The sequence below is a fragment of the Arctopsyche grandis genome, chromosome 1, assembly GCF_051622035.1.
Source record: "Arctopsyche grandis isolate Sample6627 chromosome 1, ASM5162203v2, whole genome shotgun sequence".
Taxonomy (NCBI): Eukaryota; Metazoa; Arthropoda; class Insecta; order Trichoptera; family Hydropsychidae; genus Arctopsyche; species Arctopsyche grandis.
The window spans coordinates 32,821,692-32,888,285 of NC_135355.1; the positions used below are offsets into that span (position 1 = coordinate 32,821,692).

The window sequence follows — 66,594 nt, forward strand, 5'->3', positions numbered from 1 at the left end:
AGGTAGTTCATTTTAAATATTATAATTCAATTGTTAATTATCTGAAATTAAATTACATCATAATTGACACATGCCAGATTAATAAACGATCTAATGATTACTCATTTCGTAACTGTAATACAATTTCTAATATGCAAATGTTCATTAGTAGGCTATTAACCACTTCATCGCCATAAGCGCACCCGTGCGCGCTCCTTCGTATTTAAGGTTAAGAAAAGTCGAAAACAATTATTCGAGTTCCGCAAACGATTTATTTTATATTTGTGAACGAAGCGTCTATGAACGAAATATCAGTGTACGAAATGGCTGCAAACGAAATATCTGTGAACGACAGGTCTGTGTACCAAGGGTCTTGTACGAATTACACTGAGCAACAAAAAATCACGTTTTTGAGTTACCAGAGCGGAGACTAACCAATCTTTACTAAGTTTGACCCACTGAACGTCCACCTCTCAGAGTACAGCGGTCGGACTACATGCCATCTCGTTTGCACCTAACATATTACGCGATACAACCATATATACAACGAAAGCATTTAAATTGCAATTACCGCTTGAGTTAGTACGTTTAGATAAAAAAAATATATTGAGATAGAAAACCAATCCTTATAAACTGGTGAAATAAAAAATTTGCCAAAAAAATGAAAAATGGCACGGAAATAAAATCCGTAAAAAAATATATATTTTTGACTTTTAAAATTCGCTAGACAATTAATTAGAAGTATTTTAAAGCAATGAAATATAACAATTAATAGGAAAAATATCTGACTATTGACTCCAATACTCACTTTGAGCGTAACAATCCTAAATTTTGAGTTAAAGACCGCAAAAGCCAAAAAACTGTAAAAATCGCGGATTTTTTTAAACGCTCATATCTCGTAAACGATCACCCACCAACAAAAATCAATATCATATTCGAATTCAGTGGGTCAAACTTAGTAAAGATTGGCTAGTCTCCGCTCTGGTATTTTTTTTTTGTTGCTCAGTGTTATTGTGAACGTTTTGTCGGGATCGAACCGTCCGTGGTCAAAGCGTCAGTGAGTGAGATATCGGTGAACGAAGGGCCGTTGAGCGAGATGGCGATATACGAAATGCCGGGAGCGAATCGTCACTGAGCGGAACATCTGTGAACGAGTTGTCGTGTCACCATGTTTTACAGCCAAGTATTCACTCTGGTTTGTTCATGATTATACCAGTTTGTTTGTATATATATGAACTATTGGATTTTGTTTAAGTCCTAACAGTCAAACGCTATCATCGAATAGACTCACCAGGTGTCGCATGACACTTTCGGTTGTCAAAACCTTCGAGATGTCAAAACGTCTAGTATTTTAAAGAGGAATCCTATGTAAAAAACTTTGCAACGTTTCTATCATTCCTGTTTTTGCTAATTTTTATAATATTGCAACCCAGGGTAAGCATTCGTATATATAGGATGGGACAAACGATTGAGAATACTTATGCCTAATAGTTTGTGCATAAACAAACCAGTTCGTTTGTCAATTTGTTCTTTTGTGTACACAATAACTGACCAGATTGGTTTGTGTATGAAAAAACTAGTATGTTCATGATCGAACGATATGTACACTTGGATTGTAACATATTGGACTTATTTTTATAATGTCTTGAGGCGAAAATTAAATGTGAAAATTTCTTTATAATGGCTATATTTAATCTAAGGTTAACTTAATCGATGTTTTAAAGTTATGAGAAAACCTTATATGTACGTTTTAGTTTGCTTTAGGATGTTTATATCAAATACTAATCATTTTTGCTATACAGTATCGGTGTAGAGCTGCAGACAGTCTTTCACAACTATCCGGATCGTCGGCATCGTCCCGCGAAAGCATATTGCTAGCAGCGGCCGATGTTCGTCGCCGACTTGCCGCTGCTGAAGAACATGCCGGTGCTCACGCTTTCCGCAACACTAAAGATCCCAGTGCCCAAGCTTTAAAAGTATTAAACTATTACATTATTAGATTAATAACGTCGCATGTAAGTGAAAAGAAGCTAAATTTAATTAAATTTTAGGAACTGTGGAGTGAGAAAGAGTTACGAGTGCGTGCCAGTTCCCCGTATGGTCAACTGGCAGATTGGAAGTTATTGGGAGCCATCGTCAAATGTGGTGATGATTTACGGCAGGAGTTGTTGGCATCTCAGTTATTGCAAGCTCTGCAAGCATTGTGGGAACAGGAGCATGTGCCTTTACGACTTCATCCTTGTCGGTAATGATTTTATGTATTGTTTATCGGTGTGGATGTGCTATTTGAGGAATGGTTGTATTTTTTAATGTGAACGTTTCGTTTTAGTATTGTGTGCCTGTCGGACGATTCGGGTTTGATATCGCCATTGGTCAACACGGTGTCGTTGCATCAGATTCGACGACAGTCTGGTCTTTCCCTGCGAGGATATTTGCAGCGAGAGCACGGTCCGCCGACTGCTGAACGTTTCATGCGAGCTCAAACTTGCTTTGTGAGGTCTGCCGCGGCTTATGCGCTCGCATCGTATCTATTGCAACTCAAAGACAGGTATGTTATTCGAATATGTTTCATTTTACATGTTTTGTTTATACCCGGCCATTAACTGCACGTACACAGCAGTACGAAAAATATTCTTTAGTACATTCTATATGGACACATTCATATCTTCCGTAATGTGTATGTGGCGTAGCCGTTACAGCAGTAACCGACACAATCTATTCATATTATGCAGAGCAGTACTTGTCTCCGAAACGTATCATGCAGAACTGGTTTTTTTTTTTTCACTGGAAAAATTTACGCATGACGTGACGTGATAGGGTTAAAACACACAGCGATGAACGGCACATCGTGTGCATGGCTCCCCGCTGTGGGTGGTCTCTTACATTTCTTCAAATATGGGATACACCGTTATCGATCACTGTCAAGCAAGGATACAATTTTACTGAAAACACCCCAGAGGGTCATTTTGGTGTGGGGCGTGCTGGGCGTTCCATGAATATGTGCAAGGCATGGCCCATTTTTTTCGTATGTTTAAAAGTATCTAAAAAAAAAAAAACCACGTGCCACGTGCACCGCTGTGTGTTTCCGCCCATAGTGGCAAGTGCACCTGTGCTATTGAAAGTGTTGCCACATATGAATATTTTCGGAAACGTCATATTGTGACAATATTTATTTATTTATTTATTTAATAGTTTTGGACCATTGCGGTATTACAGGAAGAACCTAATGCGCCACAATGGCCTACATTTGAAAAAGATATAAAAACATGATATAAAAACAAGTAAACTGTAAATAAAGGAAAAAAGCAAAAGCAGAAAACATGGTCAAATAAAATAATAAAAAAAAAGTAACAAAAGGAAAATAATACATCATTCAGAGAGAAAAAAAAAATAACAAAAGTGTAAAAATTAAAAATAAAATCCATAAATCCCATTCTTTGTTTACACTGAACAAAATTAAAATAGTGTATAAAAATATATAAAGGAGAAAGAAAAAGTAAAATAAAATAAAACAAAATATGAATTAAAAATAAAATCACAGCGAGGCCCAAATGGAAGAGAGTAGATTAAGATTCCACTCATTCATCACATTAAAATTAAGAAAGTAATGATGAGCGCAGGTTACCAGATAAATATGTTAAGATAATATCCGATAATCTACGCTCCCCAAGGTGGAAAATATCACATTCAGGGACAGCAGCAACGATTTCATTGACTCGATGATACGATACATGTAATATTGCGCCGTATTATCGCGCTCTGTAATGTATATATAAGGCGATTTTGCCTTGCAATCGGCGTAAACTTGTCTGAAAGTGTGCTGCTGTATAGTATAAACAGAAGTAGTCTTTTCCGTGCCGCATTGTACCGAACTGTTGACGTGCAGTGCTGGATAATATAAAGAGTTAGGGCGAAAACACACTGAGTGGAATGGGGCGTCACGTCCTTGGCTTCCCGCTGTGATCGTAAACAATGGGTGTTTCCCACACCGAATTCGGGTGTAGTTGCACGTGTAGAATGCATATGTTTGGGAGGTCGCATGTGTATGCATATCCATATGTAACCGACAAGTTTCTCCTACATTTTTTCAAACATGGGATTCACCGCTATCGATCACTGTCAAGCAAGGCTAAAATATCACCGAAAACACTGCAGGGGGTGCTTTTTTGGGACTGTGTACCATGTAAATGGGCTAGGGGTGATGCATATTTTTCGCATGTTTAAAAGTATCTAAAAAAAATTACGTACCACGTACCACTCAGTGTGTGTTTCGCCCTAAAGGCACATTCACAGAATTGTACTATACAGCATGCCTAAGTAAACTACATTTCGATACGTTTCTCCTATAAATATTTATCTCAGGGGGTGAGTTTTGGCCTGGATTACCATAGCATAGATTAGGCGTGCTAGCGTTTTTTTACATGTGCAAAACTATCTTAAAAAAAAAACACAAGTCAGATTTTCCTAGAGACAAGTCTAGAAGCCGGCTTTTCCGTATATTCCATATATCTGTAGTTCGTTTCTCCTATAAATATTCGAGTTTATAAGCAACTCGAATTTGTTGATATTATAAAATGCTATAATAAAAGTTAGTTCAATATATATTTTTCTTAATAATGTATACGATTCTTTTCAGACATAACGGAAATATCTTACTAGACGTCGAAGGACATTTAATACATATTGATTTTGCATTTATTTTGTCAATATCACCTAAGAATTTAGGCTTTGAAACATCACCGTTTAAAGTAAGATATTAATGATTTGCTTGTTTTATCATATTTTATCGTCATTGCATTATTGTTAAATGTTTCCTTTTTTGTTCTAATTTCAGCTGACGAATGAAATTGTCGAGGTTATGGACGGTGAAGAATCCGATATGTTTTCATATTTCAAAATACTCATGCTGCAAGGGCTGGTCGCCGCGCGAAAACATCAAGATCGACTATTACACATCGTCGAAGTGATGCGTCCCGGTAAACGGATCGTCTTATTCCCATATTCCATAGCACGTGTGCAGTTTTAATCATTTCCGTGCTCATTCCAGGCGGGCAGTTGGCTTGCTTGAGGAGCGGAGGCGCCGTTCGAGGACTACGTGCTCGATTACATTCGGGCCGAACCGAAGCCCAACTCGCGGCTCTGATCGATTCGCTCGTTCACTCGGCACTCACGTCAATATCCACCCGACTCTACGACAAATATCAATACATCACCAACGGTATTTTGTAGTGACAACACTATCGATCGGATTTGCAGTCGTCGTGTTGTGAGTGAAATGACTCGGACGTTGTACAGTTTTATTTGATAAGTGCGGTGTGTTTCCGTATCATACGTTTCGTAGTGGCAGATGCTTTCCTCAAGGTCCCCGTGTACACGAAGGAGTTCCAGTTGATTTGTAAAATTTGTCAGGAGTGTGTACGCTGCGACGTACGTTGACTGATCACATGATTATCATTATAGATTTTGTATTTATCGTAAAGTTTTGCGTATTTTGGAAATTGTACAGTCTGATGAATTTTGAGGTTATGTAATGTCTTTGCCGAGTGCCAAAATTTCAACTGAATTTTTTACGTTTTGTTGCAATTGTGATGTTTTAAATACGCATTTTTGGTTTAATCGAGGCCGTCACGGTACAGTGAATAAGGGCGAAATCACACAGGGAAGAATGGCGCCTCGTGTGCTTGGCTCCCCCCCTGTAGGGGTTCTCCTATATTTCTTCAAATATGGGATACACCGTTATCGATCACTCAAGGATAAAATTTTACCGAAAACACTCCAGGGGGTGATTTTGGGAAGGCGTGTGCTGGGCGTGGCTTGAATATGCCTTGAATAAACCTCCTTTACGTTTCACTTACGATTACAATTCAGGAAAAAATTTGCCTCCTATCCGATCGTTTTCGTACTTTGCCATGTTGCTCATTTTGGTCATCAATATAAGTAAATGGATCCTCCACCATTACAATAGTGATAAAATATCGTTAAAGACGCGTTTGAAGTTTGCAAATTTGAAATCTGGGTGACGTCTATGTAGTCTTTAGTTTTTATACATAGATGGCGGTAGTAAAATAAAATTATTGGTATTTTTATTCAAAATATGAATTATATATCTTAATATTATATACAAAACTAAAAAAGAGGTTTGTTTTTAAAAAACTTTTTTTTACGAGGGTATTTTTTTTCCGCATGTTTACAAGTATCTAAAAAAAACCATGTGCCTCGTTCCTTCCTGTGTGGTTTCACCCTTATAGCTGTCATGTTAGGAAACCTATGTAAAGTGAACAATATTTGGTATTTGCTGATGGTTTGAGTCCTCTCATTAGTCTAATGTGTAAAGCCCGGACCCAGAAGGTGCCGCGTATTGTTCAAATGTTGTAAATGCATTGTTAAAGGTTTGCCGAACCATTTTTACAAAGGATTTACAACAATGGAACAATGAGCGGCACCTTGGCTATCCTACCTCTACTGATGTGTGCCGATTTAAGGTCTATTCATACTATCCAGCACTGCAAGGCAACAGCAGTGCACTGAAAAGACTACTTCCATTCATACTATACAGCAGCGCACGCTCAGACAAGTTGTGGCCGAGTGCAAGACAAAATTGGCTTACATTACATACGAATGTGTCCATATAGAATGTTCCAAAGAATACTTTTCGTACTGCTATTTATAAGCGGTTGCCGGCTGTGCTAGTACGAATGGGCCTTTCGGTTTCATAGATGAAAGCACTGATTTTTTAAAGTTGAAGGACTTGTTTTGAAATTGCCTGTAATGAATCAATATAATAGTGTAATACTGAAGATGCCGATGTAATTTTATCTGTTTTTAAAGTCGTACGATGTCGCCTAGTGAGAAACAGTCTTGATACATTTCATTGCTAATATTATATTGTGAAATAAAAGCAATCACGAGTAGTTAAATGTAATATTTGATAAGGTGCCTTGCAATACAGAGATTTTTACTTGTAAAAATTTTGTTTGTAAAAAATTAAGTCGTAAATGTTACGCCGTAAGTGAGTGCTTACTACATATATAAATATATGTATTTTGATCTTTTTTTTTTTTTTTTTAGTCACTAAGGTTGTCGTTTAAAATTAAAATATTTTAGGGAATTTTATTGTACATACAATACTCAAAATAATAATAATAAGAAGGCTTTTTAAATATTTCCAAATTATATTTTATTGAAGAGTTAACGTTTTGATTGTTATACTATTGAATTTTTGTATAAATACAGTGTTGTTTTGTGAATTGTAGTGGAAAATTTTCAATAATATTTCAATTTCTTCCAAATGAAAGCTTATATATTATATTATAGTGTGTAAATTTTCCTTCGGTTACATATATATTGTATATAATTGACATTTTAGTCATATTCTAAATTTGGTTGATTTGATTAATCATTTTTAACATTTTTAATTTATCATACTCTGCATCAATGAAATATAGTGAATTGTATGTATATATATATAAATTTGCAATGAACGATGCAAGCGAATTCTCAATATAATCAAAGTCGGTGACAAAAGAATTGTTTTCCTATATAATATACTAGTCTAATTATTGAATTCTTAATTCCGATCGTATTATTATTATAATATACAATCGGATGGATAAAAAACATTTTTTTTATTTACAATTTCATTCCTATATTTTTATATGAATTATTATTATTCAATATATAAACGAGAGCGTAGAAAATATTTGATTTAAAAATAAAATTTTATATTGGTTTACTGAATAACCGACTGCCTAAAATTTACATTAACAGATCATATCCGATCGTAAATTCTGTATGTTTTCTTATTAAATAATATTATTAAAATTGAGTACATACATATGTATATAAAAATTATTTACACTCGTGTATCTGTATATGAATTGATTCTATATTTTGTATATTAATAGAATTAAAAAATGATTTATGTTGTTCGTATCGTCGTTGAGTTTACGGCTCAGTGAAGAACTTTCCACAACAGTTGTATTGTTTTGTTCAGTGGCGTAGCGAGGGTAAATGACGCCCGGGGTAATTTTTTTTATACCCCTTTGGTAATATTTGTCGACGTATAAAATTTGTATTGTCTTCAATGCAAATTTTACGGTCGGGTTTTTATCAATATAAAGCCTAGAAAGACTGCTTGTTTGACAGGTGGATTACAAAGAACATGCATAAACTTAAATGTTTCTTTATGCACTTGCTCACATTGTAGTTTTCGAAGTGAACCTACTAAATAGGACATTTTTATATTTTGCCTTTGTGATGCCCCCCAAAAGTGGTGCGCCCGGGGTATCAATACCTCGTTGCCCCCCCCCCCTTGTTACGCCACTGGTTTCGTTTCATGTTTAATGTATGTATATTTAAACATATTTATGTACTTTATAAAAAGACGATTGATATTAATTAATTGTATATTATATTTTATATCATAAGTTTATTATTCTATTTGATTATTATTATTATGGAAATTATTATACTCATTTCAATATTAAGCTATTAACATGACACGCTACATTTATATTAAGTTATAATTTATATATGAATATGTATGGTAATTTTCATTTGAGCATTTATGTACATAAATATTTTAATCTTGGTCGAATAATATTGCCGATAAACACTGACAGAGACAACCCGGCTTATAATAATAGTAATTTATTTTACATCTTTTTAATATACACTCGTGTATATTTTATAATATACATACATATATAATTTTCTTATGCATATAAATCATACCCCGTTATTTACATTCCACGTGGTCCACTATTTGTCGTAATATTACATTGTAAGTTTATTTTTTTAAAATTCAATTTTGCATATCTATACAGAAGGTTTTTCCCGGTGTTGATTTAATAACTGAACAGTCGCAATATTTAACTGAAAATGTTTCGGAACATTTAATTTGTAACTGGCGGGACGTGTAAAACGTGTAGGGTCGAGCGGTTAAGGGAATAAATATGTAATAGTGTATTAAAATTAATTTTTATATATGAAATTAAGGTTATATATCAAAGAATAATACAATGTAACGTTTAAGAATGTCGTCGATATATATTATACATACATATTTAGGATGACAAATATACACGGTGATGATTTAGCTAGTTTCGGGTCTCGATGTACGCCTGAGTGATCTGTTGCGTGGCCAAAAATTAATAAAAAAAAAAATAAATAATAATACCAGGTTATAATGTGATAATTGATTTTGACGTTCATATACATATACATAAATTACCTATATCAAATTATGTGAAATTTCTCATTTTACCACGTTGTTGTAGTGCGAGCATTGTTTGTAATGTCTCCGTATGGATACATTCCATGTCTACCGTTTTATTTATTTTTTTAAATTGTGAATCTAATTCTTTAACAGCGTGCTCTAAAATTCGACTGTGTAATATAATTGAGATTGTGTGTAAATGCCATTCACTATTGGGCGATGTATATACCGGCGAAGAGGTCTCTTTATTGTTATTGTTATTTAAATCAATTTTTGGTTGCATATGTAATGTTTTGAATCATTTGTATGAATGAATGAAAAAAAATGGTAACTATGATTCCTGTTTTATCTCAATTCAATTTAGTATATTGTCGATTGAAATCGATAGATGTCTCAATTGAATTATTTCATTATAAATATAAAGTTTTAATTTGCTTGTAAATAAATTGAAAAATTTTTTGGTCCATGATGAATCTCTGGAGTCTCGTTCGTCGGTGTAAGCGTGCCCGTTTTAAGTGCTGAACTGATTCAACGATCAGACTGAATTGAGTGTACATATACTATACAATGTTCGGAAATTTAAAGTGATGAAATCGTCCATAAGAATATGTAGTCTCTTTACGTACAAATATTTAAAATTAGAATCAACGTCTCACCTGAGAACTGTTTCCATGTGTAGTTTGCGCTTTATTCGTTCGTTTCTATCATTCTATATATATATATATATATGTAATAATAATGATCCTTTCCTCTCATTTAATGCACAATGTTTATGATCTCAGTATATCAACCTTCAATACGTCGAGGTTATATTCACGACCGATATAGCAAAGCTTCGGGATGAATCCACGGAATTTTATCAAAAATTTTAGTAGCCAAAGATTATATTTATTGAACTATTTATGAAAGAAAATAAAAATAAGATTTATTTACAATTAATTCAGTCAAGATTTTTTTTAAACTTGTTTTATTTAAATTTTTCTACTTTTCTTTGTTGTTGAATGTGATTTTGTCACTTTTTTTAAACTGTGTTGGTTGGGGATGCGTTGGTATTGTAATTCGGTCGGTGGAATTTGCCCAGTGATGAACCGAGTGTTGCGTTGGAGTCTGCGCATGCTGTGTGATGTGCGAGCTTCTCGACGCACACGTCATTCGCATAGCACGTCACAACAGACGTGTGAAATGTTTTACATATTTAAGGCTTTTTTTAATACGAAATGATTTTCATATAATCTATATATTTGTATATTATATTTGTTAATAAATAAGAATTGCATTGGAGTTTCGTTTGTGTTTTATTTTGGTACGGGGCTCGGCAATGAAAACACACAACATGTCTTTAAACTTTTATTAAAAAGAAATAATATTTTATTCAAATAACAATTCATATATATAACGGCAATTTCAATTAGATCCCATATTTTGTAAATTTTTATTTATTTTACATTATACACCGTTTTAAGGTTTTCATGTATACATTTTTTTTTATACACATATCAATTTTTCATGAAGTATTAGAACCCACAACCGAATACAGGTTGAAAAAAAACCTGACCCACCCACTCGGTCCAAATCGAATATATAACTCAATACATAAATACATATCATTATATTACAAATATAATATTTTAAGCACTACGTGTACATTTGTCTACTCTTTCATAGTAGAAATAATAATAAAAGAAAAAACAAACAAATGAACTATTTACTTTATGAAGTGTGAAAATACAGACAAAAAACTTGTTCGAACAAAAATACCTAGTAATTATGTAGGTTTAAAAAAAAAAGTAAGTATACATTTTACACTTTGGTATAAATGACAAAATATAACATGTACTGCCCTCTACGATTAAAAAAACTGCTAATTAATTATCCCTATAATAATACAAAAAAAAAACTTTATCCACATCCACTTTTATAACATGCATAAAACAATTACAAACGGTAGCAAAAATGGTAACTATTTTCAATCGGCAGTGTTTTCCAAACTCTAATCAAGTCGTTGCCGAATTCAATGCCAACATTCACGGGTGAATGTTTACTGAATGCGTCGTTGAACATGAAAAAGATTGGCAAACACTGCTTTTGGGGATGAGGTATTAATATCATAACATGTCCAATAATTTGCCAGCAATTTACATCAGTTGATTTGGCAGTGCAAATTGTAAACTAATACCATTTACCTTGTACAATTCACACCGGCTACAATTACGATAAGTTTTTGGAACAAATTTTATGGCATTTGGGCCGCAGTGCTTTTGGTCTTAAAACTTGACTAAACATTCAATTTATTCAATCTCGTTTCATTATACATATATGTATATATATAAAATTGAAAATTAATTCCGAAACATTGCAGAGAAACTTACGCAATAATTAATATGTAATAAGTATGTATATATATATATATATATTGTTTTTAATTTAAATTAAAAAGTTGAAATAATATATAAATAATGACTTAAATTAAGACACCTTAACGAAAACTAGAACTGCACAAAACAAAAAACAAAAAGTCAAAATATAATTGGGGGTGTAAAAATAACACCAAGGTACTCTCGTGAACATTATTAACATATTTATTCTGTTACATGAATAAAAGGATACACGCGTACACTAAACGTGTGTAAAAATTATTATGTGACGGTTAAAATTATCAATAAGAAAACGCTAATATCTAAGTCGGAAGCTAGGAATGTACTAAAATAAAATATATATATATATTAATATATTTGAAAATTGCAAATAATTCCTGAAAAAATAAAGTATATATATATATATATATATATATATATATATATATATATATATATATATATGTGTGTGTATATAAGGGGTAACCAAGAGGAGCATTGTCATATTTTACGGGTTGGTACTCCTGGAAGGTAGAGTCGTAGATTGGTGGGGTGCGGCCATTACCGTATGATCGCCATTTTGTTTTCAGAAGCAATGGAACAGTGATACATTACAAAATGGCTTGAGAAATTGCAAACCACAGATGATATGATGATGAAAAAATCACCAAGCGCTCCACAATCGGTTCGAAGATGGCCAGAATTAATTGTTATATATGTTTATTTGTTTCACGTATGAGTATGGAACACGTTGTATGCCTGGCATAAGTGAGGAAAGACAGGAAAAATAATATGTGGGTGAGAAGTATGACAAGGGATAGATAGAGTAAGAAGATTGAGATGGCAATAGGCGGGCCACGTGGCTAAAAGAATAGACGAAAGGTGGACAAAAAAAATGCTAGAATTAATGCAAAACGGTAAAAGGAAGGCCGCAAGGAAGATGGGTAGAAGAGATTAGGAAAATGTGTGGAGTGATATGGATGAGTTGCGCAAAACAGAGATGATCCATTCAGCAGTAGATGGCGAATGGCTGTAGATGGTGATGATGATGATATATTTATTTATAAAGGCGACATAGTCAATGCACCCCAATTTTATAGATACCATTTTTCGGGTTTTTTTTAACTTGTATATACAAATGTATATAAATATTCAAATAATGGTGACATAGTGAATAGGATGGTTTTAGCCAATTTGATGAGGAACCGTTTCAACAATGAAATCAGATAAATTGGCAAACTCTGATAGGAAACGATCACAAATATACAAGTCTAACCAGCAGCACTACAGATAATACTCGGAATAAATTCTTTTCAATCGAGGTCAGCCTACGGGCTCGAACCCGGCAACCTCTCGGTGGTCAATTTTGCTTTTTTTAATAATGATAATGCTCCTCGTGTTCACCCGTTATATATTATTATATAATATAAATAATAATAAGAAGAAATGACTCAAAATGGAACATGCGCACATCGAGTATTCGTGGCACTGATTTGTGACACTTTTTAATATGAATATTTTTGCAATTCAAAATTCCGGAAAAACACTACGACGGTTGCAGTTTCAGTTTTGCAACGCGGACAAAACTTAACTGCACATATTTTTCCAGGGTTTCACTCGTATATTTGTTTGACGACATCGACAACGATGCATGTAAAGCTGGAACGAGCAGTCTTTGCTCTCGCTTTAAAGTCATATTTATAAATATACTTTTTACAATTTGTATAATATGTTACCCGATACAAACCATAATAATAAAAGTGAAAACAAAATGATACAATCGTCACACATCCAAGTCAAATATTTCCACCGTACATTTTGTATGCAGATTACTTTTCATAATATAATATACAAATTGATTGTACGCATATGACTCGAACGTGCGATATCTATAATGATTCAGGCACACTTACAAACATCCGCTCTAATAGAAATAATCCATCGAAAGGTAAGCAATTCCGAGTAGTGTCCACCTATATAAACAGACCAATACAATGACAATATATATTTAATTAATTCAATATTTGACCGATGTCGTTAAATGTTGCAAATTTATATGTATAATACTACCAGTGGCGTAACTGAAAACATTTAATTTTTTAAGTACAGTAAATCTGAAGACGGTCAATGAAATAAAATTTTAATAGAGCAACTTATTTCGTCAGTAACTTTCGATTCGTCTCATCAAGTATGATGATTGACGTTTAAAGCCTTTCTCAACGTCCTTTCGATTATGTATGTGCTATATCTGAAGTCAATCTTGGAAAGTATTGATGATATTAAAAGCTTCCATGCAACATGAATAGTTTTTTAGACGTATGTATATAAAGCGCAGTTAAGTCAAATGTTGTGTTATTCAGCAAAGAAAGACTTAATATAATATGAAAATACAGTTTATATTACACATATATATGCATATATGTATATAATATAAATTACGAAACAGAATAATCATACTAATTCTAAATAAATCAATGAAGTTTATACAATGCTAAAAATAAACATTAAATATATGCATAATATCAATTAAGTATATAAGAAAATATTATATTATGCACTGATTATATTATTATAATTACTATAACATAAAAAAAGTTCATATACATTTTATACATTTGTGCTGTACATGATTTTTATTAATATATATATATGTATGTATGATATATTGTACGAATAACTATCTGAGCAATTAATTCTTTACATATAAAAATCAATAATAAGCATTATAAAATATGACACAAAAAGCAAGTGAATTAACTTAAAATATATAGAAGGTATTTAAATGTGGGATTATGTTAAAAAAAAAAAATAATTAAATTAATTTAATCGGCAACGTCTGTCTAAAGACGTGCTTCATAACATATTTAAGATAGACTTTCACTGCTATATACTTTTTTCTGTTTTCGAATATATTATTGATATTCAATACACAATAATAATTATTCATAATTATTAACTAGACAAAGCATGAGTGAATTGAGCACTGGATGATGACGACGGCCGGGGTTCCACAACAGTTCCCGACGACACACTTCGTTTAAAATTATTGTCTCGTCTCCTATTATTAGTACTACAGCAGTCAACGGCCAGTTTCATCAAAGCGTTAAACGTTCGCTATTTGATGCGATTTAGCACAAGATCACTAACGATGACCAGCCCCTTCTGGTAGGGGGAGTCGGCCAGCTCGGAAGCCAGCCGTGCCGCTTCTAGACAATGCTTGCGCGCCAGGAATCTCGTCTGCTCGAGGCCACGAGACTTGTGCACCAGCTCGAAAGCCTTTTCTACATCTCCGGGCTCTTGGAAACGCCGCATTATCATCGGATTCAGTTCGGGATACTGAAAACACAATCAAATTAAAAATAAACATTCGTCGACGAGGTGTTTGAATGCGTTTGGATTTGAATTATACCTTTTCGCATGCGAAAAGAACTGGGGCTGTGGCTAGGCCGAGTTTAAGATCGGCAGCCGTCGGTTTGCCCATTGCCGCTGACGAGGATACAAAGTCTAATAAATCGTCGACGAGTTGGAAAGCTAATCCTAAAGCTCTGCCGTATTGGAACGAAAGCTCCGTTGTGCGTTCGTCTGCTCCAGCCAATAAAGTCACCTGAAATAGTATATCAAATAATGTAAACAACTATGTGGGTTGGTTTTATGAAAATACATTACATAATGATATAATTAAATCAGTAGAATCTTTACAGTTTAGTCTGAAAGATCAAAACATTATCACAGTAGTACAATATAACTACTATAGTAAATCAAGGCCCATTTCTCTTTATGAAGATACGTAAGATGGGGCAGATCCTTTACTACAGAAGTTCACGTACTTCTGATAATTTTTTGACGAATATATTTGCATGTTAAATACACATTATACAAATAATATTTGACTAAATGAACTATCCATTGATTCATTATCAATAAAGCTTCTTAGTATCAAACTTTAGGTTAGAGGTTCTTTGGTTGATTCATTTCTTCGAACGATAAAGCCAGTACAATTCAAGGCACAACTAAAATTTGCTATACAAATAATGTAATTTTGATTAGCGATTTAATAAAACAAGCTTTGAGTTATTTGATTGATTACTTTTTTCTAACTAGAAAAATAGTACAATTCAAAGCGAAACAAATATATATTTTATCTAAATAAAGTAACCGTGAAAGTGATTTTATAACAAATTTTAGGTTAGGTTCTTTGATTGATTACTTTTTCGGACGATAATAATACCAGTATAAAAATATATTTTATACAAATAATGTAACTTTGAAAGTGATTTAAAAACACACTATACGTTACTCTTTGATCGATTAAAACAATACAGCCAAATAAGAAAAAAAAATAGATTTATACAAATAATATAACGTTGAAAGTGATTTTAGTGATAAGTGATTAAATAACAAACTTTAGGTAAGGTTCTTTGATTGATCACTTTAAAACAATACAGTTCAAATCAGAACGAAAGTTTATTGTGTATTAATAAATGTTTTGTACAAATAATGTAACGTTGAAAGTGATTTTAGTGATTTAATAACAAATTTTGGGTTAGGTGCGTTGGTTAATTACTGTTTTCGAACGATAAAAACAGTACAACTCAAATCACAACAAATATTTACTATGTATATATTTTTTTTTTACAAATAATGTAACGTTGAAAGTGCTTTTAGTTATTTAATAACAAATTTTAGGTTAGGTTCTTTGGTTAATTATTTTTTTCGAACGATAAAAACAGTACAATTCAAATCACAAAAAATATATACTATGTATAAATATATTTTTTATGCAAATAATGTAACGTTGAAAGTGATTTTAGTGATTTAATAACAAATTTTAGGTTAGGTTCTTTGGTTGATTACTTTTTTCGAACGATAACACCAGTACAAAAATTTATTTTATACAAATAATGTAACTTTAAAAGTGATTTTAGTGATCAGTGGTTTAATAACAAACTTTACGTTAGACAATATTTACTATGTATAAATATATTTTTTACGAGCCTCTTTTTATTATACAAATAATGTAACCTTGGAAGTGATTTTACAACTATATAATACTTCTAAACACGCCGAAAAATTGAATTAAGACAACATAACATTAAAAACTTACAGCTTTTACAGAATTAGCAATCAACGAGGCAGTTTTACGATAAGTTTTCGTGAGGTAGTGTGCGAATCTTTCGTTTTCGGTTTCTTTGCTACCCAACTGCATGAACTCTCCTTGTACCAGATCGGTGACGACCTGAAAAACATTTCAATTAACAATCCGAACATAATAATAAACCGTTGCGCAATACAGTAATGCAAAAAGGAGAAAAAAAGAATTACCTGACTTAAAATAAGCGTAACATCATCGTTGCGAATGCGAGCAATCATCATCGACGCAACGGCCAAAATGAAATCGCCAGCCATTGTTACCTGAAACAAACAAAAAAGAAAATTAGACCAGAATTCTAGTATATTTTTATATTATATGTAGTATTATACGAATAATGATTTTACGCAACGTACATAATATATAATTTATAATAGAAAATAGTTATATTCGCGAGTGCGATGCCAGCTTTGGAAAATAACCATCGCGAGTTCAATGTCTTGCCTATTGCGGTCAATTCGAGTCGTCAGCGATCGCCAACATTTCATCGAACGGGTTAATTAATTATACCCACAACTTGGATACGTTCTCGATTTTCCGGGATCGGATTAACCGGAATAGATAAGTGACTGCATAAAGGGAATGTATGCGTGTGAGAAAGTGAGCAATCTGAAATTAAATCAACAATGTTGAGATATGTCGGTGTTTATTTATTATTTTTTTGAAACTTGACGTTAACAACGCCCAGCTTATTTATTAATTATTGTATGTTCTGTTAATAGCATATTGTAGTAAAGTATTACACGGATTGTAATGTAATATTTACAAGCGTACGAAACATATTTTAGAAAATACATGTTTACTTTGGGTGACCGTGAAAAAGTCGAAAATATTCGTTTATCATGCATACATATGAAAAACGGTTAGTATATATATATATATATATATATATATATATATATATATATATATATATATATATATATATGTATATCAGTGGCGTGCGGTAAAACTCTCTCTCCCCCTGTCGTACATCCTCATTTAATTTGCGCGAGCAGGATACAACAGGAACAAGAGGAACAGGCTTTTCCTCCCGTATCCTGCGCGCGCACATTAAACAAGGCTGTATGACAAAAAGAGAGATAATTTCACCGCTTGCTACTGATATATATATTATATATACATAGTACCGTTTACCATGCACCATTTCTTTTGATCTTTCGATTTTCGATCTTTGCCTTCCGATATTTGCTTTTTCGACCTTTTCACTTTCGGTCCCGTGAGGTAGACCCGTTTATTTTATCTGCTTTAACCAGAGTCGTGGACTAGTGGTTGGGATATTACGCTTTCGAGCAGAGTGGTAACGAGTTCGAGTCCAAGTCTCGCTGCTGGCCAGACCTTGGTTTGTGATTCCAGGTCGATCGTTTCTTATCAGAGTTTGCCAATTTTTATGATCTTCATTGAAACGATTCCTGTAAAGTTGGTTTCTCCTTTCCTATCTCTCTTGCTAATCTCAAGTTATTCAGCGTCTTGATTTGATTATAAAATGCTGCAAAAATTTCTCCATAGATGTCGATATGAATGTTTGTATGAATTCGCATTGTATAAAATGCTTATGTAATATATTGATTGATTGTATTTTATCTGTTTAAGAACTCGTCGCTTTGGAGCCATCTGTAAAGGCAAGTGTTTATGTTTTATGAAATAAAATAAATGTGCGAAGTAAAAAAATATGAAGTTTTGTAATTATGAAAAAATTCGACTCTGAGATTTTGACTGATTTGAACTAATAATCGATTACTGATGACGTTTTAATACATAGTTTGGAAAAAATGTGTGTGTATTTTTGAGATTCAAATAACGTTAATACTATGATACTAAAACTTGGTATCAGTTACTAAAATGTTTTTGTTTTTTTTTTAATTCTTAGGTTGATCGAAAGTAGTGCTCTTTATAGCTCTATTTTTGAATGGTTTTTGAATTTAATTATCTATTAACCGCTCAAAGGATTGGACTGAACTGTTTTTACATATAATAGACATAATAAATTACAAAATAAAACAAGTGTTTTTAAAATATTTTTATCTCAACGGAAGTCGTACTTTTATTCTAGAGAATCGAAGCGTGTTATGTTTTTCTCCGAAACCTTTCAGTGTATTGTACTGACATTTCGTATTTTTGAGTTTCAGCTTAATATCAAGTATCATAATAATTTTAGGGAAGATCCGTCAACCGGAAGTGGCAGTTAACTCTTGTACGCTTTTTTTTCAATAATTTTTTGGACCCTTTAAATATGTCTGCTCCTCACTAGAAAATTCCAGTGTAATATTTGTATCCATGTCTTGCAAATAAAAAAATAAAAAATTTGATAAACCGGAATTGGGACTTTTTTCTCTTAAAAAAATTCGAAAATATTTTGACTATTTTTTCCACACTACAAAATGTATTGAACTGAAAATTTATAATTTTTATTTTTTATTAATTATCTTTATCTTTTTTAATAAGCATTTTAATAGACGGTCAGTAAATTTAGTCGAGCGCTACGTTGCATATTATAATTTGAAAAAGTAGGTAAAAATATAATATAAAAATACAACTATACATATAATACATAACGTTGATCCGAATTCAGTCACGATAGTATCACTCGGTATAATTAGCGCAAATTAAATTAATTTCGGCGTTACATATCAACTGTTTGCAACCGCTGATTATGCCATTGGAGGCAAAATGAAAGTAAAAGCCAAGAATGTTCACTCTCCCTGATGATTAAGTCGGTATTACACACACGATAAAACGCAAAGGCAATACGAATTAAAAACAATAAAATATGCATTTTCGTTTTTCACGCATATCTTTTACCGTATAATTTTACACACTTAAAAAAATACACACAGCCTACATATGTATACATATATGTATGTAGGTACTTTTCAAAATGAAACTTGAATAATTCAAACTCCTTTTATTTATTTTGACCACACACCAAAAAATGGTACCATTCACCTTCAGGACCCAATCTTCGTCAGTGTTTTCATTGAGATGCAAATCAAATTAATTTGATTTAAATTTTATTTATATTTTCCCATTATGTCATTAAGGATTACCGCTGAGCGACACCTATGGTATTAAACTTATGTATATACATTTGAAATCATATTCAAATAGTGGTGACAAATAGTAGGTAGAATAGTTTTTGCCAATTTGATTCAATAATGAAATCAAATAAATTGACAAATTCTGATAGGAAACCATCGACTTGGAGTCACGAATATACAAGTACTTCAGAAATACTTCTGAATAAATTATTTTCAATTGAGGCCAATCCACAGGGCTTGAATCCGGGAACCTCTCGGTGGTTAGCATTAAAGCAACCACTGAGCTGTACTGCTAGCTTTTAAAAATATTAAAGCTCCGGAGCTTCGTTTCTAAACCAGTAACATTTCGATAAGTAGTGGGTAGTGGAAATAATCGCCATTCGAAGTGGCAAAACGAAGCAGAAATAAAGCCCTAAAGCAAAAGAAGCTAAAGTTTCGATATTTAAAAATTGTTTAAATCTTTTCTAAAAAAAAAACAAAAACATGTCTCTTTATATGTTCATTACGCAAATTTAGTTTTAAATTTTGATACTAACAAATTTGGTATACTATACCGTGGGATTTAGTTTTATAACCTAGAAGAATGCATGTATAAATGATTAGGTTGGCACGCTTGAGTAGAATGAACGATGAGGTTGGTAACATGTAACGTGACGCTTAGACCGTTGTGGCGCTATGAGTAGTAAGCAATGTTTTAAAACCGTCTTATTTTGCTCTACCGCCTATATCTCCTTACAACCAGATCCTACAATAATATTGTACTCTAAAACCATACGTGATTTTTAGAAAGGATCAAGCCCTATACAAAATTTAATCAGATTTTTTTTTAATTTTCACACGTCCAAACTAGTTTTAAATAAAAGTTGAAATGAAATATTTCAATAAAATGTTCTGAGAATTGGGTCATGACGACGAGTAATGCAGTTTCATTAATTAAAAAAAATAGTACCAAATTTGATTTAAATATTTTGTTTCGAAAGTTTTATACAATTTACAACAAACAATAGTAAATATAATCAGTTATCAAATAAGTATCTCCAAATTATTAGACCGGTCGAATGCGTGTCTGATGACTGGTAAATTCTTCCGTGAACCGGTCATGATCTTGAACGTCGAAAAAAATAGGGTTGTGTTTATTACCTGCTATGCACCTCTTATAATATACATATGTACACACTTGAAGTGGTAGCTAGTATAATATTGGAAGATTGGACTACTCGTGGAAGAGAGCCTTCCAAACACACTCGACTTTGGTACACTGACGACTTCTGGAGTGCTATGTATTTATCTTCTCGGACCAGAGATGAAAATCTACATACATATTTAATTACATACAAAGCGGCCGTGTGAGCGAGGAATTGTATCGCAGTTGCGACATCCCAACTTCGATATCGACGACGGTTAATAATAATTCATAAATTCCGGTCAATCTCCCTCTACCTGCGCGTATAATCTGTGATGGTATGCAATCGGGCTGGTCCGATAAAAAATAATAATGTGAAGAGAAAAGCTTGCGCAACTGTCGGATGCTCCGCGTGCAGCTTTATCTCGAAGGTCGTGGAAGCTTTTGGAGATGTGCTTTCCCATCCGGCTGGCGACCAATTGTCTGTGTTCGGTGTTTTTCAATCAGGTTGAATGATCGGTTTTGATACAGATTTGATGCCGATCAGCATTAGCTGATACTATTATACTGGGTCTACGTGACGAGCCAGAATGTTAAATTACAGAAAACACAAATATCGGAAGGCAAAGATCGAAAATCGAAAGATCTTAAGTCGAAAGATCAAAAACAAAGGGTGCATGGTAAACGGTACATACTCACTTAATTTGCGCGAGCAGGGTACAACAGGAACAAGAGGAACAGGCTTTTCCTCACGTATTCTTCGCGCGCACATTAATACGGGAGGAAAAGCCTGTTCCTCTTGTTCCTATTGTATCCTGCTCGCGCAAATTAAGTGAGTATGTACCGTTTACCATGCACCCTTTGTTTTTGATCTTTCGATTTTCGATCTTTGCCTTCCGATATTTGCGTTTTCTGTAATTTAACATTCTGGCTCGTCACGGAGACCGTATTATACTGCATGTTTAGGTAGAAGCAGCTACTGGATGAAGGAATGGAATATGTATATATGTATGTATATATGTACAGTACCCTGACATATTACTTGGTACTCTTGCCATATTCGTAAACTTTCACATTTTTTTTCTATTTGAGAACACCCTCGTCAACTGAATGCTTTTTTTGTATGCACCCATTAGTCCTTAATTTATTTCGTTACTTCTGGTGACCATACAAAAAAAATCAGACCCTTTTTTTTCATTATGCAAGAAATGCATCAACTGTATCGTCAAAACAGTGTTCGAGCGTCGGCTGAAGAAAACACATCTACATTGTTTTTACGCGAAATCAATTGCCGATTTTAGTGATTTTATATCCCTCAGTGTTGTCTTTGAATATTTCTGGTGAGTTAAATTTATTTTATCAAATATTATTTCTCATTCTGTGTTTATTAAATAAAAAATCGATTTTCAAGAAAAAATGGGTGGTTCAGATATCTCAGATGATAAAAAAGCGGCCATTAAGGGACTTTTGGATTCTGGGAAGCTATCCAAACGAGAAATTTACCAAATAATTGGAGTATTCGTCAATTCTGTGAGGCGAATAGCGAAGAAATTTGCATTTATGGCACCTCTTGAATCAAGAAGGGTCAACAAATGTGGCCGCAAAAGAAAAACAGCCCCCAGAATTTATCGTCAAATTGTAGCTGAGGTTCGGGAGGATAGGAAAACAACCACTAGCAAAATTTAAAAAAAAAATTGTGACCGTGGAGTCGATATATCTGGACATATCGACAATGCACGTTTGCACTGCATCCAAATCTTCGTATGTTGAAATTTTCATACTTTTTCGTTTCGATGGACCTGCAGAACTATTACAATCTCTCGCGAACTACCCTAACTTATTTTTTTTGTTTAACTATATCTCGAACACGTATGTAAATCTGAAATATTTTCGAGTTTATAGCAAAGAAAATAATTTCACACAGAAAGTAATTGATAATAATTAAAAATACGTATGTTACGAAAAAATTTGCTCTGAATACACGCACTTGTTACTATTAAAAAGATTTAAAAAGGGAACGAAAAACATTTCTGTGTGACATCTTTTGTTTCAGATAACACGCGTGTTTACGGTCGCAATCAATCAGTGCGTCTCATAATCATAAAAGAAAAAAAATAATTAATATTTTTCAAGCACGGATAATCCTCAAACTGGATAATCCGCACCCGGATAATCGAGTGTATGTATACTGTATATTTATATGAATATACATATGTACTGTAGAGCCGTGTGAAGAGTGCCGGGATGGAATACCATCATCTCATCGATGATCAACAACGTCAAAAGAAGAAAAAAAGGTTGACACGTATAATAAATATAAAGAATACACAAACTTGCCGACTGGTTGTTTTTCTACTTGCCGACTGTTTATGTACATTTCAAGAGTTGTTGACTAGTCATGATAAACCTACGAGCATTTACTGTTTGCATGTAGTGAAATTCTCTCAAAAGCAAAGGGAAATAATCGGAGAAAAATCTTTATACTTGTAGAATAGTCTTCTATAATTTCTTGAGGGAACATATCGATGGGTCAGTGCTCAGATATTGTATGTCCATTTTTGAGTTTGTATTGAATTTTAAGTTTGTAGATGCTGGAATAATTCAGGTTTTTCCTTTCAAGATAATTTATGTGATACAAATAAATTACATTGAAAAGAAAAATCTGAATTATCCCAGCATCTACAAACTTAAAATTCAATACAAATTAAAAAATGCACATACAATATCTGTGCACTAACCCATCGATGTGTAATACATATATGTATGTACATATAGGTACAGCGACCATATATTTTTGGAGAAAATAAAAGACATAAATAATCGTTTTTTAACTTAAAAAAATGCTTTACAAGTTTATAACATTTATTATAAACTGTTTACTATAAATTATTAAGATTTAGAAGACATTTTCCGCTAGAGTACGTTTAGATAGAAAATAATTAAGATAGGAAACCAATCTTTATAAACAATGTAAAGTAAAAAATTAGCGAAATAGGCTCAAAAAAAAATTGTAAAAATTGTATATTTTTTACTTTTAAAAATCGATATCAATTATAAGTATTTAAAAGCATTAAAAAATCGATATCAATTATAAGTATTTAAAAGCATTAAAAAATCGCAATCAATAGAAAAATATCTGACTATTGATTTCAATATTCACTTTTGGCATAACAATACCGGATTTGGAGTTAATGACTGTAAAAGCGAAAATTTTTTTTCAGCCATAGTGGATATTACAAAATAAAGGACAAAAAGGCAATTTTAGAATATAAATAAATCTTAAGTACAGATTGAAATAAAGAACTGTCCCTTAAATAAAGAACGTGTGGTCAGCGTAAATATACATATGTAGTGATAGGCTAATGAATTGATTGGTAAGCAGATATAAAACTTAGCAAAACCAGGAGAAAATAAAATAAGTTTAACAAAACTTGAATCCAAAACCTTATAACCATCAACTTTCTACTGATTGGAGCAAAGCGGTCCAGCAATATCTACTTGTGGCTATCATTAGACATCAATTCTAATATACATATGGTCTAATGATTCATTGCATGTACATACATACGTAGATACGATTTGGATGGATTAATTGCAGATAATTATTTTAATGAATATAAAACATAACTATAGAGGTGTAATGCTTAAGCATTTATAAAACGGAGATGCAGCACTTTATAGGGCAATTAAGGTCCGTTTATATTATCCAGCACTGCGCGTCAACAGCTTGGCACGGAAAATATCCCATCTATTCATACTTGTTTTATTTAAATTATTCAATCAATCATGCACACTCGTCTAACGGATTGCTCCAACGTAACGAATGTGCTATACAGATTAAGAACTATTTATTAAATATTTAAACAGGTATGCACTCATTTATTGAACATGACATCTGTGCTCGAACGATTAACAGCTACAGAGACATACATACATATATGGACAACATTTTGCAGCATTTTATAATCAGCGAAAATCGAAATGCTGAATAAAATGTGAAAGCGATAGGACAGGGTTGCCGATTTTCTGGAACCGTTTCAATGCAACAGATAAATTGGCAAATTCTGATAAGAAACGACCGACCTTAGAGTCACATATCCAAGGTGTGGCCAGCAGCATACGGGATAGAACCCGTGACTACACAATTGAAAGCTTGACGGAAGAGTATCTCAGTTGAGGGCTCTATGGGTTGACCTAATTGACCTTTAAAGGTATATGCATACTATCCAGCAGTGCACGGAAAAGACTATTTATATTCATACTATACAGCAGCGCACTTGTTTTGGCCGAGTGCAAGTCAAAATCGTCTTACAGAGCGCAACAATACAGTGCAATATTGCTCGAGTTGAGTCAATATTGTCACAAAATGACGTTTTCGGAAATATTTATTTGCGCATGCGTACTTTCGTTAGTACGGGTGCACTCACCAATATGACGTCACGCCAAGCGTGAATATTTCCACAGTGGCCTAAGAAAACTGGCTCTGCTTGATACATTTCGGTGACATATACTGCTGAATAAACATGAATAAATCGTGTCGGTTACTGCTGTTTCTGACACGCTACGTAGGCAGCAGATTTTTTAATGGATTTTAGGTCTAGTTGACTATTTACATATTTAAGGTCTCGAATTGGAGAAGCTAAATTCTTATACGTATTTGGTTAAATCCAGTCGCTTGACACACATCACCGACGGCAAATTCATGGTCAAGTACTTCCTGAAGTGAAAAATGAAGTCACAAAACCGATTCGTATTTACATTGGGAACACTCGATATTGAACGAACGAAAAAAATCAGATATTCCAATGTACAGAGAGGCACAAGGTTGAAAGGTGTTTACCCGAAACAAACAACAATTAAAACAGCGACATATCAATTAGATTTTAACTTGAAAATCCCCACAGCTTATAGTGTTGATTGAATAATTATGTAATTTTATATAAACATAAAATATTCAATGCTAAAAATAAAGACACAAAGAACACTCAACGACCGTTCAAACGCGAAAAAAAGAGTAAACACCGATTTTATATAAGAATTTCGACAGTTCTTTGAACTTTCGACGTGAATCGCCAATCAAAAATCTAACACACACACACGATATTTTAAACGGCTTAATTTATTTTTAATACCGGTGCATCTCGTTGCACTAACGATTGTTTTGAAACTATTCGACGTTGATTGATGATGATATATCTTGTGCATCCCATTCGTACGTACTCATTTACACGTGCGTATTTAAATGCACTCGGCCATAAATACTGATTCTATATACATAGTGTGCAAATAAAATTAAGTGCGACCAATAAACATTGCACACTCAATGGGTAACGTGTGTTTAAAATACGCACACACACAAACACAAACACGTTTGTGCAATCATTATTGTGTGTTAATTCGCACTGTTGTGCAACGGACGCGCTAAAAGCCCAGTAGTGCATTGTTGAGTGTCATCGACATGTGTATAGCTGATCTGAAGACAGATCAGTTTCAATTTAACCGAACAAGCAGATTCCAGATGCGTTCTGTGTCATGGGAAATATTATTTTCAATTGAGCTAAGACATCTATAAAAGTGTTGCGTAGGGGAGGGTTCAGGATCCAAATGAAAGGCCAAGTCACTTCACAGCATTTATTCAACGATTCAAGAGGTCCACACGGATCCACCGCTCACACCAGAATATCTGATCTACCGTGTGTACTTCCTTATCAAGGAAAAGTTTCACACCACAGCTTCCCTGATCCATTTATATACCTATTGTCTAAGCACGTAAAGGTCTACCGTGGTGAGTCTTTTGTTTTGCGCATGCACTTGCCCGGGTCTGTGGGAACTCCAGCGTATCCTTGGTTCTGGCACTTACTGAGTCCCGTTAGCCTAATCCGGGGTCTTTATTGTTCACCCAGGAATGCTTTTAGACAGTGGATACTCTCTCTCTGTCTCTATCGTGTTCCCACGTTACAAAGGATGGACGAAAAAGGGTCAGTAGTTCAGATAGATTTATATTGAATCAATTACAGTATTGAAATCTCATTTAGAGTTAAACGATAAATGATTATTTTCGATTATACACGCATACAATAATGTATTACTGAGAATTCTCTCAATACACTACCTTATGAAGAATAAAAGTATATGAGAAAGTATTAATAACAGCTGGTAATATTAAGTTTATATGAGATGAGTAAAAAAAGTAAATTTACCACTGTTTAATTGAGTTGTGTTGTTGTAGAGAGCGCGATTGGATAGCTAGCTGTCATCGCTTCGATCTGGCACAAGATTTTGATGTATTATAGTTAAAATGAGTTTGTTAATGAGATGCTAAAAACTCGAAAATTTCGAGAAATGGGTAAAGGTTGCCAATTTGTTGGAACCGTTTCAATGAAAATCAGATAAATTGTCAAACTCTGATAGGCAACGATCGACCTGGAGTCACAAACCAAGGTCAGGCCAGCAGAAACCAGTGACACTCGAACCCGTGACCACTATGTTCGAAAGCATATATGCTAGCCACTAGTCCACGCTACTGGTTAATTATACATATAATCGATCCCTCTCAAAACTATGTCAATACAAGGTTAAAATATCACCGAAAACATTCCAGGGGGAGAGTTTTGGGAAAGACCGCGAAGGTACAGACTAGACATGCCAGCATTTTATCAACAAAAAAAAAGCATATAGACCTTAAGAGGGCTGTACACCCGAAACCTTAATTTTGTTACCGTTCCTTTCTTCGATATATATATTGAGTGTATGTATATATTGAGTGAATGCGACAATATATATCAATTTATATATTGAGTGAATGCGACAGTTGCGCTTCGACCAGATAAAACGTATTTTAAATTGACAAAATCGAGGTTTCGTATTCTCCTATTTTCTCCTCCAAAATTGGACCAACTTTTAAAAAAAATTCATCATCGGTATGAGAAAGATACTTTCTGTGCATCTATCGGCGTATTTTTTTTTTAATCGACCGTTAAATAAGCTCGCTGCACTCGTTTCGTGGGTGTAAAAAAGAGGCGATTTTATAGATGTTTGGCGGCTCCTAGCTCCTATAAAAAAGAATTAATCAAAAAAATAAAACGATAGATGCACCCCAATGGTGGATATCCATAGCACATTAAAAAATAATTTCTCTAGTGCCATAATTGAGGAAGGGAGAAGTATAGTACGTTTGTATGGACAAGGCGCTGCTGTCCAGCCCTCTTAATTGATGAAATTGCAAAGTTTCGATCCGTTTTCCAATGTAAATAAAAGCTCAGTTAAAGCGCAGAAAATGAAAATATATTCAAAGTAGTTTAAATTATTATTATATTTATATATGTAATATAAATTTTATCCCAAATGAGTTGTATTTATGTGATTATTAATCAATAATTTGGAAATAGCTACACGTTGCATGTAAAGCTTCGAAGACAAATACGAATTATCCACCATTGTTTAAATGACAAGTTCCGATGTACATATGTTCGTACAACCTAAGTGACATAATGATTGAGTGTATGAGTATGTAAGCATACGTCAGATCGTCACCAATGACGAAATTATCAATCGAGAGTGACACCGATTTGACTGTGACTAATCCGATTCCGGTTGGAGAGCATATTATGTAACAAATAGAATCGTCAATCATCGTGTGGGTTCTGGACTGATTTTTTTTTCTTTTTATCTCATTTTTTTCGGATAGTACGAATCCGGCCAACAACGCGAGAGCCTATTCTTCAGTTTGATAACGTTACTAGTTTGTGTTAACTTTCTCTTTCTGCAGCGGCCAAGCAGGTGGCAGAGGACAAACCGGTGGTGGAGACGCGTTTTCACGACGAAGAAGACAACTTTGGACAAAAATGTGTGGAACGTGTTCGGACACTGCATAGCCTAGACAACTTGTCAAACTGTGCTAAATGCTCCGGAAAGGTACTCGTCGCGAAACGTCGAGGTGGCGAGAAATGGGCGAACCCAGAAGAATTTTTCTGGTAAATAATTGCGAAGCACTGTTCAATTTTTGAATAATAATAGTCAAATGTCCAACTTGACACCTTTTTAGTAGGTATATATATATTGAATTCAATCAAAAGATCCAAATTTCCGATGTTAGTCACTTTTTTTCCGAATTGGTCTTAGTAAGAGAAATTCAAAGGTGCGTAACTGAAGTCAAACTAACACAGGTATTGATAGTGTAATCACGCAATTTAGCACGAAAATAATGTCATCGATTGCGCAAATGACCGCACCCATCGCCGATTCGACGGCCATCCTTTTGTCCGATCGATGGAAATTGGAGAAAGTTCAACGGCTTTTGATTTTTTTATTTATATATTTTTTTGTTCGCAACAACGGACCCTCGAACCCATCGACTCCTCGGAGTGTGTGACATTTCACAAATTGAATAAGACAAAAGAGAAAATTTGTTCATTATCGTCTCTCATAATACCTATTATTTATTTCATTAATATTCATGAGTTTTAAAGCTTTTTCTATATATTATATGATATTAGCGTGCGATTCATTCAGATTTGGCATTCTAACGACAAGCTCGCATTCGAGACTCATTTCCATTTGGTACAAATAAGAAAGTATGGTAATAGTTAATTGATCTGATTTTTTACAGCAAGATTAAGTAACCAATGTTTTGCATGATAAAGCGTCGAAGTCATTTAAAAATTTCAAGAATATCACTATATAAAGAATGAAACTTTATATATGAGTGAGCCTAAATTTATATCAATTGCATTGACATACTCTTTAATTGCACTACAAACAATATGAAATTTCAGTTCCTATTTTGGCAGAATGGATTGCAAGTGTCCTCAACGGAAGCTTAAAGAATTTGAAGGTTGTCTGAACAGTATTGGTCAGGACCTCGTACATATGTATGTAATATTACAGTTTAGGTGATTTTATAACGAAATCGACAACTTACAGTGAAAAATCGTCGAGAGACATCCGTATATTTGCCAATAGACGTTTTCGACGGTCTGTTAAGAGAGCCAGAGAGCAAACTCAAACAAATTAAGACGGTCAATATCCGGCAAACGCTACCGTCCACTTTGCCACCAAACATTTAGCAACGTTAAAAATTGGGAAATGATAATAAACCCACACACGTACAATACGCATAGCTCTATGTGTGTGTATGAAGATATGCTTAGCGAAGAAAGCAAAATATGTGCCAGCTTAATATTACATATGTGCGTACGTATATGCGAGTACCACCTGAGTATGTATGTATATACTTAATATGTACGAACAAGAAAGTGAAATTTTTACGATCGTTCGATTCCGGAATTCGGTCAAAATCGGTCATAATTTCCACACGTCGTCGAAGTCTGGCGGTGAAATGGAAAACAACGAGCGCGAAACTGATCATTGTCAATATTAAATGACTTCTTTATGGATAATTGCTCACACACAAATACAAGGACAAGGCTATGCCATTGTATATACATACATAGGTATAAAATCATTAGTTTGAAAGTCAATATTGTTCGGCTGGGTTTCGTTATTATGCGCTCGTCGATGTCTTCGGGTTTTAGCAAAATAACGACTTTTCGCCATTCAATAAATAACACAACTAAAAAATATGAATTTTCGTAGTTTTTTCAAATCATGTTTTTAATAAAGTGGCAATGGGTTTTTCTAAAGCTAATTTATTGAGGTAAAATTTGAATAAAATACAAGTTTTGAAAATAAAATTAAAAAATGGACGGTAAAATTTGAATCCCAAATTTTTAGACTAGAGTTCAAATTCATAATTCAATTTATTTTGTAAAATATCTAACTACTTTTTATGTGTAATAAATTATATATGTATATTTTAATAATATCTGTATAATGTCGACTAAAATCCATCGTCGTTTAGCAAAATTCTTTCTATAGATATGTATATTTAAATAAAAATTAATTTATTTAAATAAAATTAATAAAAACTTGTAAGCGGCTTGATGCGAATTCAGCTATTATTGTCTTCTGATATATGTACTTATTATTAATTGAATTATTAGCAGCATAGTTTTGTGGCTAGGATGCGACATGCCAGCATTTAAAATGAAATGAACTGCTAAAACAAACATCAAAGTGCAACAACGAGGGCGTAGTTGGATTATAAATACGAGATCGCAGTTAAAAAATACATTAAAAGTTGACAATTTGAAATACCGACACATACCCACAACAGCCGGGTCGTTAAGAAGATGTTAATGAGCGCGTGCACTATTGTGAAGTAAAACACGCTCCTCACACTATATAGGTATATCACATTCAACAATTAGTCACACGTTCGGAAAATGATTAGATGCGGTCGTAGAAAGTACGATTTTTCTCCTCATTGCGCGCATTTAGTAATGATAGAACACACGAGCAGAAAAGTTCAAAGTACCACAGGTATCCAGGACTACGATCCGACTTGATTGCGCAAGTGCATCCGTTCCGAAAAGGGTAATTTGTCGCAAGTCTATCTGTAGAGGCAACGTACGCGTCTAATGGTATCCGGGTCCAAAGCATGGATTGCCCAACTTCGACCGGAGACAAATTACGAGTATCCACATCGGAGATGGGCCCTTAGATTAGGTGGTTGCCTACGTGCATCGTCGATGTGGTATCGTTAAGGCAATAAAAACGAAGGGCCACTCCACGTGTCGGCCAAAGAACGGTACTCGATCGCAGCATCGGTAATATCAGTGTAAAAATTTATAAGTTTTGATTACTATGTGACATTTATACAACGACTTTGTGTGAGCAATTTTGAGACATTGCTTGTAATGACTGAATTTAATTTGTAAGACATATTGACATATTGTCATCGGCAATGAATATAAATAAGCACATACGTTGTATTCAAAGTAAAATAAGCATTGATCACATTTGCAGAAAACATGCATACATACATACGTAATGAATTTGGTTATAAATTTGAGTTAAAAATTCGGCAACACAACGGGTTGAATGGGACAAGGTATGCTTTTTTTCTTAAAAGGCGGTTAATAAATTAACAAAATTATTATTGTGTAATATATGTATGTACGTATTTTAACATGAATTTAATGATTTTTTATTACAAAAAAAAAAAAAAAAATGGCAGTTAGATACTGGCAGAAAAAAATCTCACATTTCAATGAATGCGTAAACAGGAAAAATTATTGGTATAAATATTTGCAAATTTTCGTACGAGTTAAATAATTTAAACTTGAATAATTAATAATAAAAAGCATTTGAAAATCAAAAATAAAAAAAACTTGAATAATAAAATTCGGCTTTGATGAGATTTCAGCTATTACGAGGAATATCAATTTCATTTGATAATGGCCCAGGTTTAATACGAGCTATAAAAATGAAAAACCAAATATTAGAAAAACCGGTAATTGTAAAACATAATTTCCATCAAAAGAACCTGTAGGGATCTATACTAGTATATTTTTTGACATAAACAAGCATGCCAATTTAAAAAAATAAATAATATAATTATAAGAAGTTAATAAGATTGCAAAAAATAAATAATACAATTATAAGAAGTTAATAAGCAATTTATGTGCATACATATGTACATAAATTGTTCTCATACAGATTTGTATGCTGAAGTCGCGAGGATGGAATGAAAATTGAAAAGTATTCATTTATATACCGGGAGTTCGTAAGAATGTAGGAGATCGCATCACATACACATGATCATTTGGACAAGGACGGTCGGGCAAGCGTGCGGGGATAGAATGAGGCGATGCGGCTTGTTAGCGACTATAAGCCTTATATAATATATTATATATATTTTTTATTTTACTTTTACATAGATATATACCAGGAAGGCTTCACGGGAAGACCCCAATGCGCCTTTTCTGGACAATTAATTACAAACAATGCAGCATTTTTATTACACAAATCACTCCATTTCGAGAAGCTGAAGATCACGAAATTAACAATTAATTAATTAATCCATAGGACATCTATGGATTTTTAGACTTGTACATATTTTTTTACAAATTGTACATACATAATATAGAAGATTTGTGACAGAAGGTGGGATGATTTTTTGACAATTTTAAGGAACCGTTTCAACAATGATCAAATAAAATTGGCAAACTCTGATAAGAAACGATCGACTTGGACTCACAAACATCCAAGTCCAACCAGAAGTATAGTAAAGATTAGCCCGGGATCGAACCCAATAATCAAAGACGATAACTCACTACATGAAGAAAGAGGGATCGAGGAATCGGCCAACGATCGTAAAAACTAGTGACTTTGGAGCCCTGATTCATATTAGCTCTTTTTGTATGGAAATATATGTATCACGTGTCGAGAACACTTGATTGTTCTGTTAAGCTTTCATTGACTTTTGTAGGGAGAATTTTTCAATAGGAGTGCTAAGAAAAACCAAAGGCAAAATCGTTGACGCATCAGGCTCGGCGCGGACAATTGTATGTATTTCAGTGTAGAATACGCACGACTTCTTGAAAATACCCAAATTTTTTTGTGATTTTCGTTTATTTTACTACTAATATATTGGTACAAATTTACTAAATTTGGCTGGGGTCTTTACCGGGAGGAGCCGCCCCTGCTCCTTACCTTTACATCTCATTTTTAGACGATCGTTACAAGTTGACCTGTTTGTGTGTGTGTGTTCGTAGCACATTGTTGTACTGACAATTTCAAAAAGGAGAAAATGACTTATTCAAACTTAAAAAACCGAATTGATTCATGGTTTTACGAAATATAGATGATATATGTATAATATCAATACAGATCTGTTGTCAGGTTTGTATGCAAAAAATATCGAAATTAATTATAAAATTGACGAATTGATTATATCTTATTAATTGTGCCCGATAAGCTACAAATTATTCTACTAATTTATTTATTTTATTTATTTATTTCATTTCATACCAGGAAGGCATTACAGGTAAACCCCAATGCGCCTTCCTGGCCAAATTACAAAAAATACAGCATTTTTTATTATATAAGTCGCTGAATTACGAGACACTGACTTAAACTCGACAATTAATGAGACATCTATGAATTGTACATACATTTTTATTGTAATATTTACATTAATCATAATCAAATAGTGGTGACATAGTGGGTAGGAAGGATTTTTAGCCAATTTTTAATCGGGAATCGTTTCAACAATGAAATCAGAGAAAATTGGCAAACTCTGATAGGAAACGATCAACCAGGAGTCACAAATCCTGGTCTGACCAGCAGCATTACAGATATACTCAGAAAAATTCTTTTCAATCGAGGTCAGCTCAAGGGATCGAACTCGGCGCCTCTCAGTGTTAAGCAGAAGCTTAACGACCGAGCCACGCTGCTGGCTACTTTAATTTATATTGCTTCCAAAAGCAATTGAACTTTATTATATAGTTGAGCGGTCCATAACGACTATACATATGTACATACATATATATTTATTTTATTCAATACAATTTTTGTAATTACAAAACAGCATAATTTAGTTTAAACAGCATAAAAATTTATTGTTCTTTATATAATTAAGTCAGTAAAATGTAGTACAATTAATCATCATTTTTACTAATTACATATGTAGACAAGTGGGATTTTTAAGCGATTCCGTTACTAAAACAGAGCCGTCCAGCTTTAACATGTTGCACATCTCATTACAGTATCTTTGCATTAAGTTTTCTTCCGATTTTTTGGTTGTTTTAACAACCGATGTCACTGCGGCATCGCTGTGATGATAATGATCCGACGATTCGTTACTTTTTGAATGGTGATAGCATTTTGTAGCTTCGGAACATCGAGATTGACAAGCTTCATATGATAAATAATCTTGTGAACAACATCTATTCTTGATACAACTGTTGTTATCAATCCTTAGATGATTGATCATATTGTAGACAATGCTTTCCATGTTTTTACAGCAAGCTTTACAGTGTATAATTTTTTTCCGGCCAATTTTGCGAACTTTTTTTTTTGGTGTTTAAAATTATAAAACAACATAGCACCTGGCGGTCAATGACTCAAGATTACTATCACAGTAATAATAGAAAAAACAATGTGTGAAATTTTTAAAAGCACAATACGACCTTGTCACAAAAAAAAAACAGCTAAATATATAATAATAATATGCAGTATGCAATTTAAATACATTAGATACCAGTAACTAGCGTGTCATATGCGTGAAGGAAGTACCTGCAAGTTGCGTGAGCGATCGTTAACAATTCCACGTGTTATATGGAAAATATGACGATTATTTTATTTACATATTACAGGTGCGTTTATCGGGCACACACGAGCATGTCAACCTGGTACCACCAAGAGGATATTATAATACGTTACCGGAAGGATGAGTTTCTCTGATTTATTCGACGAGTAGGATACGGGGAATTTCCACATACTTGGCAAAGTGTGTATGACGAAAAATCAAAAGGAAATACTTATTTGAATTAACAAACTAACTACGCCGGTTTCGCTGCATATAACAGTATATATTGAAAGATAAGTAGGCAAACAGAACAAGTCAAACAAAGAAGTGCAAAAACGTTGGAAAGCCTGAGTGCTAGTGGGTTGTATTGTGTCAACAATGTCCGGTTTGAGTGTAGTCAATTGCGAAAAATCACTCGCTCAACTTTGCAGCAAGATTGTCGACAAATATTTGAATAAAAAGTAGACAAGTACGTAGGTACGCCCATTCATCGTCTGATCCAGACTATGGATCCAGAAATGTTTCATGGGGGGGGGGGGTATTTTGGATAAATAAATGATGAAGAAAATGTCATAGTATATACATATGTAGATGTTAATGAGTCAATAACTTTTTATTGATAAACTAGTTGCTCAATTAGAACATGAAAATACATATGTATATATCTTCTCTTTCAGATATCCTAACGAGCAAGAGAATGTCCTTCCACAAGATGGTCAGACCAGATCTAAGCATAACATTTAACTTGGCACAAGACCGGGAGGAAAGGGGGCGGATCGTCCACCGGATTTCAGATGACAGGAATGATGCTTAGCATTGTACAAAAGTACAGCTTTCAATAATTTATAATATGTGAAATTGAATATGCAATATAAACAATACGCAGCAATTCTTTATGATAAGAACATGACAACATGAACTTATAAAATCGCAACTTACAAAATTCAATAGTACCTGTAGGTAGTAAAAATAGTGGAGGATTGTAAATAGGTTTTTGAGCTCTTTTTCCTATTATGCTGTAGATTAACATCAGAATAATATAATACTATGATTACTAACCAAATTGAATTAAATTGTAAAATAGAAAATGATCAGTAGATCAGTAGCTATTAAAATAGATATATGTAAGATGTATTGTGAACATAATTTCGTAATAATAAAAAGCATTTAAAAAGTAAAAAAAATAAAAAATAGTGGGTTTGCTTTTTAATTCTAACAATATATACAATTAGTGTTGTAAAAATGTTTAAAACAACAGTTTTATTCATATAAAGACGTTTCACAGATTACTAGAAAGACTGCTAGACATGTATGTAATTGCCTGTTTGACAACGATCGAATTATAAAATCTTTTGGTATTTTCAATAAATAGTATGCGACTTTATGGCAGCAGCCGTGTAAATAAGTACATGAGTTTATATATTAATAAACTTATATAGGTAGATAAAAATGAAACAAATTTACGACATCGTAAATAGTTATGGAGAGCCCAAAGGGCCCAATTTATTAGTTGGTCGTAAGCCGAATTGACGATATCGTCAATTTTGTTAAATCGACCATATATAAAACATAGATAAAGTAAAAAAGGTTGTCGACCGGCTTTCGAATTAATTAAATTGTTCTGCGAGAGTTTTCGCGTGATAAGACACGATATATTAAACAAGCATCCTACCAGACAGAGCGGCGCCAATAACGCAAAATACAAAAAAACTGACTCGATTACTATAATTTGCAAATCTATTGTGAAATAAATTTCGATTGAGTCAGAATTGCAAAAATACGGCAATAAATGAACCGTTAATTTACGAATGAATACATTTGCATGTTATCTAAGCCATAAATCTAACCGTTTCGGGGAAAAGTTGATAATCATATTCATCGATACTTAAGTTTTTGTTGTATAACATTCGTATGAAAGAAAATTGAATACATCACTTTATTATATACATTATATATTTTTAATGGCAAATTTTATATGACCTACATATTTTTACGAGTCTTGCATTTAATATAGGTAGATATTATACATATAAAGTTTATCATCGACCACACAAGATTTTACATAGATATATATTTTTTTTACAAACTTTAAATTGCAACAATCGATAAAAAAAATTATGAAATATTTTTGTCGGCGGGCTAATATAAATTCCATCTACCTAAAATGAATGAGAACTAAAATACCACAAGCCCAATAAACCATCATAAAAAATTGAGAAATATGAATTCAATAGCGTTCTTTTTCCAACTACGTATCACAATATAACCTCCAATATCATAAGATTGAATTGAAAATCCCTTCTTCACCGTCATTGAATTGTATATACATTTACATAAATAAACAGATAATACGCATTTTACAGATAAAGTGATCAACAAATAGCGTAAACCCACAAACGCGGTATGCCGAGAGAGAGAGTTTAACGAGCGGTTAAGCGCGAAACCCAACACCGCTTTAACGCGACACAATTCAATTGTTGTGTTAAGCGACGATTAACACAACACAACAATAATTTCCGAATGATCTTGAGCTCAAAAAAACTACTCACATCGAGTGCTAATAAAAAAGACGACCAAACCAACCTTTTTGTGATTCCACAGCATGTTGACGCTGGGTTTGCCGCGTCTGCAATCGCTTTGATCGATTACATCGTCGTGAATCAGTGACGCCGAATGGATCATCTCACTGATCATGGCGACTTGCCGCTGTGACGATAATAGACTACTGTGAAAAAATAAAAATAAATTATCACAAATCAAGTCCTACATTTATTGTATCAATGTCATATACAAGTTAAATTAGCATTGTGTGGCAGATGGTCAGAGTGCTAAGTGGTTGAATATATGTACGTTTATGGTGAACGCAAACCGAAGACAAAGTTCGTACAGTACAAAAGAGAGCACATGTAAATGGTCATTCATAGAAAAAATCGATATTACTTATATATCGATATCGAGTCTTGAAAAGATAACTTCAAACAAAAAATAATAACAGTTATCCTAATGAATCTACATACATCTCTGTAAAAGTAAACTCATCCTCCGATTATAATTTAGGAACAACGATGGAACGAGCAACTGCATAAAGACCGATTTGCTTGTCATGTATGTATTTGATATATTAGTGATGAAATTTAAGCACAACATACACTTATAAGAATAAAGAAAAAAAGTCTGATCATATTACGATAAGAACCATACTGTAACATGAAGTAGCATCAACAGGAAAAAAGTCTTGAATTTTTAACATTAAATCAGGCATTCAACGGCTTGCGTGAGAATAACCACATACATACCTAAAAACAATCGAAATATAAACGATCGATCGATACCTTAAATATGTACAAAACAAAAAAATATATAAGAGAAACTCAAATTTACCTGTTTTCTCTGTATATGTGGTAGTTGATCGCTCTGGCCATCAATATGGCGACCATCGGCCGCAGAGCTTTTCCTTGACCGTCGAAGTAGTACGATGCGATTGTGTTCAGTTCCGGTTGATTTGTATTTTTGACCAATTCCTGCAATAAAAAAACAACACAAAGGTCAACAATGTCCTTAGTAGGTATATATGTACGTACTACTTACTACTACCCCCTTGTCGTATAAACCGTTGTTAAAAAAAGACGTTGCGCAACGAATTCAATCACAATCGAAGGTCGTCAAAGTCGATGACCCAGTCAAGGTTTGTAAACTGTTATTCAACTATTCAAATTCATTTGTCACGCAACGCCTTTTTAATGCTAATTTAGCGAAATTTATTGCTATACCCGTTCATCACTTGAATATTCACCTATTAGGGCCCAGTGACCGGTTTGGCCCAGGATATGCATACCTTTCTGACACTTATATCTGGCGTGTTATCTTTATGTACCTATTCGGCGAATATAATACGTGCGACACACCGTCGATGACTCTTTCTAATTATAATTTTATCAATGGCTCAACAAAATAGTCACAATTTGATTTTAGTGTTTGTACATTTTTGCAGTCGGTGCCTAACCACTGTTTTTGACAGTGAAAGTTGTTGAAAGCCCTCATAAAGAAACATTGAATTTGATCTTAAAAACAATTACTTTTATAAAAAAAATGTAGTTACTTACACATAGAAATGTACATACATATGTATTCCGATGAACCTTTTATAAGTAGAAAAATATGCAAAATTAAAACATCCGTAAGTCTTCCGTAGAGGACAAAAAAAACAAAAGTGATTTAACAATACGGGTATTGAATAAAAACCTAAAAATTAAGATAAGATTGAAGAGTTTTAAAGTGATTGAACCCGGAAAATTGTTTATTATGATAACAAAAAGTTCTTTACTAGCATCTTTTAAAACATATTTTTGTATAATTTTAGACAGTGTCGATTTGTGGATGCTCTTTAGGAGTTACAAACAAATACAAATCACAATCTAATTCAGCTAAATATTTAGGACTGCACCTTGACTCAAGGTTTACATGGAGGCATCGCATCAAGAAAAATAGAGCATATTCGAATCAAATACAGAGAGATGTACTGACCAATAGGGAGACGCTGTAAATTAGACCAGCACTGCAAAAAAATAATATACCAAGTCATACAATATATGTGCAAAGATGCCAGTTTCTGGGGATCATCACTAATGCATATCGTTTTGCTACAAATGCAGAAATCCACAAGGAACTGAAAATACAGACAGTACGAGAAGCGATTTGGGAATGTGCTGGGAAGCACGAGGTGAGACTACACTGTCACCTCAATATATCTATAAGAAAAGTGTAAGAAACCTCAAAAAGCCTAACGAAGGCCAATTTTAATTTTTTGGACAGGACAGGGATATCATTGATGATGATTTGGTTTCTGCTGGCCAGACCATGGATTTGTGACTCCAGGTCGATCGTTTCCTATCAGAGTTTGCCAATTTATCTAATTTTCATTGAAACAGTTCCAACAAATTAGGAACCTTACCCATTTTCTCGCAAAATCTCGAGTTTTCAGCAATATCGATTTTCGCGGAATTGTTTAAAATACTGCAAATTTACAAATTTTACCATAGCCGTCTCTGTGGATGTTAATTGATATGTATTTACTTTGTATTATAATATTAAATGTACAATGTTTCTGACCAGGGAGGTACATTGGGGTTACCTTTTAGGCCTTCCTGGTATAAATGAAAAATAAATAAATACATGGAAACTAAATAAATAAAGATCCTACAAGTGAACTTAAAATATTGAAGAAACTTTGCAAATTTTCAATGAAAAACACACAGTCAATCTATCCAAAATGTACCAGAGCATTTGCGTATGCTTACATATGTATGTATATATGAATGTACTATAATCTAAGAATTTAAAGCAAACACAGCGTTTTCGGCGAAGAATCGACGTTAATTCTGAGGCACGCACGAATTTCGTATAATCGGGACTTTCTAGCAGCCCGTTTCCGGTCGGTACGAAAGCTCCCACGTACGAGACACGTGTACGAGTCGAGCAGCCTCGGGCCCGAGGATCGTGGCAACAGTTCTCAATTAAAGATAAATATCCGATAACGGTCGAATTCAAAGCGCCTACGGTACCGGGTGGACGCGCACTTATCGGGTGCCCCTCGTCGGGAAAAATGTACAAAAACGGCCACCTGCTAGTTTCGAAGCGGTCATAAATTACGAGGCAGATTCGATTACGACCGTTAATTGGACGGTATAAAACTGAAGCGGATTTCGAAAGCACCGAGATGAATATGTATCTATGTACATATGTACGTGGGTCTTCTCTACTGCGGCTGCACATGCAACCGTCACTTGGGCATGCCTCTTTTCTAACGACGTCGATTAATGACGGTTGCTATACATACATATGTATGTATGTAATTGGTAGCGTCGGAGGAATATGTCCGTATATAGTCGTCGTTAAATTTAAGGATTATTTTAAGATTAATATGTATTAATAGACGTTTTGCTTGACCCAACTCGCTTTCTTGCATGTATGTATGAAGTTTCGTTGCTATTTTAATCTCACGCGTCTAATGCTGCGTACGGACCAAACCAACGACGATTTTGGTCCAACGTTTTAACCAGCAGGATAAAACCAGTAGCGTACAAAATATCGAAATAAAAATTAAATTTAAAAATTGAAATTAAATATCAAAATTAAAAATAATATTATTATATTAAAATTAAATTTAAATATCAAAATAAAATTATAATCAATATATTAAATTTAAAATAAAATATTGAAAGTTAAAACAGAACATGCCCAATTTAAATAAATTTTCGAGATTGACCTAAAATTAGATCATCAACAATCATATACAGGTAATCCTCGACTTTTGTTTGTCGAAGATGTTTTGACTTACGAAGATACGCACTAAGATCGAAAAAAAAAAATCAAAGAATTATTATTTTTACTTCCCCGTAATGCGCAGTTACTGAGAATATATCATGTGTTAGTATGGGTGACCGAGCGATGGTCCCAACCCGGCACGTAGTCGGTTTATCAAACGAAATTTTTTTAGTCTTCAATTGTTTCTCTCGTCGAAATAAATCAATTAATTAAATCATTTCAGAGGTAAATTTTATCGGATAATGTCTTCAATTGTTTCTCTCGTCGAAATAAATCAAATAATTAAATCCATCTCAGAGGTAAAATTTATCGGATAATGTGTGATTATTAATTTTATTTCGACGAAAGAAAAAAAAACCCTTTGACAAATCACCGACATTTTTTTTGTTAAATATTTCATGGACGGCGAAACACAGTAGTTATCGTGACGACTTATAAGAAACAATAATTAAGTTTTTTTCGCTCGTAATTATAATATTTCTCTGGTTGTAATGCATATCGTCGTAATTCAAAACATTGTTGTAATTCAAAACATCAACGATGATCTAATTTTAGCTCAATCTCGCTCGTTAGCTTAATTTTGATATTTAATTTCAATTTTTTTATTTCGATATTTTGTACGCTACTGGTTTTAAATGTTGGCCCAAAATCGTCGTTGGTTAAATATTTCCGAAGGGGGAAACACAGTAGTTATCGTGACGACTTATAAGAAACAATAACAAGGTTTTTTTCGCTCGTAATTATTATTTAATTTTTATTTCGATATTTTGTACGCTACTGGTTTTAAAAGTTGGCCCAAAATCGTCGTTGGTTTGGTGCGTACGGACCATAACATGCTGTCCTTCGCCTTTGGCGAATCTGTCCAACGAAAATTATTTATATACATACGAGTATAGGTAGTATTGTTCATCGAAACCGCATAAGATTTCATGGTAAATAGCAATAGCTTTCATTTAAGTATGAAAGTCATTACTCATTAGTTGAGGTTGTAAATTTTAAGTACAAAGTATGGGTCTACCTCACGGGCCGGAATGTGAAATGCCGGAAAACGCAAATATCGGGAGGCAAAGATCGAAAATCGAAATATCAAAAAAACGGGTGCATTGTAAACGGTACATACTCACTTAATTTGCGCGAGCAGGATACAACAGGAACAAGAGGAACAGGCTTTTTCTCCCGTATTAAGGTGCGCGCGCAGAATACGGGAGGAAAAGCCTGTTCCTCTTGTTCCTGTTGTATCCTGCTCGCGCAAATTAAGTGAGTATGTACCGTTTACAATGCACCTTTTTTTTGATCTTTCGATTTTCGATCTTTGCCTTCCGATATTTGCGCTTTCCGGCATTTCACATTCCGGCCCGTCACGGAGACCGCAAAGTATTCGTGTTAACTAGTGTTGTACCCGATGACATATTATCGCATGGGTGTTGATTATTGCACATTAAGTTATCAAATAATAAAAAAATAAACGAAATGTGTCGGTTCCATCCGCACGCAGTCGATTTTTTTTAAATGTATTTAATTTTATATTTATATTTAATTGTTTAATATGAAAAAAATGGTAAAAACTACCTCCCTACCTACATACACGTAGACAATATAAAACACCAATAGAAAAAATAATGAATTCATTGATGAATTAATTATATAAATTATTATCAATAGATGCTGGTAAATTCTCTACCAAGATTAAAAATTAGTAGCGATCAGTATATATATATATATATATATATATATATAGAAGTTTTTTATTTTGTTATTGGATTCGTATATAAGATTTGGCAGTGGTTTAGTTGTGACGTACATATGTTGAGTCGAAACGACTATCATAGTACGGCAAGAATTATCTCAGACAGACACACATACGAAATAGCGATATTATATATATGTATGTATGATGAAATAATAAAGAGTGCTAATCGAATACTGTTAAAAGGCTTACGTACGTACGCAAAAATGGATCTACGTATGCACATACATACAATAGTTACAAAATGTACAAGTGTATGCGTTTACTCGTTAATTAGCAATATAAATATCAATATTGAAGATTTTAGAGTGGTTTAATGATAGTAATAATGGAACTTGTGGTAATGTTTATCGAATTTTCATTTGAGAGACTAAAGGCAAAAATACACTGAATATGTGTTTTCCAGCTTGGAAGGGCGTTTCTTCAGGTCATTGTTTCATCAATTTTTATATATTTCATATGTACATATGTATGATTATATAAAATGTGTATTATTCTTGTATATTATACATATATGTATAATCTGACCACGGTGTCATATTGGGGTAACATGTGAAGACACTGTGGTATATGTATATTAAAATAAAATAAAATATGAGCCGTTATATTTGAATGTGGCGGAAGTCCAATTTTCAGTTCTTAAAACAATATTTCTGTTTGACTTATTACAATCGGATTAAGCCGAGGCGCATCCCTGGCACTGTGCGACCGTTATAATTGGTTTCAAGGATTATCTCTAGACTAAGTGCTCTAAGCTAAACAATGGCGACCGAGTTGGCCATTATTTGTCCCTTCTCAGAAGTGACCGATACCTTGGTACCGTGGGACCGAATGTCGTGGGAATACATATCCGAGTACATGACCATAACAATAGGTAAACAAATCAGACGTCGAAGATGTCCTGAGAGACCTGCCCCTTATAAGGCGGTACTTAGGCGATATCAAGACATTCTGGACTGAGCACTGCCAGTGTTTGTATCTCCTTAATCCCCAATAAATACTGTGACACGACTTTGGCCTTTTACTTGGATCCTCCACCCACCCCTACGCAAAAATACATATAATGATTTTTAGATACATAGCCATCGTGTACTGTACAAATTTTACCAAAAAAAAAAAAATTAATGCTGACAGGATAACTTTGTCAATACATTTTAACTTGTGATTGCGTGCAAACTAAATATCCACAACACCCTTGAAGTAAATAAAAAGTAACACACCAAAGAAGCTTTAAATCAATTGATTGCATGCCGTACGTCAACTTCCTCTAACAATCTACCTTGAAAATTGTATAAGACGGAACGAGAACATATGTTCTTTTGTACGATATACAAACAAACTCTTATCCAGCAGTATAGCTCGGTGGTTGCATTAGTGCTAATCACCGAGAGGTTCCCGGGTTCAAGCCCTGGGTTGACCTCGATTTAAACGAATTTACATATGTAGTACTGCTGGTCAAACTTGTTTGCCAATTCATATGATTTAATTTCTGAAACGGTTCCTTATCCAATTGGCAAAAACCATCATACGCACTATTTCACCATTATTTGAATATGATTTCAAATTTATATATGTACAAGTTTAGTACCATAGGTATCGCTCAGAGGCAAACCACATCATGGGAAAATATAAATCTAATGACAAATAGAGCACATTGTACCTAAAACATGTATCACTTGTTTCACACAACTAGAAAAAGAAGTTTAATTCGAGAAATTCGACACAATCGGCAACGAATTAGCACATGCCGTCTGCGTCGTTAATAAGTGAAAATATTTTTGTGTCCAAACGACATCTGTATCGCACGACGAGAGCAGATTTCACTCATCTGCGAATTGTCTGCGTAGATGTTTCACAACTGATGAATTCGCATGATATCCACTTAATACTTTCGTGAAAGTGCGACAGTTGACGATCGAAAACTAAAAATCGAAAATAATCACACGTCAAATACGATAGTTTGCAAAAAAAAAAACGAACAAATCTAACCCTGAACAATGTGTCATCAAACATCAAAGATATATGAAAATAATAACAAACCAGAAAGCATTCAATGCAAAATCTCGCACACGTAGGCATTTACAGAAAAACACTGTTTGTAATTCTGATCTGAGAATAATTGAAGGTAGCACTGATGACACAAAAATAAAAAATCGAAATGTCAACATATGACTTCCTTGACCAAAAACAGTCGATTTATAAATATATGTATGTATGTACATATGTATATACTTAAAGTTTTGACACTCGAAACGTTTACGTGTTTAAAATTTAATGGTTTTAAAATTACATTCGAAGAAATGATAACAAGTTTGTGCATAAAGAAGACGAAGCATAAATTACTATTATAAAATTAAAAAAACCCATTATATTAAAAATATTGAATATTTATGTTAAAAAGAAATCAACGGAGTTTGTGCACTAATAGTTGTGCAACGTTTAAAATTTCAACAATTGTACAAAATTAAATAACGCCAAAAGCCTTCACCCCAAAATTGCCCAATTTATTACTATAGCGTAAAACAACGTTAATAAAACACGAATTGATTATCAAAATATATTTTTTTCTTAAAAAAATTCGAAAATTGCGAAACGTCAACTTTTACTAATGATAACCTATTACACTGTCGCATTATTTCATTAATGTATGCGTAATAATACGCAACTTTTCACAATCTGCGCGAGAGAGTATTGCAAAAATCTTGTTCGACAACTATCGGTTTCTTTTTTCTCTTCTATTTTTTTTCTTTTCGGCGGTCTAGTTTAATCGACCCACGTTCGATATGATGTCGAATTAAAAGATCGACGAGCTCAGTCACGATTCGCATGGGTGAAAATCCGAAAACGTGATCTGAAAATAGGTCATGGCTACGCAAAACGTGGAATTACGTGGAATCTTCAAACCTGGAATACTGAAACAACTTGAAATGCTTATTACTAAACTTTTTGCTTACTATTTTACCTTTAAAGGTAACACAAAGAAAATAAGTAAGTAATTTTATTAAAATTAATATTGTTTTCCTATTATTATGTACATACATATGTACATGGCGGCAAAGATCAAAGATTTGCGTATAATGCTTTCTATTGTGTGGTCACCGGCTCAGACCCTAGCTGTGCTGCTGGCCAAACCTTGACAACCCTGTCCAATATCTCACAAAATTCGAGTTTACATCATCTCGGATTCACTTCTGCCAATTTGTCCATAGATGTCTCACATTTCGAGTTTTTCTGCATCTTAGAATTCAGCGATTTATAAAAATTTATCCATAAATGTCTATATAATGTTCTGTAAAATTACTCTATAAATTGTTTATCGATATTTGTAATTGGCCAGGAAGGCACATTGGAGATTACCTATTGGCCTTCCTGGTATATGTGTGTAAATAAAATAAAAATAAAACAAAATACGTCTTGAACTTTCGACACCATTAACCATTTAATTCAAACACCTCAATGAGGAAATATCATCCATTTATCTCAGGCGTATCTTCCAGTACTTTGGGCACATCCCGAGGAGAGAACATGTGGCAGCCTGGAAAAATTGGTCGTTCTAGGAAGGGTTGGGGGCAGCAGAGGACGATCCCCAACAAGATGGAGTGACCAGATCAGCGCTGGAATAAACTGGGAAAACTCTAGTCGAGTAACTACAAGCTGCGGAATGTTGACAGGGCTGGAAGAGCATGTAGGGCCGCATTATGAAACTCAGAAGACGGGAAAGTCAGACACGGGGAAAGAATGAATTAATCTCATAAGACATTCAACTAACAAGAAGTTTTCCATATTTCGACGGATAATCAACGGGTTGAACATATAAATATTTGCATCTAATGATGAAAAGTGTGATAAGAATAAGCTTTCTTACAATATGGACCTTTATTTTGTGTGAACCTACTGACAAAATAAGATGTATGTACATACATATGACCCAGAAGAGTCGTTCATACATCGGTCATTGATCTCGCTAAAATCCTTGTTGAAAACATGAATCCATGAACTTTCAATATAGACTTATTTACAACAGAAGTAGAACCATGCTGAACTATTATATTTAAAAACATGCTCAACTATTATATTTAAAAAGAGTCTATAGTGTTATTGTATTATTTCCGATTACGGTTTCGAACGCATTTTTTATCATATTTCAAAACGGCGACCTTGCAAAATGAATTGCCTTTTTCATCGAGAGTAATAGAGCGTAACATAGAACAGAAGCTAACCAATCGATATGCACCCGTTTGACCCGTATCAATCACGATTGCGAATTTGTCTTGGGTAATTATGCAATTATATGCGCGGTAATTCAAACTCAGCGGCCGATAGACGAACGCTAATCTAAAATTAAATCGAATCGCGAAACTTTGTAACATTTACAATATTATACAATACACTGTCCATTCATATACAAAGTAATACAGAAAAGTGCATTTGCTCATGTACTTATATGTAACGGTATATTTATTATATTATAAAAAAAATTGAATGTGACCATCCCACGACTTTATCTGAGGAATAGAATACGACGTATAAAAAACGAAATTCGATAATGAAACATACATAAACATTCACATATACCAGCTATGAGAGCATTTTTGATAAAAATTGAACGCAAATGTAGGGAAACTTACACAAAACAAAATTTCTACTTCAGGTTGTCGGATTTTGTTTAATTTTTTGTATTACTTAACATCACTAAAAATATTATAAAGATAAAATATCAAGTAGAGAGAAATAATTTAAAAGGTCAAAATAAAATAATGAAATATTGTTTAAAAAAAATTACTACTTCCAGTTTATGAATTCTAGCCAAAATCTTATCAACTCTAAGCTAGTACATAAAAAATACAAATATAAATGAGTGGTGTGGAAAAAATTCCACTTATTACTGATTTTCCTAGAATTTCCACCGCATTGTTACTGTTATACTTGAATTTTCTCGGGAAATAATATTTTAAGGGTCGAAAAATATAGTGGAAGAAAAATCGAACAAGAGTAAACTGCCAATTGGTTGACGAGTGTTTTTATATATTACATAACTTGTTATTAAGCTTAAAATTCTAGATATGAAATTTCAGTTCAATAATCCAAAGGGTTTCTGAGAAAAGCATAAAAAAACCTCGATTCTCTAGAGTAAAAGTACTACTTCCGGTAGAGGTAAAAATATTTAAAAAATATAAATGTATAAAATTTATAATTTCTATTGCATGTATGTAAGAAAGTTTCAGTTTGATCCGTTAAGGGTTGGGAGATAATTTAATCTATAAACATAAAAAAAGGACAAATATTATATAAGGGGAGGTACCATTTCCGGTCAACTAAAAAAATTGATAAAAAATTACGTAGTATCGATAAGCATTTCAGTAACCGATATCAAGTTGCATCTAGATAAGACTAACGGTGTTCAAAAAATCCCCAAAATACACAGACAAACATACTAACACACACTAACACATTTTTTCTTTGTCACGAAAACGTTATCAGTGATTGATTCTCAGTTTGAATCTGTCAAAATTCGAATTTTCGATGATCTAAAATTTCTTCTATTGTTATTACTTTATCTATGTACATACTACGATAAATATTTACAACGTACATAAATATATAAAGTAATAACATAAAATAAACGGGTGATGATGCATTAGTACTACATAGTCAAATTTCAACACAATCATATTACTCTATGTAATTTTCTGACTTCGACAAGTTGTGTCACCGTTTAAATCAGTCCTCTCGCACACACAAAAGTCATCAAATCATTTCTACCTTCTCCACCAATCTGTACAACTGATATTGAATGTTTATAATTATAATTACAATACTGAATGATATACATAAATACATGTAACAAATATATGAAACGTCAAACTTTTATGACTTTCTCCTTCCGAATGGTTAGTATGCGCGACCTGCGGATTCGAACCCGGAAAAGAAAAAAACTTGACAGGTGGCCCATGAACACTTTCATGGCCATAGCAACACCAATGAAGAATGCAGCGGCATATGTAAGCAGAGCACGACACGCTATTGAGTGTTGTTGTTTTTTTTCCTTACTATTCTAGACTATATGCGAAATATGTAGATACATTCGCATGCTGAACGTTCGTATGAAGCTTTGAATACAAACGAGACGTGTGTTGTCCAGGATGTTGATCGGTAAGGACGAAAACGAACGAGAAAAGATGTTGCTAGGTGATCAGATAACAGTGTTATTTTATGGCGTTGACGATTAAGTTATGCACAACGGAATAAACACGTAGTAAAACGAGTTTTTTTAAAAGAAAAAGATCGTATAGTTCAACTTGAAATTTGTCGGAAGAAAATGTTCAGGTAAACATTTCCCAAACTTTTTCGCATTGTGTAAAATTAATGAGTTGTAATTATTTAACGAGGAATTGAAAGTGACCTGAAATTTAACGAGAATCTTATTGTTTCTTTTATATGAGATTTTTATGTTGACATTTACTATACAGTATTATAAAAAAAAAAAAAAAAACGATTTTTGTTCACTCATTATTATGTACAGAAATTAGTACATGCAGTTGCGCTCACATAAATCACAACATTTGTAATTTTACGGTTTTTAGGCAGTTCAAATATTTATGTGTTGGGTTTTTAATGATCACATCTTTTAAAAACTATTGTTTTCTAAAATTTGAGTTCGGTTTTGTGTGAGTTTTCGAGGCGTAAATACCAAAATCGATTACAAACAAATTTGTATGAATAAACACTCGGTTATTATTAAAATCGCGAGTATGGTAAGCTCTGTATTATTTTGCTCAATTTACATTCAAGTGGGATGTTATCTATCGACTGTGTCAAGATTACTGAAAACTAAAAAAAAACCTGGAACCTTTCCTCATAAGAAGGGGTCTGGATTAAAAAGTTGAAAATTTGAAAGGCAAGATCGCCCAATAGCCTAGTTTGTTTTACGGAAGCTATTTAAAACTGCTGAAGAAATAATAAAGGATATACCAGATTATTACGCCCGGAGACCAGCCAAAAAGCCACTACTTAATGAAAATGAAAAAATTCGATTGGAATAGCCGAAATTACACAAAAATTGGAGTGTATCAGATTGATGATGAGATATATCTTCAGACAAATCCAAATTTAAGCCCTTCAGCTCAGACGGTTTTCCGAATTTTCGGCGAAAGACTTTGATCAAGAATATTTAAATATAACTCCTTTATAATTTTCCCTCAAAGACTTTCAATAGACACACCTATTTCAAAATAAAAGAATTATAGTCCGAGATAAAAATCAAATATATGGTACCCATTAAATTGGATCACAACAAAATGCCAAATGAAATAAATGCTGAGCCGGTTTATTTTCCAAAGCTTGAGTTTTTAAAGTGGACTTTCAATCACAACCTCCTGAGCTACACATGACAAAAAAAAACGATTGCTAAATAACTAGATTATAAATTATTATAAGGTATTTAGTTAGTGCAAATGGTAAATCGCACTTGTGCCAACAGTTGACGGTCGATCATCTGTAGAATACATACACACGTATGTCCGAAATCATCACAACATACACATAATTACATTGAGTAATGAATTCCTGTTAAAAATAGCGTGTACATATTAATGTACACTAATCGCCCAGCACACATTTATAATTATGTCAACTTCAAATGTCATCAGTTAACATATGATCGGCCCGGAATGCCGACAAATCGACATTATCTCGAGTTTGATATTTATCATTGAAGCCCATTCAAAATAATCATGTTTTACCCGAACACACTGCGATACGATCGCAAGGTATTAGCTAACGATACACGTAAAATATAATTCACGAGATTTTTTTCAATCACCTTTCTCATCGGAGACTGGGTCAAACGTGAGACCTTGAATCCCTGTGCAAACCTATCGAGTATGATCAAAGCGCTATTATATATATATATATATATATATATATATATATATATATATATATATATATATATATATATATATATATATATATATATATATATATATATATATCTACATATGTATGCTATGGCGAAATTTCGGACCGTGGAAAACTCGTGATATTAGCTATTTGAATATGAGAAACACTAGGCGGTTGCGAAACGTAAAGATGACTCGCCGCAGAAAACTTGCATCCACATCGCCAATTATAATCCGATTTGCGAAAATCGGACAGGTGCGTAAAGTCCGATCGATGAAAGCTGACTCTGACAGTGACATAATAAGGTTCCCGGTCAAATGGTACAATTGGAAGTTTGTGCAATGTCAACTTTTCTCAATTTCGTTCTCGACACGGTTTCTTATTGTATAGTAACTGGTTTACAGTGGATTCATCTATTCTTGTATATTGTTATGGCGCAGTTACACAATATACGATAATTCACGGTGAACTTTCATTTCTTGTTTTGGGAAAAACCGTGTTTCATATGATGAATTTATAAGCGTATCAACTATTTGTATATATGCATATATGTATTACCGACATATTCTTAAAGTGTTCTAATTGTTTAATAAATTGAAACCACCTCTCAAACTTAATATTGCCAAAAATTTCAACTACTTGTATTGAGTTCTGAATTTTTAAAGTGTCGATTGAATGAGCGAACCTTTGATAAATAATGAAGAGCAATAAATTCATAAATCAAACGGAAACCACGACAGTTAAGCGCGACACAAATGAGGTAACCAAGAGTGACACAAATTTATTTTCATCTTGTATGTAACTAGCGCAGCTTCCCTGAGATAGTGAGATTATATCATTAATGTTTAATAATCGTTTCATATTAAACTATAAAACTGACATACATATAATCACATGAAATATTTCATATGTTGCTTTCAGTAATAGCAAAACAAAAATACTATAAATAGTAATCATTGCAAAGCAAGCAAATTATCAAGCAAGGTTAGACAACTATTTTCGTAATTGCAAAAAACAGAAAGAAAATAAACATTTGACCTTTGCGTCACAGTGCAGTTTTTTTTATGAAGATACAGGTGAAGGAACTATAAACAACGTCTTGTAATATAACGATTTTTTTTCAATCGCACTATCAAATCCAAATTCAAATACACATTTGATTTAATCGATCGAACTGTGAATACAGAGCCAGCGCGAAAGTGTTGAAGTGCGTGCTGCAAAAGTAGGAAAGATCCCAAACGGGTAATGTGGGTGAGTGACGATTTCGAAACTGGCCTAGAGTATCCGCAAAGAATTTAATGTCTCGTTGTATAATATATGTACATAGATACATATGTATATAAATTATGCATAGACAGAATATGGTTTACTTTAGTGAAATGGTTCGACTGCTGAACAATGCGGTTGTATGTAAGTGATACATAATGTCGTTAACAAAGAGGAAATTCGCACAGTTGCACAATAGCATACAATTACGATCGATCGACATACACGGGGTACAATTTAATGCAAATCAGACACAGTAGAAAAAATCAATTTCGCGAATCAAAACGGTCCACCGATCGGATTAATACATAAAATTTAATCATGGAGGATTGCTATTGTATTGTAATTTACCACGAATTACAAAACAATAGATTTTGTATATTGTATATGTATATTAAAAATACCAATACGAATTCATTTCATTTCTACATTGCAAAAAACTCCATTCTGCCATAATTGAAAAAAATTTCAATTTCATTGATGATTTAGAGCAGTGTTTCCCAACGTGGGACGCACTGGAGAGCTTTTGGAATGTTTTGAAGAGGGGGGGGGGGCAATGAGGAAAACCTTCCTACCTACTATGTCACCACTATTTGAGTATGATTAATGTACAATAAAATGTATGTACAATTCATAGATGTCTCGTTAATTTGCGAGTTTTCAGTGTCTCATAATTAGAGGTAGGACCTGAAGCGTGCCGTTTATTGTTCAATTGTTGTAAAGGGATTTGTAAAAAAGGTTCGGCAAACCTTTAACAATGCATTAACAACATTTGAACAATAAACGGCCCCCTCAGGCTCCGGGCTTTACTCATAATTCAGCGACTTGTATAATAAAAATGCTGCATTGTTTGTAATTGGCCAGAAAGGCGCATTGGGGTTTACCTGTAAGGCCTTCCTGGTATAAAATGTAATAAATAAATAAATACATAAGTTATTAATAGATAAGACTTCGTGAATTAAGAGACCTACATATATGAGGCACGTGTTTTTTTTTATAGTTTTACACATCAAAATGCTATCACGCCTGATCTATGCCAGGCCAAAATTCAACCCCTGCAAGGTGTCGTTTTCAGGTGATATTTTATCCTTGTTTTGACACATGTTTGACAGTGATTCCCATATTTGAAGAAATGTAGGAAAAACTTGTCGAAATAATAAAATCTTACGAATTAATAATGACATAAACACACGTCCATTAACAGCTGGAGTCTACCTAGGCATAGCGTGCCGTTTGATTATGTGTGTCTGCACTTTAAATACATTTTTGTCTACACGTAATGATAGCAAATATCAAACTGTTGAAGCAATTATGATATTTCTCTTTTCGTAGCTAAATCTGAAAAAAATCATACTATAGGGCAGGATTTACACCAACCAGTTAAATCAGTTTTCTCAAAACAGTTCTGGAAATCGATGATAAATATGTCAAAGAAATTCCACTGAGCAATAATATTACCAAGTAATAGAATGTATGGGATGGCTAAGGATGTACATAGAAACACAACTTATTGAAAAATTGAGAACAAGAAAATTCTCAATACAGATGGATGAATCAACTATAAGAGATAGGGAGGATTTATTGATAGCTTATGTCTGTTTATGATGGGTATATTAATGGTTTATGACCTTCATTGATGCTTAGAATTTGGTGAGCTATATGACTTTTGAGATTTTTGAGGCACTAAAGTGAGATGTGGTACAAAAGAGTTGGGAAAATAGTAATTTAGAGTATTTCTTTAGCTGTCAATAAAATAAGGATGAAATCAAAATTTATTTGACTTAAATATGTACATAAATGGATAAAATCGCCTAATAGTGTCACAAAGCAGTTGGTCAGCATTCGCTGATTTTTGATAAACATACATTGTATGATATAAATAGAAATGTGTATGATAAAATATTGATATACGATATATAGGTTGGTAATGGTGACGCATTAGAGAAACTTGTTTTGTGTTCAGTAAAAAAACGTACATGAGTACTGATATACATACATACATAGATGTTATTCATAGTCTGGGGATATTTTTCAACTAAATAAAAACTAATAAATACATTGTAATTATCAATAATAAGATAGGAAATTTGGTATAACAGGCCGATTTTGCTTATGAAACCCTTTTCCAACCAACTAACTTAACTGAGTTAGTAAATTTTTCCCATAAGTACTTATGATTATATTCAATGACCCACTTCAACCTTACATACGCGTTGTCAAAAAGTGCAACATCTGGGAAGGGTGATATTTTGCGACTTCGATTACATTAGACGTCTCGTATTGAAACTGGAATCGATCGATCAGAAGGTCGCGAAATAGATACGTATGCGTCAATGGAATGGGATCGGCGATTGTAGCGCGTGTGGTATGTCATCGTGTGAAACTACGAGTGAAAGTAAAGTCAGTGGATCGAACGAAGAAAGGAATGTTGGCATCGCGAGCCACAGAGAGAGTGTGGACGTGAAAAACGAGAGTCATCAGTGGAAGGTGAACCATCAAGATCATCGAATCGCACTGTAATCAATAGGATGCCGCGGCCTCCATTATCACATTGCTTCCATATTACATACTAATGACCACAAAAAGTGGTCGTTAGAAATAAAAGACAGCATGATAATCTTAAGTAAAATAAAGAAATTATATTATATTTCATTCAGAACTCAATCCGTAGTATATGAAGTTGTAAAAATCACTTTCGACAAGTGCTGATTACTTCCTCAAACCACTATTACTTACAAAGTATTGAAGAAGGATATGATACGGAAAACGAGGACAGAGAAAGGTAACACAAATACGTGTAACTATTGGGATAGCTAACAGTGGAAGGATTAAAAGTTGAAAACAATACTTACATTAAAGCCGTATTAATTAATGAAGTTAATCCAACAAATCAAATAAAACTTCAAATAGTATTTAGTTGAAACACATCGCCTATGTACAAAATATTCAGTTTTAACGTATGATAGTGAAAACCGCATAATCTATGAACGAATTTATTTTTTTAAAAATCCAGCATCTTACTTGTCGAATGTCATCGTAGACATTACATAGGTCATCTTCCAGCAGCCTGTAGGGATCCACTTGTGTGTAGTCTGGCATGGAGCCGGGTTGGTGTGTGCTGTGCATGCTGGTCGCATACGACCTTTGGGTGATTCGTTGAGGTCTTCTGTCTTCGGTAGACCTCGTCTGCAGCAAGGGGCTCATACTGCATGATGTCAACCTGTGTTGTTGGCTCTGCGGAAACAAACGAAAAAAAAATGCTATCAATACGACTGGTGGCCAAAAAACCGCAAAAATTACGACACTCAGGCCAATTGCGATTCGTATTATTTTACGTAATAAATTGAAGCGAGCCGATCCGTGCAGAATAATATGACATAATGCGAATTGGAAGTAAAAATAAATTAGTAGCACAATGGTAATTGGGATAACGTAAGAGAGCACACGTGTTGAGCCTGCAGCATCAATTATTACGCGTCGTAATACCCCATACCTACATACATATATACGTGAGCTATTTTGAATAGTCGTGCAAAAAGATGACGGAAAATTCCCAGCCAATGCGAAAAATGTCAACGTCGAATTACGAATAGTGAAATTGAGCCAATTACGTATTGAAAGATATCGCGTATTCCGCGAATCGCTGACAGAATTGAACGACAAAAAGACGATAATAAATACAATAATCGATTATGGGTTCGGCGCTTACCCGCCCGTTCATATCACAAAAAGCTTTCATACATGCAATATTTTCCAACATTATAATAATTACAATTGAAAATTTGAAGAATAATATTGCATGTTTTGTGATTTAGACAACCAATTAACTGAGCAAGTAATAGTCAACGATTTTTTCATATACGAAAACTTGAATGAACGTCATTTATATTTGCAATTCACACTCTTAAATATGTAAACACATGTACCCACCTAATTGAATACTAAATCAACGAAATAAAAATGCAGACCATTAGTGCCATAAAAACAATATGTGAATTACAAAATAAAGTTTGATTTCAATTGATCGAAAGATTTTAAGCTGCAAAAGATTTATATGAGGGAATTTTTGTGGAAAATCAGCACCCTGAATATGTATAGATAACACAAAATATGAAATTTTAATCCTGCTTAGAAATAGTATTAAAACAAGAGAAACATTATACAAAGGTACTTAATAAACATAATATATACAAGAGCAAAATGTGTGAAATATGTACATAAATCACTGTAGCAGTATCTATTAGAATCAATGAGAATAATTTGTTACGCAAAGCCCGATCATATGATCCAATTTGGATCCAAACGATTTTAAAGTTAATAACCAAATCGAAATCTAAACATACAAGCAAAACATACAAGTACACATGCAGTGTACTAATTTTTCACGGGGAGTAACTTTTGTAAAGATTAGTGTCGATCTACAGTCAATCTGTCAAAAACGAGTTTTTGAATGAACTAGTACGGAATTTAATGATTTGTGATTACAGTCAATAATTATATGTTTAAAAAAAAACAGTTAAAACGATGTGGAAATGGTTAAAACAACTGACACACATACCAAAAATTAAATTTTAAATAGATTAATAGTACAAGTATGCCACATATTGTCCTTGAAAAAAAAAACATTTACACAATCTAAAGGGCCGACAGGCAAAAAAATTCGAGTGCACACGAAATGTCAATGAGCCAATAAATCAATTGAACTCGAAGCCCGATAAAATCGAGATGATGTCTGCGTTTAATAAGTCGACTAAAACCAATCATCGGTAATGCCAGTGGGCACCGGCGGACGTGTTGCAACGGACGCCGGGTGCACGAACTATAAAATATTGCGCATTCAAAATCGAGCAATTCTTAAAATGATTATACATAATAAACATTTTTGCAACTAATAGATATATGTATATAGAACTGTAGTAAACGAGATTGCATTCGACGAGTGCTAGCAAAAGTGTCATATGGACAAAAGGTGACCTTCGAGAATTATTGAAAATAATGATCATAACCGAGAGGTAGTTTGATTGAACACCGGAGTGCCGAGTCAGCAGTGTTAAATTCAGAAACGAGGGTAATTTAGCACCGACACGACAGGAGATTTCGAAACTGCGTGAATCCTTGGTAGGTTTGCAATTTGCTCTCGCAAAATGGTAACTGTGTGCTTACTTTGGCCATTTAGATAGTATATATTATAGTCTCGCAACCGACTGCAGTTATTATAATCTAATTCGTTCGCAAAAATGGGCACGAAATTAATCACACTTTTAAAGTAATCTTAATTTATTTTTCTGTCTGGACGATTAATCGAAACAAAGACGAAGAATTGGCGCTGTATATTCATTATAAAAAATATTATATAATATACATGTAATATAAATTTAGATAAGATGCAGAGATGTGAAAACCAATTGATGAATTTTCTCACAGTTTTGCATATACTTGTCAATTATGAACGTATATATTACATACATAATAAAAAATTATGTATATATGTATTTCATACAAAATTAACAAATTTTTGCATGTATTAGCATAAAAAATACTATTACTATTAAAAAAAATAATCGCGTCGTTATAAAATTATCATCATTAAATCATTAAACTTGTCAGTCAACTTACATAGATTTGAAATAGACAACACACAAAATAAAATAATGAAACTGCCAATTCTACACAAACTTGAACTAATAGCCAAATTTCAACAACAGATTTGGGATCAGTGTATCCGAAAAAAAAGTTTTATTGGCAGCACTTACATACGTACAATTGCTCTTACAACACATTGCTAACTAAAATTTAGATCTCATCTGATCATATTATATATGTAAATACGTACATTGCTTGATCACTCTCAGAATAGTTCTAAAGATTGGAAAGGGTTGAAATATTAGACCACACTGATTACGACTCATTTTACAATACATTTCAGTCTCCTTTCAAAAATAGAACAAAACATATAAAACGACTGAAACACAACTCTATGATCCTGATCTATCACAATAAATATTCAATCCGAATTCAGAGCATATGTAAATCTATTACAAGTTTCGCACATTCGCGAAAGTTACCCAAACGAAAGACGGATAAACTGGTGGCGCACACGGGTCAAGTTGCACACACAATAATATATGCGAGTCCGATTAAGACATAATGGATTACACAAACACATACATACAAAGTCACGCACACACACACACACCGATTAGTATGTGCAAAAATTATGCAAAAAGACAATCAATCTTTGTGGCCCGGTGAGCAAAATAGGGTCGGAATTCGCGAACTGGTTCCGAAAACTGGCCGTTCCACTTCTAACGGCGAAACTGCAAGTGTGGGTGCGCGCTGCTGCTGCTGGCGAAAACGTTGACCTTTTCCAAATTGCGTTATCGGCAACTCAATGATGACGATGATGACGGCGACGACTTCGTTGACCTACACAGCGAGAGAGAGAGAGAAAGAGAACGAACCCCGGTTCTTCGATCGGTTACTCAAACGCCTCGAGCGATGTTATGGCGTATTGCACAAACTGTGACTGAGGAATGGCCCAGTCTTGAAGATTAGCCAAAGAATATGAACGGTTCAGGATCGAGGCTCCCATAAGGTCGAAATATCTATTCATTCGAAAACCAATGGGTTAGTAATGAGGTAGCTCAGTTAGCACTAATCAAATTGAGGAATTAAACTCCAATTAATTTATCCTATCATATTATCTAGTACGTATATGTACATATATTGTCGGCATACGATAATCCATAAACGATTGCTATGAGAAGGTTTTGATTACAACAATAAAAATATAATAAAAAGCTTAAAAAATAGTTTGTTAATATAAAATAATACATCAACCATTCAAGATATATGTACAATTTACTCAAACACAGAATCGTTCGACACGGCATGCCTAGGTATATTCCGGCTGTCAATGGGCGTGTCGTCAAATCATTGTTAATTCGTACGATCTTATTATTTCGACAAATTTCTTCTACATTTTTTTCAAATATGGGGATCTCCGTTATATATCACTGTCAAATCTATATCACAACAAGGATAAAATATCACCGAAAACACTACAGGTTTTTTTTTTAGTTTTGGCCTGGAATGCCATAGCATAGAACAGACGTGCTACCGGTTTTATACACGTGCAAAATTTTTGTTTTTTTCTTATTTATCAATTTTAGTATCAAAAATTAATTTCGGAACTGAAATTCTCATTAAAAAAATATGATTGATTCGCTAATTCTTCCCCTTCCCCCAAAACATTCCAAATGCCCACTGGTGGTGCATGCGCCCTAAGATGAATTAAAATGCGTTCCAAGTCAATCCTTCTACAGACATATAGTATATGCATAAGATCGGGACAATGTTGAAAGGCAATAAGAATGCGAGACTGTTTTTAAGACTGTTTAATGGTAGGAACACACTCAAAAGTGCGCCACGGCAGGTCTACGTAGACTCCAACTGTGATAGGCGTGTTTTCATGACATTTTTAATTCGTACGATCCTATTATTTCGACAAGTGTCTCCTACATTTATTCAAATAAAGGAATCACTGTAAAACCTATGTCAATACAAGGAATATATACCACCGATAAAACTCCAGGGGTGAATTTTGGCCGGACATATATGTACATATACATAGATCTAAAAAATAAAATATTTGTAAAAACAAATTGACAGATTCGAATTGTCCTATATAAAACCATTGTTAGTGGAAAAACCTATGTCAAGATTCTTGTATACTATTTGTATTTTATCAACCTTCTTTCCTTTATAACGTCTCTTCGACAGGAAATCAATACATATTAAAATACGTTTTATTAATAAGATACAAGATCAACTAAGCGAGCCACTATAAAATTAAGTTAACATAATTAATTCAAAAACTGTTTTGCAATCGGTCTTTGTCGACGGGAGATTTCATTCAAGCGCGAATTCTACTCTACAATTTACTACCGCAACGTGAGGAAGGTCACGCGCGAGATTATATGTACATATAATTTTACACATCAAAAGTATGAATATATGTAACTTATATAACTAAATACGAATCATGAAAGAAAATAAATGCAGATATGAAAATCATCTAATTCAAAATTCAAATCTACGACCAGTTTTATCTGACGAAAGTAATTGTGTATGTGTGTGTGTGTGTGTGTGCTTCGGCGAGAAACTTGACCTCGAGCGGCCGCAGACAGGTGGAAAATTGCGCGAATTTCGTCAGAGGCCACGCAACTTCCGGTCGGTCGGAAACGGTGAAAATTCCCAGTGAAGAAAGTGCATACCTTTGTATACCAAATCGCGATAAGTAAATTAGATCGTGCATAAAAAACACCAAGATAAATTCAGTGCCAAGACATCTATGTAATGGAATATTTTGTATTTTTGTGATACGATCTGAATTTCTATTATGGAAAGTATCTACATACATACATACGCAATATATTTAAAATACAAAATTTTATCGTTTTAATAATTAGCGTTTATATGCCGATATGAATCAACGGTTTAATATGTTTTTTATTTTTATTTTAATGGATCTAAGTGATCAAGACTATAATATTATTCATCATGTATGTATGTATATCAAGCTACAGTAGCCTAATTATATCAGATATATGTATGTGTATATCCATCGAATCCAGAGAAGCTTAGTATTTTTAGAACACCGAAAGAGACAAAGTAAAATAAATTGAAGAAAGGTATGAATGAGAAATACATAACAGAGCGAATGAAGAGATTGAAATGAAAACATATGGCATTTGTTAATAAATAAATTGATGGAAGATATTTAGATGAGGGATATATTCAAATGGTAATATAAACACAAAACACATATAATATGTACATACATATGAAATAAAAAAAAATAGTGTCAAACATATAATAGTTCAGACTAAGGAATAATTATTGAAGAGGCTTTCATCAAATAGTGGATGGAAACTGTTGATCACCATCATATATGTACATACATATGTATATACAATCATGCACCATGTGTATTTTGAACATTACATATGTATGTATGTACATCCTACTTTACTCTGTCTTACAATATTCTGGATACCATTCAAGCACATATAATCCTACCTATTGTCATTTCAAATCCTTCTTTTATTGAACTGATTTTCATGAAGCATCATTGTACATATGTATATATGTTACAGTCAACGTGTATTTTCAGTAGTAATATATTCCAACTGGCGTTTTTGGTCATTCATATTCGAATACAATTCAACTAGTAAATTATATCTCAAATATACTTGCAACAATGTGCGCCAGTTGTAATATAACACTTGAGTTTTGGCAAGTCTAATGTTTTTACGAATGCTTAATAGTTCAATAAGAATAATTTTTGCTATTATTAATAATGGTGATAAGTTTAAATATGTTTTTAAAACAAAAATGTAGCTGTCCAAATCAATTTACTAGTCGAATGAAGTTTTCACGAAAATCAAACCTCTCCATCCTAACCTGGTACCAACTAATACATAGTTGAACGGTATTTTCAGTTGTAATATATTTTTGGAATGTATATCAGTTGGAATGTAATTCGACATATGAATCAACTTGCATGGGTTAGACGGAATATATTGTAGCTGAAAATACACTTCAACTACAACGATAGTTGGTGCCAGGTTAGATAGAATATATTCCAACTAGTCAAAATATATTACAACTGGAAGATACACTTCAACTGTAACATATGTATATGTACAACATAAGTTAATTAAGAAAGCAACTCAGACATTTTGAAATCATCTTCAGCAAAACATACATATGAGCATACACATAAAAATGTACATCTTGCATAGTACTTGAATTAATTGAATGCACATATGTATGTATCGCCAATAAGCTCACTTACGTATGATGCAAGTAAAAAGTACGTTAAAAATGTAGATAAAATATAATACTTTGTACAAGAGCGAAGAGGCAGAAAAAGAGAGTGCACAATTACAACACTAATAAGATATTGTCCCGAGTGCCAAAATACGAAACCAATTGGATAAAGTGAGCAACACATTCACCTATTATAACATCACGTGAACCGCGTCGAAATCCTCTCCCAAACAATGACGGCAATCGAACTTCGAATGAGAACTGAAGATAAAAACAGGTTACACCGGTGTCATTGTATACACTTGTGATTTACACAATTCGTCGAAGGCACAAATTAACGCGAAAAGAGATAATAAACGACAAAAAAAAAATCAAACACCGCGAGATAAAATTGAATGAAATTCGAAATGACCACCGGGAATTCATCACATCGAGGCCTTGACTCTTGGCAGGGTTGGTTCGAGATTTCAATAAAGCGACCAGGTGTTGGCGACGATTCATCGTTAACAGTCGGATCACGAAACGCCATCGTTTCATCGAAAGACAAGTTTATTGTGCAACCTTCGATTGCCTATACATATATAAATATACCTACGGATGATTCAAAAAGGCCTTGTGAATCTACATAAAGTTGCGGTTTACAAATTTTTTTTTTCAATTTTTGGGACAAATTCATATTTTATTTTATTTTATTTTACTGTCACAAATCAATACACACTCGCCATTACAGATTTGCTCTAATGCGACAGGTGTACGTTAATGAAATACATAAACAATCAGAAATCAGAAATACAGTAATACATACATATACAATCAGAATATATAGAATATAACAATTAATCAGAAATAATAATAATCATAGTGACATCTATGGATTTCAGATTACTGTGTATAATTAATACAAATTATACACAGGCAGATTTTTGTGACAACAGGATTAGATTTTTAATACCAATTTTCAGGAACCGTTTCAGTAATGATCAGATAAAATTGGCAAACTCTGATAGAGAAACGATCGATTTGGAGTCACAAAACCCCCAAATCTAACCAGCAGTGGCGAGGACACGAACCTATGACCTCAGTGATGCTAAATATATACGCTATCACTAAGCCAAACTGCTGGCTAATGAAATTACTATTCTCAAAATGAACGGAATGATTCAATTCGATACATAAATTAATAATTAATAGGACGATCAATACCCCATAGAAGAAATATATCCATAGGTGGAAAAGATAAGCGGTTTAAATACAACAATTTCCATGAAAAGGAATCGTATGTGAAAATAGCCACATACATACATATTTGGAATCTTAACTATGGATTACACGACAATTTTCAACAGCACATCCTTGATTTTCCGCTGTGTATACTATTATAAGAGTCATTTATGGAAGTGATCGTAATGTGAGTGAATGTCTATGAGCTGTGCTGACCAATATTCTTATCCCTAACCTATCGATGTCATCATCCATGTCATCAACAACGAACGACTAATGGGGTTGCACCATGACAGCATCACTAACACTACTATGACTCTCCTGCATAAATGATTTTAACTATACATATGTATGTACTGCATGATATTAGGAAAGTAGATTAAGTCATTCCAGTGAAATTTTTTTTTTAATAATATATTCTAAAAAGTAGCTTTCATTATCTTACATGACCTCTTTTTATTTATTAGGCAATTTGAATGATGTAGAAAAAAATGTAATGAGCTGACAAACATCGGCGTTAGATGGTTTCGCACAAAAAATGGTTCACTATTGGCAATTTCTTAGAAAAACCAAGCTATTTTGATCTCTTGCTTTGAACACTAATGGAGCGGTCTATTATTATTTGAAAAGCATCCGCGCAAAACCGATCTCTCGTAAAAAGGTAAAAATATATCGATTATTTTAACCTATTTGTCTGGTAGCCTGCGATCATCATTATTTTTATAGTTGAATGTGAAGTATGAATGAGTTTTGATCTTCTCTCTTCTATTCTATTGAATATTGGTGCTGATTGCTTTGCTCTTAATATTTAACTTTTGAATTTTTCTCTTAATATTTTAGTATTGTTGCGTAGGGGTGGGTGGAGGATCCAAAGAAAAAGCCAAAGTCGTGTCACAGCATTTATTGGTGATTCAGGAGATACACGCACTGACAGTGCTTCGTCCAGAATGTCTTGATATGGTCCAAGTACCTTCTTATAAAGGACAGGTCGCTCAGGGCATCTTCGACGTCCTGTTACTACCCCATTATTTAGTCACGTACTAGATATGCATTCCCACGACATTCGGTCCCACGCTATCGCTGTCAGTTCTGAGAAGGGACAGGGTCCCGTTACTAAGCCAATTCGGTGGTCATTGTTTAGCCTATTTGCACTTAGCCTGGAGATAATCCTCGAATTCCAATTATAACGGCGGCTCCTTTTAGCATACGCTACAGTATTATCACATGTTTTGTGATTACTTATATTATTATTTGAATTTTTGCAGCTATTGATTTTTTATGTATTGCATGTATAAATATGTATTTTATTTACGTATAATAAATATATACATATTTTGTTTCTTCTTAAGAATGCCAAAATGGTCCAAACTCTAAATAAATAAATTATCACAATAATTACTATTTGAAGAAAAATCAAGATGAACAGATGAACAGATCTAAATCGCATCTTCATTTCTACTGTTCTTAAGTTGACGTTTCGCCGAGTGAAACTTCTCGCCAATATACCGATAAACAAACTCAGCACACAAGACAAATTTGAGTTTTCCAAAAGCAGTCCAATAAGTGTGTTCAATATACATAAATACATACATACATACATACATACATTAAGTGGGAAAGTCTGCACAGTGCAAAGCCTCGTTATTATTTTTTTACTCTCCCGCGCCCGCTTAGAGACACGTCAATTTTCAAAATGCCGTTTACTTTCACCAGATGTTTGATTTCTTTAAAAATTGTGTAATTATTATCGACGCATATAAGCATGAAATATTGGTGTCGTTGGAAAACACACGAGAGAAGTATGTAGATAAACACACGGTTCTCAAAACCACAAAGTGAAAGATAACTCAAAACCACAAAATAAAACAACAATATACAAATGTACACCAAAAATTAAAACCGACCCTTAACTCACATACAGAGTTTACAACACATTCATAAAAAAAATGCTTAATTGCTAATTCATTCGCCCAAGGTTTTACTTTCTTATGTCTGGCTGTAAGTATCACACAAGACGAAAGTAAAAGTACATGTAATATTGGGTATATAAATAAAATTTTAAATCATAACATAAATACGTCGATCGCGTCAGAGGAGTTCAACGATCGATATGCGGACTTCAAAAAACATAAATTTGCTAATTTGACGTGAGCAAATAGATCCGTTCGCATCAGGCATTTATTGCACGTACATACGTATGTATGTACATATGTATACAGATACGCAGGTTATATGTAATTCATCATACTTAGGCGATTCACGTAGCAAAGAGTACCATGAGCGTATTTATTATAAACAAAAAAATTGAGACGTACGTTTAGTACTAGACGATCTGTCGCTAAGCAAAATCCGGTATTATTTAATGCACACATGAATACCGACGCGGTAATATACTGGACATTTGGACAGTTTTGCCCGATGGAACTAATCCACATAAGTAATTTTTAAACATCAACAACTTTGCGAAACTTATTTTGCAAAACATAAATCCAAAATAATATAATGTATATAAAAACGGACGCGATGTATGTTTGTGGGTATGTATGTATGTGGAGAATGCGTGAACAAGTATGGAGATTTCAAAAAACAAATTTTAAATTAAACGTAAAATGTACGCTATGCATAGAGATGTGGCGTGACGACCGATTGTTTCGAGGAGACGTGGGGTAGCGGAGACCTGAGCGTCTGACATGTGCTCCTGATATTGAGCGGTTGAGTTGGAACGGGTGATGTCAGCGTCAGATGCGCCAAAGCATGCGCGGGAGCGTACACACATACATGCACACATCCGAGAAGACACACGCACATTCATTCATCATTTCAACGTGGGCGAACAGCGAGCGTATTATGAGCGCACTCGACTTTTTAATATTAATAACAAAAAATAGTGTGGCCAGAACACTATAATAAAATACTATTAACAGTGGGAAAAAATCCCAAGTGAAAATACGTACTTTTGAATTGATTTGAACTAGACGACTACTTAGAGAGATTTGAAAGCTGAAAAGTACTAAAAATGAAAGATAAAATACCCGACTATAGATTCCAATATTCATTTTGAACAGGAAATTGACAGATTTTGAGACATCGACCGAACAAAGCCAAGATACAGAAAAATCGCGCAATTTAAAAAACACATACATATATCTCCGAATCTCGAGCCAATCAACATTTTTACTACCAGATTCGTGTTCATTGGGTATAGATCTATAAGAAAAGTCATATCTCGACTCTGAACCAAAAAAAGTCGTCATTTGTCGAACAGTGTTATATAAATAGTGTACACAT

General features: G+C 33.5%; 2 protein-coding genes across 2 annotated transcripts in view; one reads left to right on the forward strand and one right to left on the reverse strand.

Annotated features, from left to right (window-relative positions):
- The window catches only part of fwd (phosphatidylinositol 4-kinase beta fwd), an 11,669-nt gene extending 5,821 nt beyond the window's left edge, over positions 1-5,848 (forward strand). The window contains exons 8-14 of the mRNA XM_077428260.1: positions 1-2; positions 1,782-1,955; positions 2,031-2,224; positions 2,309-2,527; positions 4,616-4,727; positions 4,814-4,955; positions 5,027-5,848. The exon at positions 1-2 is cut by the window's left edge and continues 87 nt beyond it. Of these exons, the coding sequence (XP_077284386.1) occupies positions 1-2; positions 1,782-1,955; positions 2,031-2,224; positions 2,309-2,527; positions 4,616-4,727; positions 4,814-4,955; positions 5,027-5,208 (1,025 nt within the window). The 3' untranslated portion in view covers positions 5,209-5,848. The remainder of the gene's footprint in view (positions 3-1,781; positions 1,956-2,030; positions 2,225-2,308; positions 2,528-4,615; positions 4,728-4,813; positions 4,956-5,026) is intronic.
- An 8,510-nt stretch (positions 5,849-14,358) lies between these two features.
- On the reverse strand, positions 14,359-55,350 carry qless (decaprenyl diphosphate synthase subunit 1 qless). Its single transcript, XM_077436864.1, has 7 exons — positions 55,273-55,350; positions 38,394-38,533; positions 37,596-37,734; positions 16,873-16,962; positions 16,655-16,786; positions 14,960-15,154; positions 14,359-14,886 (listed from the first exon to the last, which is right to left on the reverse strand). The coding sequence occupies exons 1-7, from the start codon at positions 55,348-55,350 to the stop codon at positions 14,665-14,667; spliced, it is 996 nt and encodes a 331-aa protein (XP_077292990.1). The 3' UTR covers positions 14,359-14,664.
- Between the last annotated feature and the right edge of the window lie 11,244 nt (positions 55,351-66,594).

What these genes read in the sequence shown, in the direction of transcription:
- qless (XM_077436864.1), bottom strand. Translation starts at nt 55,350, where the DNA reads ATGCCAGACTACACACAAGTGGATCCCTACAGGCTGCTGGAAGATGAC. An exon ending in TTACGCTTATTTTAAGTCAG is followed by an intron (nt 16,787 to 16,872) that starts GTAATTCTTTTT and finishes AATGTTTTTCAG; the next exon opens with GTCGTCACCGATCTGGTACA. An exon ending in TTGCTAATTCTGTAAAAGCT is followed by an intron (nt 15,155 to 16,654) that starts GTAAGTTTTTAA and finishes ATACTATTTCAG; the next exon opens with GTGACTTTATTGGCTGGAGC.